This window comes from Gossypium arboreum, chromosome 9, assembly GCF_025698485.1.
Source record: "Gossypium arboreum isolate Shixiya-1 chromosome 9, ASM2569848v2, whole genome shotgun sequence".
Taxonomy (NCBI): domain Eukaryota; kingdom Viridiplantae; phylum Streptophyta; class Magnoliopsida; order Malvales; family Malvaceae; genus Gossypium; species Gossypium arboreum.
The window spans coordinates 67,714,123-67,768,442 of NC_069078.1; the positions used below are offsets into that span (position 1 = coordinate 67,714,123).

Genomic DNA, 54,320 nt, shown 5'->3' on the forward strand with positions numbered 1-54,320 from the left:
ATATAAAGAAACTTTATTTTGGAAATCAATGGCATGTATAAGCTAATAAAATAAATGTTAATGTGAAATGAATGTAAAGTTAGCCATTAGTATGGTTAACAAACCTAGTTTTGAGTATGTGATGACGTTATCTTATAAATATGCATGAATTTATCTTGAAAATATGTTGAATTGGTTTGGTTGATGTGGATTGGTCTCGATTTAATATTGCAGGGAATGTTAGATATTTATAAAGGGGATATATTGAATATAAAAAAAAAAATCATAAACTCCGGTAATACCTCATACCCTATTCCGGCAATGAATACGGGTAGGGGGTATTACAAGTGATGATTTGTAACGCCCCCGTACCCGAGACCATCGCCGGAGTCGAGCACGAAGTGTTACTAAATTTAATTCATCAATTAAACAACTTAAACAACTTATTACCAACCATGCATGACAACCAAGCATATGCACATCACCAATATCAAACATAACATAAATAACTAGATTTATAAGTCAGAATCATTAGCTCACTAAAGACCAATATATTTGGCAAAATTATAATAACACATGTTATAAAATTAGGTCCCTATACATGCCACTCACTTGATAATTCTAGCATATGTGTTTATACTGTCAAGGTGTTGGCTTGATAGTGTGATGCTGCCTCCGACGGTCTCCAACCCTGAGCTAACCTGACAACACTAAAAGAAATGGAAAGGAAGGGGTAAGCTTTATGCTTAGTAAGCTCACATGAAATAATAATAAGCAATTTACTAACATGCTTCCCACAATAAAACTAACTTATTTGTACATTTACACATGTTTTGGTTAAGCTGTTTTCTTGAGTAACAGTCACTAAATCATTTATATTTAGAGCTACGAAACTCCAAATTAAGATTCGTAAATTTTCCCCAAAACTAGACTCATATATATTTCCACCATAAAATTTTCATAATTTTTTGTCCAGCCAATAAGTACAGTTTATTATTCAAATTCTCCTCTATTTGCTGTTTAACAGCTTACACCTTTCTTCACTAAAATTTATTTATCTCATAGTACAAAACTCGGATGATGTTCTCATTTGTTTTTATTAAAAGTATACTCATCCAAGATTCTAGGCATATAAATTATACTCCAAAATTATTTTTCTATAATTTTTAACAATTTTTCCAAGTTAGAACAGGGGATCTCGATTTCATTCAGACACTGTCTCACAAGAATTCAAATATCACATAATATAGAATTCTTTTGCTTCCCCTGTTTGTTTTATGTGAAAATAGACTCAATAAAATTTAATTACATATTTTATTTGAAATTAATTCAACTTCCACAATTTTTGGTAAATTTTCAAATTCATGCACTGCTGCTGTCCAACACTGTTTTACTACTAAAGTTCACTTTTGCACAATTTCACTTAATCCATTCCATTTTACTGAGGTTCGCTCAAATATCGAACATATTGCTCATAAATTTAAATAAACATATACTTGCACTTGTTCATCACATAATCACTTTCACAATTATTTTCACTTAATCGATTTCCGTTGAACTCATCGAATAATAATGAGATACACAATTGCTCGTACATTTTCTCATTTCCACACTTGTAGTAGAAGCTATCTCGGCACGCATAGTAGCTCTGCACTTAGTACTACACATGCGACCAATTATCCGGTACACGTAGTAGCCTGCACTTAGTACTACACACGTGATCGGTTATCAGCACGCATAGTAGCTCGCACTTAGTACTACACATGCGACCAACAACTGGTACACGTAGTAGCTTTGCACTTAGTACTACACACGTGACCTCACAATAGCCCATTTGTATCGTTTCTATTCAAGGTTCAATCGGAAATTCTCACTTTTCAACATTTTATTAAATTGTCCGTAATCAATTTAAATTCATAATTTACATCAAATAACCATTTGATAGGCAGCCACATTTCATATGATATCAAAATATATTGACATAAAAAGAATTGATAGATTATTTATATACGAACTTACTCGAAGTGTCGATCTCACTATCCATAGTACCAATTGTCCATTCATAGTATAATAAGACACAACTCAAATAGCAAATCAGCTTTTAAGAATTTACATAACATAAATCACATATTTCATATATCATTTGTCATGTATCATCATTTTCTTGCATTCAATGTAACATTCTTTCATGTCATATTTCCACATCATAAACACCATTCCATCAACTTTTCCAATATATTAAATCATACAATATATGCAATAATAGTAAGAAATATAATTCAAACATAACATTGCATTATTATTATCATACGAACTTACCTCGATACAAAATATTAGCAATCGAGCCTATTCCTTGTAAACTTTATTTTTCCCTTGATCACGACTTAAATCTCGTTTTTCTTGATCTATAATACCAAATTAATTTATTTAATACATACATTCATCAAAACAGCCTTTAATACGAACTTTGGCAAAATTATCATTTTGCCCCTAAACTTTTATATAATTACACTTTTGCCCCTAGGCTCGGGAATCAAACTTCATCCCTTATTCTTATGTTTTATGACATGCTGATCATTTTTACCTTCTATGACAACATCAAATTCTCACTCTAACATGCACTTATGACTATTAGGTATTTTTACCGATTAAGCCCTTTTACTCGTTTTCACTTAAAACCGAGTAGCACAAGTTGTCTAACATAATTTAAAACCCCATATTCTATCATAAAACACCAAAATACACAAATTTCACCTATGGGTATTTTTCCAAATACGAACCCTAGGTTGAATTATTGCTAGCATAAGCTTAATCAAGTTACCGGGATTCCAAAAACGTAAAGAACTTGAAAAACGGGGCTAGAATGGACTTACTATTGAGCTTGGAAAGCTTGAAAACCCTAGCCATGGCTTCCCCCATGCTAATTTCGGCCTCCATATGGAGAAGATGACCATTTTGTGTTATTTTTCCCCTTTTTTTCATTTAATATACAAATGACCAAAATGGCCTTACTATTAAACTTTCAAAAAAATTTCATCCATGTCCAATTTTTGTCCACAAACTTAAAAATTGTCTAATTACCATTTAAGGACCTTTTATTTAAAAACTCATAACAATTAAACACTTCTAACACGTAAAACTCAACTTTTGCACTTTTTACAATTTAGTCCTTTTGACGAAATTGAGTGCCCAAACGTCGAAATTTTTGAACAAAATTTTCATGAAAACATTCCGTGAAATCGTAGACTATAAAAATATAATAAAAATGAAATTTTTCTCGTCAAATTTGTGGTCCCGAAACCACTGTTCCGACTAAGCCTAAAATCAGGATGTTACATGATTTGATGGTCTGGAAAGGTGATCCAACAAGTTGTTACTCTGTTCGTAGTGGTTATAAGTTGCTTCATTGGCCTATGCAACAAGTCTCTATTCCCTGTGGTCCCTCTAACCCACTGAGTTCACGTGATTTGTTTACAACGATTTGGAAGGTTCGGGTCCCTCCTAAAGTTCACATAATAGTTTGGAGATTCCTTTACAATTATGTACCCACATTACACAAGATTTACAATCGATATATCACTACCACATACCTGAGATGCCTATTCACATGCTTCAGGACTGTCCTTTTGCCATTTCGGTTTGGAATCAACTCCTCGTATCCTGGACTGGTACCTACAATGATTCAGATCTTGTGAGTTGGTTGGGTTTTCTTTGTCAAGCACATACTTGGGACAAATTAGCACTTATCCTTACCACGATTAGGCACTATGGTGGTCATACGACAAGTACTATCACGAGGGCTTTGGTTGGGCGTCTATTGAGTTGGTCTCCTTTATTCGATCCTACATGGGTGGCCTATCGGTGCTAGCCATGCCAGGAACAATTCCGGGGGTTTTGCGTACTGCACGCTGGCATGCTTCGACCGCACCTCTGGTTAAGGCTAACTTCGATGCTGCATATAGAGGGGTCACACTCTTCTTGCTCGGGGGTGGTGGTATGAGATGCCCAGGGGTGTGTGCTTGGCGCTTGTACTAGGATCTATGGTCAGGTTTCGTCAGGTTTTGCTGCAGAAGTGTTGGCTCTCTTATCGGCATTAGAATTCGCTCAAGACCTTGGTCTAGCTCGGGTTGTGTTTGAAGGGGACTCTCTTCATGTGATATGCAAACTCAATAGCACATAGGCCGACTGGTCAAAGATCCTGGCACTGATTACAGAAGGGAGGTTACAATTAATTACCTTTTTTTTTTGCAGCGGCTATAGTCTGCCATTACTTCAGAGAGTAGAATCGAGTTGCTCACCAACTCGTGGTATTGGGATTTCGTTGGACATCGGATCGTTTTTGGGTTGAAGAGGTTCTGTTTCAGGTGGAAAGCGCAGTGACTTCGGACGGGGGGTTGAACACTGCTTTGCCTTAATTTCGCTGCATGCATTGGGTCAGAACTGTCGCATCTCTCTACTTGTCCTTGTTGTGTCTTCTTTTCTTTCCATTGTCGTGCTTGCAAGCTCATTGGTTTGGCTTTGGGATTTTCGGGTTTTATCAACTGCTTATGGGGCAGCCTTTCGAGTTTCTTTTTCTTTTGTCTTCTATTTTTTCTTTGGTATTTTCCTGTTTGTATTAGGGCATGCTACAATTTGTTGCTTTTGTCTTTGGATTTGGATCTCGCCCATGTATGTTTATTTTTCTCCAATAGTCTATTGAAGCCATTTTCAAAAAAAAAAAACAATGACAACAATTGGATCTAAATTTTTTAATTCAAAAAATTAGAGACTCTAAATCTTTGAAAATAAAAATAGAATTAGAGTATTTTTTAATTTTTTAATTTTTAATCTACAATTTGACACAAATAAATAATGAATATATTTAAATAAAAATTACAATATTTTAAATAAACTAACGGCCATATCCTTTCCCGCCACCACTGTAAAAATTTCTCATTTTCACTATACGACCATATTCCCCGGTATTCTCCGGCATTCGCATAATCTATTATTTTCTCTGACGCGCCACGCAAAACAGTAGGCCAAACTCTAGTGAGGAACGCGTAATTCAAACCAACGGCTGCTCGACGTGAACTTCACGAGCAATGAATGCATGTGGACGTACGTGTCTTAGGCTAAAGCGCTCGCAAACTTATTTGGCGCAATCTGATTGGTGGGAGAAAACGTTAATTGGCTCAGCCGCGAAAATGAAACTAGGAGCAGCTGGTAACAGTCGAGAATGCCCCTACATCTGCTGAGTTTTTAATTTTGTGTCCTTAGTCTGAGGTTTTATCTTTAGATGTTTGCTAACAAGTCCTTATACGTTTTCTTTATTACAATTTTCACTCTGAAATCAAATGCATAATTATAGTTTGATATATCATCTATTAATAGAATTAGAGTTACACCATATTTTCTGGAAAAAAAGAATACTTGAATTTAAATTCTATGAAATATAATAATATCTTGAATTTAAATTCTATGAAATATAATAATATAGGGTTCAATATTGATTTGTTGGATGCTTTGGCTAATTTTGTGAATCATAAAGATAGTTTTCATAAAATAAAAATCATATAATATTCATTTATGTCTTGAAAATTGAAGTATGATGTATGGTAGATGTTGAATTATATACATACTAACATTCTAAAACTTGTTGTTTTTTTATAAAATGAAGCACAATTGATTTTCTACTTCCTTGCTCTATTTGATATTTGATTTTATCTAATGGAAATTTTTAATTGGGTGTGTATTTTCACAATCACTTAACTAATCATTAATTTAATGTATAATATCTCATTTAGTACATGAAACATACGAGCAAGAGCGAAGTCAAAAACCTTTTTGGATGGATAAGTTGATGAGACATTGTGAGTAATAGAAAATTTTATGTAAATTTTAAAGTTGATTGATAGGAGATATTTATAAACATTCCCCCTTAAAACTTTTCGCTTGCATTAAAGTAGTATTTTATGAAATATTTAAATTTTATTTTATTTTCCAAAAGTCTATATAATACAAAATATAAAGATAAAAATCAGGATTTAATTCCTATAAATTCGTTTTATAGTTAACTTGGATTAGAATTAGAATTTGAAGTTTACAAAGTTCCCAAATAGAAGGGCTAACTAACTCAAAAACCTAAATTTGAGGGGGCCACCTGAAAAATAACAAAAATACATGACCCACCAGACAAATCTAAAACGATGTCGATCTGTAAGGGCTAGTTTCGTCATCCTACATCTACGAATGTTATCGTATATAAATCTTTCTCCTCCCTCGTTTGGTTTTCGTGTTCTTGCACAATATGTGATTCAGACAACCCCACGAAAAACCCTAAGATTTATTTATTTATTTTCTTTTTTTGGCTGTTTGGAACTACCCTAAAACCCTAAAATTTCCTTCCGTTGATTTATCTCAAATGCATGTTTTTGTGAATCTCTTTTGATTTGTTTTTGGCTCTAGGGTTCTTGATATATCGGAGGGTTTTGTTTATTTATTTATTTATTTTAAATTTAAATGGCGACTCATACTGACGGGAAGGATTTCGTGGTGCTATCTCGGGTAAGAACGGGTCTGAAGCGCGAATTCGAGTTTGCTTTGAAGGTTCAAGCGGAGATGTGTGGGTCTTTGGGTCGGACTCGGTCTAGGAAGTCACAGAATGGACCAGCGTTGAGTCCAGGTAAGAGGAGTAACAAAAAATTGAAGAGAGAACCTAAGGTTGAGGAAGAACCGATAGATTTGATCAGTGAAGAAGAGGCCAAAAGCGACGTCGTGGATGTGGAAGAACCGAAGACAGAGGTGGATGGTTGTGAAGAAGAGGAGTCAAAAAGGGTAGAAGAGGAAATTAAAAGTGTGGTCATTGAAACAATGTTTGAAGATGTGGTTGGCGATGAAGGGAAGGGAGGAAGTGAACCCGAAAAGACAATAATAGGTACGCTAGATGAAAAGGAAGAGAAGGTATCAAAAATGGATGTTGACATTGGAAAGAAACAAAGTGAATTGGAGGATGCAACGAAGAATGTAGACGGGGAAAAGGGAAAGGAGGATTTGGTGATAAAAAGTGAGCCCTGTAAAAGGGATTCGATAGTGCCTTTTTTTGCTAGTCTCGAGGGTAGTAGTAAGGTAGAGGAAGTGGTGAAGGAAGAGAAACCTTTACGTACATATACCCGATCCTCGTCGAAGCCAAAGGTGGAGACGGTGGAGGGAGCTGTTTTAGGAGATGCTGTTATTGTGAATGCCAGTGATGTGAAAAGTGGTCGTGATGATAATGGAGTTAAAGGTGTGGATAGTCTGATAACGCCCGAAATTAATGTGTCTACTAAGTTTGTTAGAAACTTCCCTACAAAGTTAAAGGATCTTTTTGATTCAGGGATGCTTGAAGGGGCAAATGTGAGGTATGCCCGAAGCTCAAAGGTATGGTTCTGGAAAAAGAATTTGTAGATGAAATGTTTTTTTCATGCTCTTTTATTTGGAATATGTTGGTTTTTGAATGTTTCTGTTATCGTAGGTTACAAGAAATTCAGGAAGTAATGAGCTTCGAGGAGTAATTAAGGGCTCTGGAATATTGTGTTTTTGCAGTGCTTGCAAGGGGGTTAATGTAAGGGTTTATTTATTAATGGGTTTTTTTCATGATGCCTTATTTTATGTATTAGCGAATATGGTAGTTTCTTTTTATTGATGATTTATCATGAATGTAGGTAGTTACTCCTACCTTATATGAGAATCATGCTGGTAGCTCAAACAAACGCCCTGCAGAGTACATTTACCTTGAGAATGGGCATACCCTGCGTGATGTAATGAATGCCTGCAAAGATAGTTCATTGACCACATTAGAGAATGGTCTGAGAATGGTGATTGGATCTTCAATGAAGAAATCCAGCTTTTGTTTGAACTGTAGAGGTTAATCTTCCATTTCTTTTATATTTTATTTTCTCTTTTCTATTTTTGTTTGTCCTCCAAGGGTTTAACATTCAGTTCCTTTTATTATTGTAGCATCTATTACTGATGCTGATTCTGGAAAACCTATGATTCTATGTAATTCATGTGTGGATGTAAAAGAGTCTCAAGACAGCTCAATTGAAGTGGCTGATGGTGCTAGTGATAGGTATGGTTTGTTCTGTGTTTTGAACCCGTCTTTTGGTTCATCACCATGCTGACTTGTACAAAATCCAAGAATTCTATGATTTAATGGCCTTGTTAGATTAGTAATAGGCAAAGTAAAACATTCTTGCAATTTCATCCTATATGGAAACTTCTTACTGTTTTTGGGAATGTTACCATGTTATAACCCTTTGGTCGCATTCGCATTTGTTTGTCTGAAACGCTTTGACTGCATTGCTTTTACTCGTGCAGTATTTCATTCATTCTGTAGGATCAAAGATAAGATATTATTTCTCTTTAAGTTTTACTTATTCACCCCTCATTTTCTTTTTGTTTGGTTAAATTCAGATCACCCAGATCAACTGTGGTTCCAAAGTCACCAATCAGTGCTTCAAAATGCAGCTCGTCACAAACTAAGAGTCAGGGAAGAGTAACTAGAAAGTAAGTATTATTGTTGTTGTTATTATTATCATTATAATCATAATCTGTTTGTGTGTTTAACGTTTCACTACTGTATATAGTTGATGTGGTCACTTATCTTTCTGTTGTTTTGCTAATCTCTTGATTTTTTTTTCTTAGAGATCTGCGGATGCATAAATTGGTATTCGAGGAAAATGGGTTGCCAAATGGAGCTGAACTAGGGTATTTTGTTCGTGGAAAGGTTAGTGTTAGTTTATTTTACCATAAACCTTGTCTTATTCTAACATGTCTAATGTAAGAGGTGATTTGGTGTGTTGCAGAAAATGCTTGTTGGTTATAAAAGGGGATATGGAATACTTTGTACCTGTTGCAATTCGGAGGTACCTTACTTGTTTTCCCCAATTAAATGTTGTTTCCTAATTTTTCTCAGTCCTTTTATAGTCTTCATGTTAAATGTGCAGATAAGCCCCTCTCAGTTTGAGGCTCATGCTGGTTGGGCAAGTCGTCGCAAGCCGTAAGTCTCTCTTCAGTTCTAGGTTGTCAAGTTTTGTTGTTTTTGGTCATCTTTAATCTTATGATTGATATGTTCCAGTTGTGAGCTCCAGGGCATGTAGTTTCTGTATATCTTTTAAAAGTGTTTGATATTATGGTTATATTGGGATGGGCAAGTACCACCAATTTTAAGCATGGATGGAATATAAGGAAACTATGTTGCATTTATTGTATGTATATATCTATAAACATGAATATGTTTTTCACGTGGTGTTACTTTGTTTACAGTTTTCAACACATTTACACATCAAATGGAGTATCTCTCCATGAATTGTCAATATCCCTGTTGAAAAATCAGAAGTACTCTACAAATGAGAGTGATGACCTATGTAGCATCTGTTTGCAAGGAGGGAATCTATTTTGCTGTAATACATGTCCAAGGGCTTTTCACAAAGGTCGGTTTTCAACTTTTTCCTTCAATATTCTATTATCTTCCAAACTTAATGATGGCTCTCTTTTTGGGGATAAGCTTACATGATTATTACCCTTAACAACTTCCAAAACAATTTCTCAGTATCTGCCTTCTTTTCCTGTGTGTACGCATGCATGTGTCTATCCAATTCTTTTTCTTCAGTTTGGTCAAATTATAACTATTATCTTAGAATCTTTTTTCCTTGAACTTGAGGGTTACAGCTTTTGCCTTTAGTTGTCTTGCCCATAATGAAAATCTTAAGGGAATGGCTCTAGTGGAGTCCTAATTGTGTTCTGGTGACATGTTCCAGTTACTTACCCATGTGGTTAATGGTCTTACTCGTCATATGAGGATTGTGTTTCCTCCACCTTTTCCCCATCCTTGCAACTCAATTTAGCATCAGGAGATGAGAATCTATTACCATATTGTGCCCACTTTTAGGATTTCTTCCTATTTGGTTTTTGTGTGCTTTTGTGTTTCTCTTGGGTTGTGTGCACCGTGCCTTGGGTCATTTGGACGGGGTTAGCATTTAAAATTAATTCATTATCCAGAAATGCATTTTTGTTATGGGTATGGATTCCTGTTGAGCTCTTGATGCTGGCTGATTGCAGAGTGTGTTTCTCTACCAAGCATTCCAACTGGTACTTGGCACTGTAGATATTGCCAGAATACCTTCCAAAAGGAAAAGTTTGTGGAACGTAATGCCAATGCTCTAGCTGCTGGAAGAGTTGCGGGAATTGATCCAATAGAACAGATAACAAAGAGATCCATTCGAATCATCAAAACTCCTGAGACAGAAGTTCCCAGCGTATGTGTGCTATGCAGGTCAGGACCATTCTGTTATTACCATTTAGAAGATGTCTTTGTTGTTATGAACCATTCCTATTCATCCTCAATAAACCCTCCTGTCCTCACTTCATTTAAAGAATGGGAATCTTTTAGCTTTAATAATTTTATAACATTTATGCTTAGCAAAAGATTTGCTATTAACTGGATTCCATTTACAAGCAGTTGTTAAATCTAACATTATAGCATAGACCTGGAATCTTCTAGATTTTTAAAATCTCTGGATTGATTCACAGTCTGCATTGCTGAGAAATTGCTTGTTAAGCCAATCCTAAAGCTTGTCTTTATTTGCAAATTGACTAATTTCTGATCTCCACATGTTCTGGTGCTGTACTCAAGCGGAGGCTTAAATTTTGCTGTTTCAGTTTTTTTCTCTCTCCTCTCTATAATCTTTTCAGAATTTGTATGGTTATTCTGTATTAACATGCTTGAAATTTTGCAGAGGTCATGCTTTTAGCAAATCAGGATTTGGTCCACGCACTGTTATACTTTGTGATCAGGTAGCTTCTTGGTTCTGTTTGTGTATGTGGTTGTCAAATTCAAGCTTGTACATAATATTCTAACCCTGTTACTGGCACTTAATGACCCATTTTATTTTATTTTATTTTTCCATAGTGTGAGAGAGAGTATCACGTGGGCTGTCTGAGGGATCATAATATGGATGACCTTAAGGTACCATTTCTCTCTGTTAAATAGTTTCATCGTTTTCCTGATTTTTCCTGTTTAATAAATGAGTTGGACACCATGCTTTCTACAGGAGTTGCCAGAAGGAAAGTGGTTTTGTTGCACAGATTGCAATAGAATTCATTCTGCTCTACAGAAATTGATAGTTCGTGGGGAAGAGAAGCTTCCTGACTCGTCTCTGCTTGTTGTAAAGAAGAAACATGAAAAAAATAGGTTGGAGAGCAAGGCCAGTCTTGATATAAGATGGAGGGTTCTCAGTGGGAAAATGATATCTTCTGATGACACTAGAGTATTGCTTTCCAAAGCTGTTGCGATCTTCCATGTATGTAGTTTTCTTGCTGATGATCAATTTTCGATACCAGCATCATTAGCTAGGAAACATTTTGTTTTTGGCCATCTTCTTTAGCCTCTATGGCATTCATGTGAGCTTTAATTCTTGTAGTCACTGCAGTGCATCAGGGATTACGCATCTCTTTGTAATTTGTGTTGATCTGTCTTTGATGTAAACCAGAAGCTATCTGGTTTAGTACTAATTTATTGATGATGTGATGTTTGTGCTTTTATTAGGAACGCTTTGACCCTATAAGCGACTCTGGATCAAGTAAAGGTGATCTCATTCCATCAATGGTATATGGGTAAGCAATATTTTATTCTTGTCTACTTAATGTTTGCTAATAATGTAGCACTGCTGTGAATAATATCACCAAATGGTATTGCAGAAGAAGTGTGAAGGACCAAGATTTTGGTGGCATGTACTGTGCAATGTTAACTGTCAAGTGAGTCTCTCATCTTATTTCATCAAGTTTCTTTTCAGTATTATCTTTATAGAGTGAGGGCTGTATCTGAGTGCCCTGAATCTTTCTTTTCCTATCATGCAGTCAAGTGGTGGTGTCAGCTGGTATTTTTAGGATATTTGGGCAGGAGGTGGCTGAAATTCCCTTAGTTGCAACTAGTACCGAAGGTGAAGGACAGGTAACATTCACTGCTTGTGAAAAAACATTTCCCACCCAACCAAGCTCTTTGGAAATTTGTAACTAAAACAAGATTTGACTATGCAGGGTTATTTCCAATGCCTTTTCACTTGCCTAGAAAAGCTGCTTGGGTTTCTAAATGTGAAAAACCTCGTGCTTCCAGCAGCTGATGAAGCAGAATCCATATGGACGAAGAAATTCGGATTCAGCAAGATAACAAAGGAGGAGGTATGATCGTAATATTTCTGTCAGCCTGCAGGGTTGCTTTCTTTGGTTAAATTGTAGTCTTATCTACAGATGAAAATAACATATCTTCTCTCTACGATTATGCATATGCTGCAGCTAGACAAGTATAGAAGAGACTACCAAATGATGGTCTTCCAGGGTACATCCATACTGCAGAAGCCAGTCCCAGAAATTCGACTGATCCGTAAACCAGAGCATGAGTGATGAAATTTTGAGCATTGCAATTGGAAAGCTACTGCTTTTTTTTTTTTTTTCCCTTCAAGAGTCTTTCCCCTAAAATGTATAGGTTCTTTCTTTAAAAAAAAAAAAAAAGAATTGTTGTGCAGGAAATACAGGGCAATCAAAATTACCATAGTACAAATTTACCTTCGGGGTTTTGTAGCACAGAAATGAAAAAAGAGAACACAGTGAGACAGACAATGACATATACAGGGAAAAAAAGTAATGAATTTTGATAATCTGCTTGAATAGGTTTGTTTGCAGTTTTAGTCGTTTACTATCATCTATTAAAGCTTATGGTCGAGTTTTATATATATAAAATATATATTAAATATCTTTTTTATAACTTAGTCATATATTTTTATTATATAAAATATCTTTTTTATAACTTAGTCATATATTTTTATTATATTATATGTTATATTTATTCTATTAGTATATTCTATATTAATAAAATAATATTATATATTAATTACCTTTTGAGATTGCTTTATTTATTTATTTTGTTCTCTTTATAAGAATCATCTCGTCTTCTAAAATGCTACTTTGTAAGTCACATGCAGTGATTTTACACATCTAATTTTTAAATAATGTATATTTAATTATTATTTATTGTTGATAATGATTTTTATATTTTAAAATAATATATTATATATGAAAGTAAGTTAAAATATTATTTTGAAAAAAAAGTAAATTAACATATAATAATTATAATAATAATTCAAAATAAATACGAAAGATGTTTATATTAAATTAATAAATATATTTACTAAATAGTGACTACAAAATAATTATTTTCAAAACAAATCTATTAAATTTTTAAAATTTATACCAAACAAATAACAAATAGATAAAAGGACGACTTTGGAGAGTATTTACTTCATACAATATAAACAACTTAAGAAAAATTTAAAAACAATAGTATCATAATGTTATATTACATCTTTATCAATTAAAATAAGCTTCAATCATTTTCGGTGCCATTGTTGTTCGAATATGATTTAATGTTGCCTTTTTTTAAGAACCATTGCTTTAATGATTTTTTTTTTTGTTAAAATTATGCTATTTGGATTTAATATTGTACTTTTATTTAGTCATTTCAAGCCCATTTGATGAGTGATGGGCAGCAAACCCTAGTTTCAAAGGGATTGTCATTACCAACCCTAGTCAGTCCTAAAAGGATTGTATATTTTTTATTAAAATATTATTATTTTGTATTCTCTTGTTCAACTATGACTCTTGTGATTTTCTATAGATAAAGACTGTGGGCTAGGGTTTAAGGTTTTAGAGCTAGGTCAAGATATACGACATTAAGCGTTGTTACTCTATCAAAATTTAGTGAGATTTAGTCTTCAAACAAATTCTATTCTTTGAGAGTGTTTAACTTTTGGTTTCTAGCCCGTGGAGAGATATTGATCTTCCCTATCGAAATATCCATAAAGTTTTCATTGTGTTAATCGATTCATGAATTTAAAGTCCATGCTCTAAGTAAGTCAAGGGTTTGAAAATAACAAAGAAGATCGTGTTAGTAGAAAGCAAGAAAGCTAGAAAATGACCTATATCACTTAACCCAGAACACAAATACTAATTTTGTAAGAGTTGATTACTATAAATAACACAACAAATCAATTTTAGAAGAAAAAAATTTTAATTTTTCGTTGTGCAACAAACTTGTTTTTTAAACCAAATTATTTCAATAGGAGGCAATTGCTATACATAGTAAATACCCCATGTTAGGATAGGGGCCCTACCCTATGCTACTGTCTCCTAACAACCAGGAATCTTTGACAATATCTACTAAATCCTCGAGTGTGGAACTTCAACAATTATTGGCAGAGTTTAAGGATGTTTTCCAAGTTCCTAGTGGTTTACCTCTCTCCCAATTGAAAGATCATTGGATTCCTCTTCAAGATGAGAGTAAGATGGTGAAATTCATACCTTACCATTACCCTACAGTCCAAAAAAGTGAGATGGAGGAGACTGATACAAGAGATGTTACAAGCCAGTATAACCAGAGATAGCAACAATTTCTTTGCTTCTCCAATTGTCACGATGAAGAAAAAAGATGGAAGTTGGAGGCTCTGAGTAGATTATAGACAACTTAACCAGTTTCCCATCAAAGGCAAATTCCCAATACCTGTCACAGAGGAGCTACTTTATGAATCAGGGCATGCCATTTACTTCTCTAAGCTAGACTTGAGGTCTGGCCACCACCAAATCAAAATGTAGGAGAAAGAAACTCACAAGACAGCTTTTAGAACTCATGAGGACCACTACGAGTTGTTGGTTATGCCTTTTGGCCTAATTAATGCTTCCTTTAGCTTCCAAGCATTGATGAATGTTTTCTTGAAAACCCTCCTGAGGAAGACAATCTTTATGTTTTTCGATGACATATTGGTCTACCCAGCTGGCTGATCTGATCACGTGTCACACCTTAAGAAGGTTTTGCAGTTTTTAAGGGAACATCAATTGTTTGCCAAAAAGAATAAGTGTGGCTTTGGTACCACTCAGATTAAGTACTTGGGCCATATCATCTCCAAAGGATCATCCCCATGCTTACGTCTGCCAAGTGTGGGCTCGCTTCAAATCAAAAAAAATTTCCACAAATTTATCAGTAGGGTAATTTCTTAATTTTTTAAAACTTTTCGGTCAAGTTGTAAATAAGAAAAATATCTCTAGAAATTTTCTCAAATAATTTTTTCAGAGAATTTTCTCACTACAACTTTCTCTTGAATTCAAGTGTGTGTAAAATAATGACCCATGACTCTCTTTATACAAGGAGAGTTTAAAGAGTTCAACAATGATTAAACTTAATCACTTTAATATTAAATTAACAAAATACTATCAAAATAAGTATCAAATTAAATTTAATATTAAATCAATTAAAATAATATTATTTTTGGAATAGTTAATCTGAAATCAAATTATTCAGTAGAGTCCAATAGGAGTGTGATTCTTCCGCTGCTCAACTGTCGAAGGACCACCCGCCAGCCATCGGAATGTCGTCATTGCTGCCACCGACATTATTGGGTCCGATGGTGCCATTGTAGGTGCGAGACCATCACGGCACCCCGAGTCAGTTCGACTGTTGTTTATTCAGTCTAAGCTAGTGGCAGCCCAACCGATCCGACCTAGCCATCAGTTGGACCGTCGGGCTGGTTTCACATACCAGGCCTGTACGATTAATTTTATTTTTTTTGTTTCGATCTTGGTTTTAAGTTCACGAGCCCAATTTTCAATATCAGGTCCAATTTTCAAGCTCAATTACCCATTAGGACAATTATTTCACTTGAAAATTAATTTCCAAAAATATCATATTAATTTTAATTTATTTGATTAATTTAATTTTACTTAATCAAAATTTATTTTCTCAAAAATCACTTAGATTTTTCAAATTAATTTATTAAGAAAATTCTTTAATCAAATCCTCTAGTTGAACAATTCTCATGACCGCCTAATTTAATTTCACATCGAATAAATCAACTCAATTAAATTATTTTCAAAGTCATTGAATTTTCTTCTGATTCAAATGCAGCCTGATTAAGCTTTTGTTGAGCTAGCAGAGAGGCTAATCGGACATATACAATTAGGTTCTAGTAATTGCAATTATATCCAGAAGCATCGTTCAGATAATTCGCAATTTGCTTAATCATGGAGTCAGTCCAGAAGAAGTACCATGATTGAAAACTCCTTATTGTATACTATTTACTAAAGCAATTCATCCAACTGCTTTGTCCAATAACCTCATCATGCGTGTGTTAATCTCATATGATATCCTTGATTCCTTTGAGTTAAATCTGTTCACTCAATACAACATTATTTTATCTCATTGTCACCATTGTGTCTTCTTAATGATTAATATGATCACTGTGAATTAATGACTGTGATAAATTGCTCGTTCGAGAACAAGCAACTCGAGGCCACATTCCATATTTATCAATCCACACAATACTAACGAGAGGATATCGTTAACTCTTTAATCAAGCTATGAATTACATTGTTGTTAGTAAAGTCATGTACCCAACATATCGGCTATGGGCTCAATCATCTTTATAGCATAAGTCTCCACTTATGTCAAAGCACATAAGTTACATACGCATGGTCAGTGACTAACTTAAGATTTCGGTAAATCACACTATGAATGTCACAAGTGAATTAATCCACAAACAGATTCAGAATTAATTCATCTTGGGTCCAGTCCAATGTATCATTCTTCTAATGAATACATCTATATCATTACCCGTTGAGCCAACTGCTCTGATAGCCAAGACTAGTCATCTCCCAAGTTAAAATCGTAGATGACATAATAATCATTCTAAGTATTTGAATCAAATGCTCACTTTGATTCTTTAACAGGATTACGGACTCGTTTAGATTATCTACTGAAATAAGTTATCTTTCGGAATGTAAACGTTCTTACAGTGCTACTTATCATCAATTTGAACTTAGACATCAATAAGCTAATGTTTGCTTGTCACAATTTCACAATGCATGCAAAACATGAAAAACAGAAATACAAAAAACATAATAGTGAAATGTGAAAATAACTTTATTTATTCATTGTTTAAATACATAGAAAACAATTAAATGTTTACGATAATATGGGTACATTTTTCAACATCTTCCACGTATTCCAGCTCAATAAGCATATTGGTAAGGCCCCAAGTCAAGCCAGCTTGCCATTGGTGGGAATTGATGAAGCCCTTCTCAAATAGCCATTCTGAGTGGTGGATAAGCATATGGTGCATAAAGGATCATGTTACCACAAAAACCTTGGTAGAATGGGCTAACACTTTACCTAAAGACTCTACTTGGGAGAATCTGTAGGACCTTCAACAATAGTTTCCAACATTTGATGCTTGAGGACAAGGATCCTTTTTGGGGAAGGGAGTAATTGATATGGAATGAAGCAACAACAGTCATTTCTATTGCTTAAATTTCTATTAATTTTGTTATTTTCTATTTCTGTTAACTTGTAACAAATGCAATGTTTTAGATTTGGGAAACTTAACAAAACGATGTGTATTAGCTAGGGTTCGAGTCATGTCAAAACATGTTTTATACCGTTTAAATGAAACAGTGTGCTTTATGTTTTATACCATTTAATGAAACAGTGGGAAGGCACAACTTTCATCATAACGGCTTGCCAAACTGTTTCAATCAACTGTTGTTTCTTTCCCTCTTAAGCAGAAGCCAATGGGAGAAACAGTTATGGAATTTCAGGATTGAATTTGCTTCTCTCTCGTCTCTTTTTCTCGATTTTCTTCCTCTTGTCTCTCCTGTGTTTTCTCAGTTTGTTTCTTTTCTCGTATCACTTAGAAGTTGGGTGATCAAACTGAAAGTGTGAACATAATGTGACATGTACAATTTAACTATTGCTACAGATTTAATAGTTAGGTGACTAAAATAAAAACGTCCTAAAAATTGAGTGATGAAATTATAAAAATTTTATTTTGATGACCAAAATAAAAATACCTAAAAATTGGGTGACCATAAATTTACCAATAATTTTATCATTTTGATAAATACTTTTTTAATTTATATTAATAAATAAGAAAAACCACTTGCTGGCTTGTGGCTGTAATGCCATGTTGACTCTAAAGTTGCACTCAACCTTTGTTTTCTTTATTCTTTCTTCTTCTTTTTTTTTTTTTTCCTTCTTTTTTTTTTAAATCTTTGAAAAAAAAAAGGGAATGAAAAGCGCCTGCCAAAAGAATAAGTTCGAAAGGAAATCCAAGTTAGGGTTCTGAGAAAAGAAAAATGAAAGCTTCATTGAAATTTCGGGAAGAGAAGCAGCCAGTGTTGAGGGCCAAAATACCTCTAAGCATTTTGGGCTTGCCATTTCAATCAGGCATCGTCGCCGGCGAACCCAAGGAGCTCACTTTAAATCTTTCTACGTTCTTTGAATCTGGGCCGTCCATCAAGATCGCTTACCGTCCTACTGACACGTGGAACCCTTTCTCTCTTATCGTCAAGACTGGCACCGGCCCCTTCGGTTCTCCCATGTCCACCTCTTTGCTTATGAGTGCTGAGTTCAACCTTCTTGGCCGTGGAAACCCTAGCTTTATGCTTCACCTCAAGCCTCAGTTCGGGGATTTCTCCATCAAGAAGTCCCAGTCTTCCGCTTTCGATAAAGTCGTCAAGATGACGAATGACGCCGTTGCGGATGTCGATTCGTCGGCTAGTGGCGATTTCGCGGGTTTCTTCACCGAGAAGGGGAAACTTGGGACTTTGATCTCGGGAGATATTGCGAGGATTCTGTCTGGAATGGAGGTAGCGGCGAGGACGGCTGTGCCAGTGAAGGGAAAGGCAATGTTGAAATTCCGATGGGGAATGAGGATTCCATCGGAGATGAAGAGTGGCGTCGGCGGGGCTGGGATTCCGTTTTTGGTGATGGATAAGATCGGGATCGAGCAGGTGGAAGGTGTTGATTCGAAGCAGGCTATAACCACAGCCAGCAAGGCGAGTCCAGGGGTAAGCACGAATGTGGACATTGCAGAGTCAATTTTTATGGTAAAGCGGCAGTTGGAAGCTCTGCATTCTGAGAATGCGTTACTGAAGAGAGCTGTGGATGATCTGAGACGAGAAATCTCCAGCGGAAATTTTGGGGATTTGAATTCTGTGAAATACAGAGAAATTGAAAGAAATGGGAAAACGGAGAGAAGGATGAATGAGAAGAATTCCATGGAAGAGGAGCTGAAGAAGGCATTGAAAGGAGCTTGAAGTTGTCGCAGAAATTAAAATGTAAGGATTTGGTTTGGTTACTATGCCTTTTATGTTTGGACTAGTAATTACTGCTAGTAGAATTAAAAAGAAAGAAGATTTTGATTGTGAGTTTTGGATATTTGAACTAAGATGAAACAATCAAATAGGCTGTGTTGAATTAGCCTTGCTGGAAGCTCTAACATGATGTATATGAAAAAGGCATAAGATATGGGGCCAATGGGCAGTATTGATGAAAGAAATATAGGTGTTGTAAAGATCTCCTGGTAGATTGAATAAAAATATCCCAATCTTCCATTTCTGCTCACCAACTATTGGAAGCGTTGTGTCTATCTCTATTCTGCAGGGAAATGATAAACCACATCCAAGAGACAATTAAGTCGTTGCCTAACATAAGCTTAACTTGGTTGACATGATTGATGAAATGGAAGCTTTTGCAATAATCTTGGATGCATTTCAGTGGTACATGCTAAAACCCAGATATCAAATTCATGAAGTAAAATGCAGAAGAAACTAGTATAGGAAGTCATTGAGATTTCAAACCTTAAACAAGGAAGGGCATTGTAACTTAAATTATTTTTATAATAACAGGGTGGAACAAACTTAGTAGTTGAAGCAGAAACTAACTAGAAGCAATGAGTTTACATGGGTAGCACTTGGGTCTTTCCCGACCCTTCTCATCAGGCCAAACAAAAAGCAAGCACCGGCTTCAGGAAAACACCATCCCTGAAATCAACATTGCAACTGCCCATTTTCATCTATCAGCCCTTCCTACCATTTACATAGAAACTAATCAAAACCCAGATTTCTGAAAACACAAACTTTTTCCTTCTTTTTAGCTCAAGCAAACAGGCGGGGAACTTCGAACAGGAAATTAACTATAAAGCGGCCACTGAAGAGGTGCCCTTCAGCAGTATTTAGAATTAAACCTTAAAAATGCACTACTCACGATAACATACAATCGCAAACACCTGAGTATGGCCTCAAAATTTTCATCGTCATTTGCAGAAGCTGGATAGGTTCGAACAGCACACACAAGTATTCATCGTGAAAACAAGCTTTCGCATCATTCCAAACATGTCAAAGGATCTTAATCCTCATATTCTCTGCAACAGATCCCCGTTTCCATCTTTTAGCAGCCTTTGCACCAGTTTTTGAATTACATCAACTCGTAAAAAACTTCGTTTTCATTATGCACATGCTAAAACCGGTTAAGAGTTTTAATCATCTTTAATGCAGCATTAAATGTCAACCAAAAATACCTAAAAACTTACGGTGAACATGGAACAAATAAAAATTCAAAACAAAAAACTTGAGCAAATCTTAAATTTTGAGATTTAGCACTTCTATCTATAACATCACTCGGAGAGATATATGTCTTTAAAATAAAATGAGATAAAAAAATAATGCTAGGATTAAATTGTAAATTTCAAATCAATTGGAGGACTAAACCTAAGTATGACAAAAGAAAGAAGAAGGAAGATAAATTCAAAATATGGTTAAATTTCCATTTAAGCTCTGCAAATAACAGGAAGACCTACAAAAAGCTAATGATTTTTACAAGAAAACCATATTTCCCAGATTTTTTTTTTATGTATTTTAGATTTTTGGAAACTAAGAACTGGTGAACTTTGTAACCGCCTTGGTCCCTTCTGAAACAGCATGCTTGGCCAACTCCCCAGGTAGGACCAATCTTACGGCAGTCTGAATCTCACGGGAGGTAATGGTGGGTTTCTTGTTATAGCGTGCAAGCCTCGAAGATTCTTGAGCCAGCTTCTCAAAGATGTCGTTGATGAAACTGTTCATAATACCCATAGCTTTGCTGGAAATGCCGATATCAGGATGGACTTGCTTCAGCACCTTGAAGATGTAGATCTTGTAGGTTTCAATGCTCTTCTTGGTTCGCTTCTTCTTCTTGTCCCCAGCTTCTTTAGGGAGCTTCTTCTCAGCTCTTGGTTTTTTCTCAGCTGGGGCCTTCTCGGCCTTTTTCTCCTCAGCTGGCTTTTTCTCGGCTGGCTTCTTCTCGGCTTTGGGTGCCATTGGAAACAAGTTGTGATTTCTAAAGATTAGAGAATGCAGTCAGTGGTGAATGAGAGAAGTGAAAGGTGAATATGAATATATAGGGAAGAAGGGAGAGATTTGATTGGTTGGTTTTCGTGAGCGAGGATGGGTGACGTGGGAAGTATGGATCCCTGGATTTGACAGGGTGGAATTGGACGGAGAGGATCGTTTCCTGTTCGTCTTGAATCTATAAGAAATTATTTTATTATTTATTTAAAGCGGGGTACTTTGGTTTCGATTACGTTTTTAAAATTTTGCCCAACCTTATGTTTCGCGGGCGAATTCTTACGGGTATCTAATTGTGAGCATCCAGTTGTGTTTCTCCACGTGGCGCGTATAAATATAATAATTTAGTTTTGGCTGGTATGCCTGCAGTTTGTTACACAAGTATAATTTATTTAATAGGTATGTACATGTGAATGGGTTAATTATAAATCCTATCAAAAATAGGTTTGAAATTACTAAAAATTATAAAAGCTTTTCCATTTCAACAGATTAAAAAGTAGGCTTTCTAGTTATTTATTTCGTCATTAAAAATAATTTAGAGGTATTATTACCTAATAAAATGTGTTTAGCTCAATAGTTTAGTATAAATGATTTGGGTGAAGCTAATTGTGCTCTACAAATTCAAGTTTTTAAGAAATGAAATTTTGATATCCTTTTTTGCAAGATTCACACATAAACAATACATGGAATGTTTTGCTATTTTCGATCCCAAAAAAGGATAATCTTGCTTTCATCTTTCTTTAAATAATGGTCTCAATGGAAAAAAAAAAAAAAAAGCATATGAAAAAAGTTCATTATGCTTCGACAGTAGAAAATCTTATGTATGCGATATTATGCACACGACCAAATATCTATTTTGTAGTAGGATTGGTGAGTTGATATTAGGCAAATATTGGTCTAAGACATTACCAAACAGTTAAGCACGTACTTAAGTATTTAAAAAGAGCAATGAATTATACGCTAATATGTTTTAGAGAGGATTTAACTCCTATTGGATACACGGATTCTAACTTCCAAACGTGTCAACATTTGAGGAAATCGACATCCTATTGTGTTTTTTTCAAGCAATGGATCCGAGCTATAGGATGCAACATTTGTTGCTAAAGCAACTACGATAATTTACAATCACATTATATTATTAGATGATTAAATTCAATTAAAACATGCATTCAATATGATATACAATCATTTTGGGTCTAACTCAAGCTTACAAAATCCCTAAAGCTAACCTGAGATAGAAATGGGACTTAATAGTAAAGAATTCAAATTACAGGGTTGACATCATGATGTCGCCAAACAATTTGTCATGTCATGATATCAGGCCACTCAACGTTGTGACGTCACTTACTGTTTTGGCCTTGTCAAGACCACGGGGTTCCTCGTCTCACCATGACATTATAGGTTATTTCTCGTCGCGATGTGGTACGTTTGACACCGTGATGTCACATATTATTTTTATAGTTTCTAAGTCCACTTCAACCTGCAAATTTCCACATTAACATATAGGCTAGCACAAATCATGCTTTCAGCCAGATACAACTATTTAGTCTCCATTCAAACCATTTAATACTTTGTTCACCCGAGCTATCTAACTAGTTCAGCTCATTTAGACCATTTACATATATGCTATCCACTAATGACTATTTGAAAGAACATCTCATGTACTTAACAAACCATATGTTAACTTCGTATACAATAACTTAACCACTCAAATCTTTCATTCAACTTTAGTCCAATACTTAATCTACCATTCATGACACATCAACAAATCTATTCAATCATTGTCTAAGACCACAACATATTTAATTTTATCATCAAGCATAATCACCTAAGTTTTATGCATGCATATTCAATTTTTCCATGCCATTATACTTTACTACCTATGTGCATAACCAAATGTGAAATCCATATATATATACATGAATACACATATACTTTGAATCCAAAAAAAATAAATGCATAAGTATAATCCTAAATAAAAGTGACTCAACTAAGTACATGCCAACCTAATTACAAAAAAATGCATAAAAACTTTGTTGAGTTGGGAATCGATTTCTGGATGTTGAAACTTTGCTTGATCTATCGAGGATCTACTGTACCTATGCACGAAGAAAACAAATTCTACGCTGAGTAATGAAGCTCGGAGGTATTTCTATAATTTAAGCAATAAAATGCAAGTAAAAAACTTTGTTGAGTTGGGAATCGATTTCTAGATGTTGAAACTCTGCTTGATCTATCGAGGATCTATTGTACCTATGCATGAAGAAAACAAATTGTACGCTGAGCAATGAAGCTCAGAGGTATTTCTATAATTTAAGCAATAAAATGCAAGTAAAATCAATTTAAAACTCTTAACCAATACGTCATTCAAATAAATTATCAATCATCTTGCCATAATATACCAATTATACCATATAATTCATTTTGTACATGTTCAACTAACTAATATGGGAATATTTTATATTAACATATCATGTCCCAAATCAAATTGAATTGATTCGTCACATTTCCATATATCATTACTCTACTTTATAGCATCAATACATATTAACAATTCATTTCATATTCTATCATCAAATTTACATTTTAAAACCCTATTAACTTGACTCGGACTTTAATGAATACACAGATCCAACCAACACACCAAATTTTGGAACCCAGTACCTTATAAGAAAAGTCTAAAGTGAATAAATTGCGCCTAGCGCTCATTGGTAAGACCGAAGTAAAAGTTGTACCCAACACTCATCAACATGTAGTCAAAGTGACTCGTATACTTGACTATGCCCGAACATTTAATAGGGTAACAATTTATTCAAATAATCATTTTGTTCAATTCGCATCTTATCAACTCAATTCATAGTTCAAACCATCAATTTATCACATAGAATATCCCATTTCAGCACAATTCAAAGTCAATTCCATAATTTCATCGAATTATACTATTTTCAATTTTATTCAATTTGGTCTTCCATCTCGATAATCAAACATTATCATACCAATTTGATTCAACTAATCAATCACATCTTATCTCCAAGTCTTACCATCCTAAACAATAGAAATATGCAACAATTAAAGTGATTTGAATTGTAAAAAACAAACTGAACCCTCGAGTTACTTGTCGTCAACTCTCGTTTTTTCTTTCCCTCTCGATGTTCCCGTGTCATTTTTAGCTACGAATAATAATCTGACAATACATAATACTAAATTCTAGCTCAAATCACAATCAATTACAAAGTCACACATATTTTTCAATTTATTCAATTTAGTCCTTAAAACCGAAACTAGCCTAACTTTCAATTTAAAGCTCCAAATTGAAATTCAGTTACACTATTACTCATTAGTGACCTTCTATTTCTTATTTTTATAGTCAATTTTATATTTTGTTTAGTTTAGTTCCTAATGTACAAAACTGTCAATTAAGTTTTATAATTTAGTCATTTTTTCACATTTAATCTTAAAATCTATCAAATTAACACCTAAAACTTCAAGAAATCAATAATGGAAACTTTCTAAATTTTTAAAAATTTTACAAATTGATACATGGGCTAGCTAAATCAAGCTCTCATGACCTCAAAAAAATAAAAAATTATAAGAAAATGACTAAATTGTACATACCAAATTAGGGTCAAAAGTTTATAAGCTCTTCCTTAGGTTTTTATTTCTTCAATTTCAATGTTTAGGGAAGAATAAGTTGATATTCTTCTTTTGCTCCACTAACTTCAATATATATGTAATTATTTTAATTAAACTTAATTTCATTAGTTAAAACTTAAATTAATTAAACAATATTCTTTAAATTAATTGCCCACTATTATGGATTTTAATATGGTCTAATTTCAATTTTAGACTTATTTAATTGTAATTTAAATCCTTAATTAATTTTCTAATTCAAAATTTATAGCAATTTCACTTTACAATTTAGTCCATGGACCTTAATTTATCAAAATTTTAGCTAAATTTCTAATTTAAAATTCAATTCACCTACATAATAATGCCATAAATATTTTTATTTAATATTTACAAACTCGGTTTATGAAAATGAGGTTTCAAAATCGTATTTTTTGGCACCATTGAAAATCGAGTCGTTACAACACGAGCCTACGAAAGCTCTTCTTCTAACTTGAGATCGAAATAGGACCAAATTGTAAAGCTCTTCTTTGTGTTCCATTGAAACTATAAATATTACAACTGACACTGTAAGCTTGCAGTTAAAACTGCTCTTCGAAAAAATAGTTTTCCCAAATCGTTTGTTTGAATGCACACGCACTGGCTGTCACATCTGTAACCCCATGTTTAGTGTCCTAGGGGACTCTATTTGATGCCATAGCTGAGATATAGTCTTACACATGTGACCCTATGTTTAATGTCCCAGCGGGCCCTATTGGATGTCATAGTCAAGCTATGGTCTTACACTTGTAACTACATGTTTAACGTCATAGCGAACCTTATTGGATGTCATAGCCAAGCTATGGTCTTACACCTATAACCCATGTTTAATGTTCTAGAGGACCGTATTGGATGCAATAGTCGAGCTATAGTCTTACACCTGTAACCCCATTATAGCCCATCCATTTTGCAAGGCCCGAACACCGTAGCGTCCCCTCCGCAAGGCCTGAAGCTTTACACATCATAGTTTGCAGTCAACAAATTTTGGATTACGGTAAATAGAAACTCCATTTCCCAAACCATTCACCCAATCCTCTACGATGTCATACCTCACAATTGGTTGATCCGATTTTAAAACGCATGGACGTGAAGTTGTTTGTTTTGGCGCACTCTAATAGTTAGTTTGTCAAATTGTAGGCTTCTGGCGAATTAATGTTTTGGCGAATTAATGTTTTGGCAAATTCAGTATTCACCCATGGATGTATACCAAGATTTAGTTCTTGACGTGTTCTTCAATAGAAGAAATAATTCGATCAAAGAAAAGTAAGTCTTGTGTAGGTTACCATCAAAGGTATAGTACGTCGAGTTTGCTCAAGCACTGTAAAGAGCAGATTTTGGTAACTAGATTTGGTTATAAACCAACTAAATTGACTGGTCAAATAGCAAATGGACAATACTCCCATTTATGTTTCTGTCAAATTCTGTAGGCCATTAAGAAGGGCACATTCTGAAATTTCTTTACACTAGTCATTAAGAAGAGCAAGTATTTGTGGTGTATTTTGTATGTTGCCTTTGTGGCGTATTTTGTATGTTGCTTTTATGGTGTACTCTTATAGCATTTATGGAGTATTCTATATGTTACTTTTGTGACGTATTTTATTTGGCCCTTGTGGCGTACTCTGATAAGTCTATGTTAAAAATACGATATGTCTGAAATTGTTTGGTGTGAGAAGTTCTATGATGAAATAGAATAAGTCTTAAAGGAAGTTTCTTGAAAATAAGTATGAATCAGTATGTTCAAAGAGGGTATCTGCCATAGTTATTTTTTAGTTTAGTATATGTGCGTATTTGATGTAAGAGTCTATCAGTTTGAGTTATTTGTGCTATTAAGGTGGAATCCCAAGTTATCTAATATTCATTGTATCTAAATAGTATCATGTCTTGATCTGTGATCTAATGGAATCTGAGATTTTTGTTATTATGGGGGTCTCGTGCCATGACTACCTCCAGATGTCTCAACGTCCAAAATATTTATACTGTAACTAATTAAAAGATATGCAATTGAAGTGGTGTTCGCAAGTATACGGGTCAGGTTGTAATATAGTTACAACAAAACATATAGGTACTCCGTGGATCGTACCCTAGGGAGGCAAGTACTAAATTAATGTCAACCTAAACACAAATAGAAGTAATTAGTAGTTTTAAATAAATTTTAGTACAATAAAACATTAAAAAAAGTATTTTGGGATTTTTATAAATAATGAAATAAAAATAACAAAAGGAAAATGAACTTTGGAAATATAAATTCTAACTTAATCAAATCTAAGTATGGGTGATTAGCTCCCTTTGGTGATCATAACTAATTCCTATTTTGAGTTTCTACTTAATCAACTAGTCACTACCCTAGCAGGATCTCTTAATCTTCCATTAAACTAATGAGTCGACAAGAACTACTTATCTCTCGACCTCACAGTCCAGACTGGTTAGAGCTGAGGTGTTCATGGATATGTCATACTAATTTTGGGTTAATTTCCACATAAATGAATACCTAGGGTCGTCAAGCCTAAGGTTTAAGTTCTTCCTCTCCCAAAAAGTTGATCCGCTAAGAAAACCCTACATAGCAATTAATTAATCATACCTCCACTCACTAATCCCCCATAAAAGGATTAGTTCCTTGTGGATCTCATGAACGCAATAATTTTGATAATAAATGTAAGCATAAATATTAAATCAATAGAAGGGTTTAAGAGAATCTTGAATTGTATTGATTGAATCACAAAATCCACAATAGTTTGATCATAGTTACAACTCACGTTCTCCAACGAACACGAAATAGAAAAGAACTGAAATAAACCTAAAGCCTAAAGGAAAGGAAAAACTGAAGATTAAATTTACAAAAAAAAAAACTTAGAATGTAAAAGTTGTCATTCAACAAGTGTTTTAATAGCCTATTTATAGAGTTAGGATTGTCGTCATCCTTAACCTTAGGTTAGTTAACATTCTCATGTTTAATATTCATTGTGTGGACCAAAGTGTGTTTAGCTCATAAGTGCTTTCTATACAAGATTAATGTCACAACACTCTAGTTCTTGTGTCGCGACATCGAAGGCAGTATTCATGGTTCAGGGCTAGCTTCAGAGGTATGTCGCAACATCAAGGCAGTATAGCAATCCTCGCATTCTGCTCATTGTGTTGCAACATCAAACTCCACGTGTTGCAACATAGCTCCCAGCTTCGAGTTCCTATACCTTGGAATGGTCTCCTACACATTTACACAGTACGTTAGCTCACTTTTAGGTCACAGTCGTCCCCTAAGGTTAATAAAAGACTCAAAATGCACTTTTTATTGAATTTAACTAAACTAAGTGTAACACCCCGAATTTTGGGCCTAGAAGTGTTGAGTTTTAAGCGTAGGGACAGTGGGAAGGTTACACATATGTGTGTGGATGTGCAGTTTTGTAACACCCCCTAACCCCAAACCGTCTCCAGAACAGGGTTACAGAGCATTATCGGACCTATCAGACAATTTACAATTAATTCAAAATAAATGGCATACATAACTTGATTTAACTATAAAGTTCTATAATGGACCCTCAAGGTCCAATCCGCACGTTAGAATTGAATCGGGACTTATTTAGGAACTCCTTTTTTTTTTGTGCGAACTCAATATAACCCCTTTATAAATATCTAACATTCCCTGCAAATTCAAACCAAGACCAATCCAAACAAATCAATTCATGAATTTATACATCTCTAATTATAACAAACTAATAATAATATAAAGTTCTAACATTTTATGTTTATAACAATCTAACATAAAATGTCTAATTGATTCATTTAGATTATCATTTAACAAAATTGTCCAAAACTATGATATAGACTATGTTTAAGACATATGTAATTGTATGGAACAACCATTACCATCATTTATCATTAATATTTATGTATCAAAATAACAACAAATTACAACCTATGTACATGCCATTTTCAAAAGAGAAAAGTACATCACCACGTGTTTGAGTTCGGGATTGGCTTGGATGTTGAGCTGTTAATCACTTTAGTACCTAACCTGCGCACGGAAACAAACCGTACGCTGAGTTTGCACTCAGTGGTATTTCTATAAACCAACACTTAAATAATTATAAAATACATATATAACACTTCTCAAATTCAATATCTATTAAAATGTTCAACTTTCAATCCAGTGCTCTATTTTAATTCAAACTCAGTATCAATCATTATTTTTCAATAACAATTATTTGATTATTGTTATTCGATAACAATCAGTTATTCAGTATCAAACGATCAATAACAATCAGTTATTCAGTCCAATAATACAGTCATTCAATTATTCAGTGCAATAGTTTACCCCTACTAACATAACTCGGACTTAGACGGATACACGGATCTAACCAACACGCCAGTACGGCACTCAGTGCCTTATCGGCTTTGCCAAAGTAAACAGTAGTAGTACGATACTTAGTACCTCATCGGATTAAACCAAAGTAACAGTAACAGTACGACACACAATGTGCCTTATCGACTCGAAGTCGAAGTAACAGTACGACACCTATAGTGCCTCATCGACTCAAGGTCGAAGTATCCCTGAACACTTCCAATCCTATGGCATGCCAACTATATCCGACTCAGCCCGATATAGTTAATAGGGTATTCAATTCATTTCTCAATTCACAGTAATTAATTATTTCAATATCCATTTCACAATAATCACAAATTCACATACATTCAATTCAATATCAAAACACTAATACTTACCTTAATATCTTTCCATACATATCAAATAATAAAAACAACAATTTAAATGTTAAGTTCGGTTTATAGAAATACAAATCGTAATTTTCGGATTACTCTTCGTCAACCTTCTCTCTTGCTTTCTTTGTCGATGTCTCGGGTTCTTTGTTAACTACGAAAATAAAAATAAAAATAATTTATACTATTAATACAACACTAATTTATATTGAAAAATTGAATTTTTATTCAATTCCTACCTTACTTTCAATTAGGACCTTACTAACTCATTCACTTTACTAACTTAGCTTATACTTCATTCTTATTCAAATTCCTTCCATATTCTACTTAGCTATCTAATGTTCATAATAAAACCCTAATTTAAAACTTCTTTCAATTTAATCCCTACAACACAAAACTTATAGCCTAGTTTACAATTTAATCCTTTAATCAATTCTAACTTAAAATTCATTCAATTAAACCCCTAATTAATTATTTTGTTCAACATGAACTATGTTCAAAAACTTAAAAACTTCTAAAACCTCAACTTAATTTCAACACAAATTTGTTCTAAAGCTTCTAAAATAGCAAATTTAAGTAAAAAGGACTTAATTTAATTTACCAATTAAACTTCAAGCTTCAAATCCCTAGTTTTCCCTTTTATTTTTCTTTCCTATTCTTTCTTCCCCTGTTCGAATGGCTTCTGCTGTTCTTTTTGTTTCTTTTACTTTTTTTTTTCTTTTATTTCTTTAGTTTCTTATATTTACTTTATTTTATTTACTTCATTGTTTTAATTACTTAATAATTAATATAATATCAATATAAAATATCTTATGCTTAAATTTTAAGTAAATCAATTATTTAATTACATTTGTACATATTTATATTATTACACTTGTATAAATTTTGTACCATATATTTGTCAATTATCTTATTTATTTAATAAAAACCTATTTAACAACAAATAATAATATTACAAATGTACATATATATTTGATTCATAAATGTACAATATCATCTATACCGTACACTTGTATAATTCAATTAATTATTTAATAAATATCTTTTACTTAAATAAATAAATAATAAATATATTATACTTGAATAATACATGTATTACAATTGTATGTATTTTAATTAATACACTTGTATTAAATCATTACCATACATTTGTCTTTATCTAACTTATTTTATAATAATATAATAATTATTATAATTTATAATTTAATATTAATCCTTAATAATTTTTAATTAAATATCATGTAATATCTTCAATTCAATCAACTTATGTAGCCTCATATTTATGAATTGGCTTAATTTCCATTTTGGCCCTTTATACTTTCTTTTAATCTATAATTCAATTTTTACACCTTATTCTATTTAGTCCTTTTTCCCAATTTCTCTTAATTAAACTAAATTCATCTAGTTAAAACTTAATTAGACACATTACTAAACTCATAATTACTCCTAATAATTATTTACGGACTCGGTTTACTAAGACGAAGGCCTGATAATGTACTTTTCTGATGCTCGTGAATTTTGGGTCATTACAAGTAGTGTCAGAATGGGCCTGCTGGTCTGGTGGTTGAGAGAGTGTTAGGAAACCTCAAGGTTATGGGTTCGAGTCCTTGGGTGCGCATTTTGAAGCGCCTTATTTATTTATATTTTATTTTGTTTTGTTTTAAGTTATTCTTTTTATATTTTTATTTTGTTTTGGGCATCCCCCTGTTTTTCTTTTTGTTGTTGTTTCCTTTGCTTTTCTTTTTGGGGATTATTCTGATTGCTCTTGAAGATGATTTGTCTGCGGATTTTGGATTTGCACTCTTTTTTTCGCTTTTTTGTCGTCGGCTCCAATCACAACACTGGTGTGGGATTCGAATCTGGTTTACCATTTTCTTACTAATTGATATTTTGTTTTTCGAATCCCTTTCCTTTGGCTTTTCATAACTAGGCATTAATTCCTTTGTTTTTGGGTCTTGAGATGTTGTAAGAGAGGGGAAAACGCTAGTATTTGATGTACTCTTGATGTGGTTAAGGTTAGGGACTATTCCGGTGGCTTAGATGGTGGTTTCAGGCTATTTTAGGGTGGTTTTGTAACCTCCCCGATGACCACACGGGGGTGTACCGAGGCACACGGCCGTGTGGGTTTGGAAATTAGGGTTTTTGGGCCAAATTGGGTGCCACACGGCTTGGCCACATGGTCGTGTGGCTGATTTGGGGAAAGTTGTCGATTTTCACACGGTTGGGTCCTTTGGGCACACGGGCGTATGAGTTTAGGAATTAAGGATTTGAGATTTAGAGTTACACAGCCTGACCACATGGCCGTGTGGCTAATTTGCGGATTTAGGGATCCCACACGAAAATATGTTTCGAAACACATGGTCGTGTCTGGCGTGCAAAAAGGCGTGTGAGACCTTCACACGGTCGTGTCTACCCTGCACCTAATTTTAGCGAAATTGGACTGTGAGTTACACGGCCCGTTTACACGGCTGTGTCCCTGATTCACACGGGCGGGTGCCTCTATCACACGGTCGTGTGCTACCCTTCACGCAGGTGTTTAGAATCCTACACGACCTGGTTTGCTCTAACGACCGAAGCACACGGGCATGTGGCCTTATCTCGCCAAATAATGATTTTAGGTCAAAATGTAAGTGCAATCGTGACTTTGCGTGTTTCAACCCTTAGCTAAGCTTTAGTGAGGATGGTTACGACTCCGATCTGAGTTTGGATAATGCGTATTTGTGATTGGTTGTGTGACATGTTTGATTCTGAACCCGGTTAGCTGGGCGAGTGTGTGTGCAACTAGTTCGATCTGACTGTTTGATTACGTGTCACTGATATGCATGGTTATTATGTAATTGCTATTGAACTCGAGTTATGAGTATGCACATGCACGATTCTATTGCTGACTGATTAGATGTGAATATCTGCTTCCAACTAATTATCTGAGACTGGTATTCTGATTGTGTACATCTGACTGCATACATACATACGTACATACATACATACGTACATACATACATATACATACATACGTACATACCTACATATATACGTACATATGTACATACATACGTACATACATACGTACATATATATATACATACGTACATACATACATACGTACATACGTACATACATATATATGTACATACATACATACGTACATACGTACATATGTACGTAGATACATACATACATACATATATACATACATACGTACGTACATACATACATACATACATACGTACATACATATGTACATACATACATAGATACATACGTATATACGTACATACGTATATATGTTACATACATACGTTACATACATACGTTACGTATATACGTACATATGCATAAACTATTTTGGGCGAGATTTTGAAGAGAAGGAAGATTGACTGAACTGAACTGGCAGTTGATCTGTTTGTTATTAGCCCCTAATACCCAGAGGGTCATGGGCGGTACCAATACCCTGAGCGTCGTGGACAATTTGATCAGATTGCGAACTATCCGATCTGACCAGTATAGTACATACGTCAAGACCGCCACATATCATTGATCGAATCGTCGGTTTTTATCAGAACCTAACGGTATAGCAGTTTACCGCATTGTACTGCTACGGTAGCTACGTTACGTACTATTTTCTGATATGGCATTTCATACTGCATGTTTGTACCGCGGTTTACCGCATTGCACAGTACACCTTATACGCTAGCTTTGCTCGTAATATACGTGACTGGCAGTTTATCTGCATACTATTAGCCCCAATACCCAGAGGGTCGTGGGCAGTCCCAATTCCCTGAGGGTCGAGGACAATGTTGATGTCTATAGTTGTCGGGCAACCCGAGATGACATCATATGGAGTGTAGGGTTGGATGGGCCTTTTAAGGTCCTATATGGAGTGATTGGTTGGATGAGCTTAGTAGCTCTATTAAGGAGTGATGGGGGACGGAGAGGTGTGTTGGCTAGATGGGTGGGTTTTTCCTTAACTCAATTGCATTCATATGCATCATATTGACTGATCGACTGAAATGTCTAATTGACTATTCGACTGTAAGGCACTTGTGCCTATGAGAATTTTGTAGACTTTGACTGCAACTGTCAGACTAGTTAGTTACTGTGACTGCTGAGAATTACTACTGCTACTATGTTTGAATGGTACGTGAGACTGTGTGTGACTGATTGATCCATATAACTGTAAAGTACATATGGTGGGTGTTTGCTTTGGGCAAATTCGCTCAACTATCATCTGTCCGTAAGTATGTTCTGCTTTTGAACTGATTCTAGTTTCCTATTTCTGTTTTGGTAGTTTAACTGGTTTTATCTTACACTGAGCTCGAGTAGCTCACCCCCTCTCATGTTTCTCTTTCAGGTACATTTCGGAATTTTGGATGCTGAACTCAGTACACGGAGGTTTCGGATAGTCTTAACTTAATGGAATGTTAGATTCTGTTTTCTATTATGGCTTTATTATTTGTTTAAATGTCGAGCTGTAAGGTTTTATAAAACTGTGGTACATATTTTGATTTAAGTTTTATTCGTTTTAATTCTGATTTTATATACTAAACTCAACTGAAATTTTACTGTTTAAGTTTTATATGATTAAACGTTTGGATACGACGTAATAATTTATTTTTGTAAAAATTTACCTACGATCACCTCGATGATCAATATAGCATTCTGGATTCGGTCTAGACTTCTAGGCCGGGTTTGGGGTGTTACACTAAGAAAACTTAAGTAAAACATACTAATATTGCTCATATTCAAGCTCCTCAAGTATGAAAATTAGTTTAATCTGCTACACCGAATTACATTAGATCATGTCCTACAGTAAAATTGTGTGGAATTCTTCTAAAAGATCTAGAGTGTTTCTTATGAGTATGAGTAAGTATTAGGTACAATCAAGATATGCTTTGAGTTTTAATCTAATTTAGATGGCTCGACATGGGAACCCATCGAATGTATGAACAATAAGTGGTATTCATTAAGTATAATGCCTACGATTAATTGTTCTAGAATAATTGTTAAAAGTTGTCTGGAGAGAAAAGGAAAAATGTAGTATTGTCTGTTAAGATTTGGAGTCAACCGAGCAATTGATGGATGATGATATGTTAGGAATGATAAATGGCGTATAATAATGTAATTATATAATTGATAAGGTGAAGGTATTCACCAAAGATAGATATGGGAAAATCCAAATATTCAAGATAAAGAATTTATCAAGAAAGGTTAAAAGGTAAGTGGTGTTCAAAACTCACTAAGTTCTTCTGAACTTACTAGTTTCATGTTTATGTTTCAGGTATTACTGTTTAAAAAAGTTTGCTAGGAAGGACAATGCTAGGAACACGCTAGAGATGCGATGAACGAGGATACTATGCATACAGTGGATGTTTTAGAAAAACTGGCATTTAGTAGGACTACGCCCTAATAGTCTATCTTTTGTAAGTCTATGTGTTGTAATAATTTGTAACATGTCTGATGTATTATGTATTAATTTTTAATACTTTCTTTTGTTTTTTAATACGGAGTCTTTTAATAAAATAATAAGAAAAATGTTTTAAGGTACAATTATTAACTGTTTTACAAAATTTGTTAAGTGGTTTACATGGTAACACCCGAGATCCAGACCCGGTGAATTGGGTTAGATTTAGGGCGTTACACACATCCCCAGATCCTAACTTCATCTAACTCGTTAATAATTTTCCCTCTGTACTCCACCGTTATAAACATGCAATACATACATTTCATGAACATATTATCATGGAGTATGCTATTTGTTAAGCATGGAATCATAACCACTTCATGCATATCGGAATAAAATTTTGGAAACTCATATACCTATGCGATCTTATACATGTATAGTATTTTCAATCAGCCAAGATCACTCATTATCACAGAACTCTCTCTAAACTTAACACAGATACATGCCAACCATACAACATCCCATGAATAGAGTATAGAAACTCACCTGATGTTTTTTTGCTTCATAGCTTAGCTTTTTCGAATGTTAGAACTTCCATTCTCCTGGCAGCAATCCTCTTGCTTATCTATCTTATTGACTCAATCTTCACAATTAATGCTCAATGCAAAGCTTTCATATATTTTTATTCTTAAAAGTAACTGAAGAAGATGACGGAGAGAACAAAATAGGGTTTGCAAGTTTTCCTATTTCAATGATAACGTTATGCCAATAAAACCTTAGTAAAACAGACTCGAATACACGATAAACTACACTATAGCAGATAGCTCGTAAGAGCTTTAACTACACACTAGAGCACCGAAGTGCAAAGCCTATAGGCATCAAATGCATTCTCATATGCACATTGACTGCCTACCAATGTACTAAAGTCGATAGTGAGAATACCGCAACCAAATATTGGAATTAAGGTGGTGTTCGCAAGTCTACGAGTCAGGCTGTAATATAGTTTTGTGCAACAAAGTATAGAAAGTACTCCGAGGATCGTACCCAAATGAGGTTTGGTTAAACTAATTATATAACGATTAATCTTAAAAGGGAGGAGAATAAGAATAACACAAATAAGATAAAATATCAGGAAAACAAATTATGGATTTCTCAGATTTTAAAGGCAGAAGACTAACTTGCTTCAGTGTTCATAGTTAACTCCTATCTCAGGTTTTATTCAATCAATTAGTCATTAACCTAGTAGGGCCTCTTGACCTTCCACTAACCTAATGAGTCGGCAAGCACTATTTATTATCTTCTTCAAAGCACATTTTAAGAAATTCCTAAGCTTTCTCTAACCTTACTCTTGTGTTTATTTTAATGAATTATTTGAGTATATATTTGACTGTTATTTGCATGATGATGATGAGAGGTAACTAATTTTACAAATTCAAAATAGCTGGAGAATACAATTAAGATTCAACGATTTTGATGTTCTTATAAAACACACTTTTTAAGGCAACCCAAATGATATCAATTAAATAAACCGTTTCCTTCAAATATTACAATCCAATTTAAATTTACACTTGATTGGATGTTGAATTTAATTCACTTTGTGTATTTCATTTATTTATATCATATATAACTTATTTATTTAACTCAATTAATAATAATAGAAAAAAGAATTAATCAAGCTAAAAGTTATTTTCTGAAATATTAAATTGTGGTTGCAAAATAATATTATAATGACAAAAAAGTCTTAACTCCATTGCATATAGTTCCGTTGTTTGAATAATATATATATATTCTAACAACTTTTATCGTTTTAATTATTATTTATTAGCAATAATTTAATTTATTTATCTACACACGTTTTAATTTTTATTAAAAAGGATTGACTCTTTAAATAATTGCACCGATCTATCTTGTTTATAGAGGGTTAGTATTGTCATTGTATTGACAAATAATTCCATTTTAGAAAGGTTAGTGCCGTATTTGCCCCTTTTGCTTTCATCCCTAATTCTAACACATACACAAATCTATCACCGTATAATAAGAACGCGTATTTGTAAGAATTTTTTATTGATTATTTTTATTTTTAACATGTGTATTTAAAAGGTGTAGGTAACTTACAAATCAATTTATTAATTGTTCTAAAATTACTTAGAAAAAATTAAAACATAAAATTATTTTATTATTTTTAGTTTTTTTATTTCTAAATAATACCATTTCTAATGTATATATAGAAAAATGCCTTACCTTTGTTGACACATGGGAGAACATTGGTGCTTTTTTTTTTTACATTACAGAAAATATTAATTTTGGGGTTTTATTCATTTATTATGCTTAAATTTAAAATTTAATGTGTGTAATTTAATTTCTAACATAAATTAATATTTATATTTTTATAATGTTATCAATTAGCTCAAATAGTTTATATTGTTAACTTTTCGATTATAATGTTACGTGATTTTATATAATTTGAAGGGTCTTAAAGTCGGATATTCGACTTTTCATTTCTTTTGAATGTGTCTTACTCCTTCTTTTTTCTTTCCTTTTTTTTTTTTACATTATAACACAATAGTCAAACTTCTGCTTGGCCTCAATATTATGTTGAAGATTGAAATTTCACCTATATACTTTAATTTTTGACATGCTTTGGTTTCTCTACTTTTATAATGCCATTAAGTAGTTCAAATAGTTAATATTGTTAACTATTTCAATCAAAACACTAACATGAATTTTGCTTAGAAACACTATTCTAAGAAAAAATATTTCATCATAATGAGTTTGAATGTGTTTTTAAGAGAAAATCCACATCATCATTTCTAACATTACTATTGAATTTTTTTCAAATTTGAAATGTCATACCAATAATTTTAATAGAAGAAATTTAACAACAGTAACAGCTAGGCCTAAATTTTTAAATATGAAGAAAAAGAGATTAATGTCGAAACCTTTTTTTCTGAAATCGACTTTTATTTAAAAAAAACAAAAATAGGAATCGCCACCAATCATTTTTCATGAGGTGTGATCGGATCACCTCGTAAATTGATTGTTTTTAATAAATGACTTGATTTACTAAAACAACGATTTTGGTCTACAAAATTTAGGAAATGAGTTTGGGAGTCGGTTATGTACGAGGAAGCATTAGCACCCTCGTAATGCCCAAAATTGGTACCTAATTGATTAATTAATGTCTTAATGTCAAAAGTTAAAAATTCGAAAAGAATTTAAAATACGATCCCTCTTTGTATTAATGCTATTTTTACTTAAAAATTGCTTGAATAAATCGAAACGCATGTCAAAGACTCTCTCATCTCGAGGTAACAAAATGTCACATCTCGTAAGTTAGGACACGACACCTCGAATCCTTGAGAATAAGCTTGCCTTTTATTTTTTTATTTAAATCTCATGTATTTTAATTTTAAAAAGATATTCGGTCATTTAGGTCTAACGAGAAAATTGAAACTCCATAAGTTAGGGTACGACTTCTCGAATCTCCAAATACGAAACATTGTCTATTTTAAAATTTTCCTTTTGAAAGATAACAAGCGTAATATTTAAAATAATGAGTATTTATCATATTTGAGGTATAGTATAAAAATAACTAATTATATCTAAATATAACGCATGATGTAATGATGATGAATCAATATAAAATGACTATATAGATAGTATATTGGAATGATAAAACTTAAATGAATAAGGGTATACTTTAATAATAATATTATAATCTAAATAAATAGATAAAGTAGCGTAAAACAAAATAAACGAAAAAACATGATTGAAAAGACACGACTCAAAAATACCAAAATAAAAGGGAACAATAAAGTAACACATAAAGGAAATAAAAGAAAATAAAAGAAAATGAGATGACAATATAATAATATGTACAAGTATAAACAACATAAATTTTAAAAATAAAAAAATGGGGCAATAATAATAAATGGATAAATAAACAAATAATAATAAAATAAAAAAGTCCATGAAAAAGCTGAAATTAAATGAAGGTCTAAATCGGGATTAGAGTGAACTTCAAAGCATAAATTTAAATAAAATAAGTAAATAAAATACAAAAATAAGAATGCAAAAGTATTTGAAATAAAAATAAAAAATAAGTACTAAATGGGCAATTATTCTAAGTTTTATTATGCGCATCATTTCCGAGAGATTAAATGGTCAAAGGACCGAAAAAAAACCTTAAATGGATAAATTTAAAAAAAGAAAAAAATAGAACTAGGACCAAAATAAAACGCGTGTAAAGGAGGAGGAACTAACTGGGAAAATATCCCAAACCCTACTAAACGCACCGTTCATTTGGCAAATCGAGGGACTAAATTGAAAATGAAATAAAATTAAATGGTACAATCTAAAAAAACAGAAATTAGGACCAAATTAAAATATGCCGAAAAGCAAAAGGACCCATGGAATAATTAGCCCCCATGTCAAAAACGCGCAGATCTTGCGCGGTTCAGGTCGGGTCTTGAGTCGGCAACTGGGTTATTTTTAAAACGATGTTGTCTTAGCACCTAAAGCTTAGGCCCAAAACGACGTCGTATTGGACCTTATATAAATAAATAAATAAGAACAAAAATCAATTCAACAGCTTCCCCCCCCCCCCCCCAAATTCCTTCTTTCTCTCTTTCTCTCTTTAGGGAGAACCCAGAATTCGGCCATGGAGGCCTCGACAGCCTGTCGTGGCCACCGGTCATCAGCGACGGTGGCCATCGCCTCCAATGGCCGGAGAGAAAAAGAAAGCTCCCTTTAGCCCTTTTTTTTACTCGAATTTGAAGGCTAGGCCTTCGACTTAAAAAAGAAATATCTTCGACCTTCCCTTGGCCATTTTCTATGCCGAATAAGGCTTCTGACGAGGGGGTAGATGAAACGGCACCGGTGAGAAACTTTTTTTTTACTTTTATTAATTATTATTTTTTGAAATAAAACAAATAAAAAAAAAGGGAATCACTTTTGTTAATGTTTTTTTTATTATTTTTTCGTGCATGTGTAAAATATTACATTGGTGGTAGCCGATTTACAACATATATTTTCCCTTTTCTTTCATTGTTTCTGCTGCTCTTTTGTTTCTATTTCGTTTCTTTTTCTTTGTAGGTATCTCTAGCGAAGTCAACAAAGGGGAGAGAAAAGACTCCTTTGCTGTTTTGGTGCAAGGCAGCAAACCTCGGGCGATGTGCGCACTACGGAGGCACATGGAGCAGCGCAAGGGGTGCGGCGTTGGAGGCTAGTTAGGGTTTCAGTTTTTACTGAAACTAAGTTTAGTTTTGGGCCAACGGGCTACCTAAGGTTTTCTTTGTATTTTGGGCTTGTACTTTTGTTATTTGGGCTTGTAATTTTTTAATAGACTATTATTTATTAAGGCCCTGTCAAATTTAGGCATTTAGAATTAAATTTCTAAAATAAAAATATGATGACTAAATTCAAAATATATAAAATATATAAAGACTTAGAGCTTAATTTAACTTTCAAATTTTTATTCCATACCTATTGTCGAAACCATTTTTTTGAAAAACGAGAATCGACTTTGAAACAAAATATGGAGTCGCCACCAATCATTTTTTCTTAGGTGTGATCGGATCACTTAATAAAATGTTTTGATTTAAAATATTAATTTTGGCCTACGAAAGTCAAGAAAACGGGTTCGGGAGTCAGTTACGTACGAGGAAGGATTAGCACCCTCGCAATGGCCAAAATTGGTACCTATTCGATTAATTAATGTCCTAATGTCGAAAATTTGAAATGATTTTAAAAATACAATCCCATTTAAAAGTGTTTGAATATACTCGAATTGGATGCTAAGATTCTCTTGTTCCGAAGGAATAAAATATCACATCTAGTACGTTAGGATACAACAATTCAAACCCCCGAAACCAAGATCATCTCATAATTTCCAAAATTCATGCATTGAAATTTCAAAAGGATATTCGGTTATTTGATCAAACGGTAAATCGAAACCCAGCACGTTAGGGCATGATTTCTCGAATTTCTAAACACGAAATATTGCCTTATTTTTGAAAAATTTTGAATAATAATATCCAGTGCAAGAGGTGTATTTTTTACTTTGAAACCATGATATGCGAATGCAATTGCCACGTAGACAAGATTGAATGCACTAATAAAACAATTTGTGATGGTCACCTAATATACATTATTTACAAACTAACATAATAATCAAAGAGAAATGAATTAAAAGACATATATAATAAATTAAAAACAAAGCAAATCAAAACAGAGTGTAAAAACAATTTGAAAATGATAATAAATGAATTCAAAATAATAATGTGAGAAAAGAATCCGAAAATCAATAATATTCAAAATAATTTTTTTAAAAAGAAAAAAATTATATGACAAAATCTAAAATAAGTAATGTATATACATATATAAAAAGTGAAATAAATCACATGAAGAAAAGTTCAAAATAAACAATAATGCGTTTAAAATAAATAATTTGTATAAGAGTTAGAAATAGATATTATGTAAAAATTTGAAATAAATAAAATAGAAATTTGTAAAAAAATGAAAATAAAATGAATAAATAAATACGAAAAGGAAAAGATATAATAATAATAATAATAATAATAATAATAATAATAATAATAATAATATAAATTGATTAGTTTGGTAATAGGATAGTAATAATAGTAATAATACGGTAATAAAGTAGAAAATAATAATGGAATATTAATAAGCATGATAATATATTAATGATAAAACTAGAAATGATATGTTAATAATGATAATAAAATAAAAGAAAATAACACTATATTAATAAAAATAATAATAATAGGTTAATAATAATAGTAATAAAAAGGTGAAAATAATAATAAAATAATAAAAATACTATTACGTTACTCGCTACTACTACTAATAATAATAATAATAATAATAATAATAATAACCCTCTCCCCCTCCTTCATAAAACACTGGTCCGGATTTGTTTCGGTCACTAAATCTCCATGCGTCTTGTCGTAAACGCCACCGCATACTGATGGTCGGACCTTAAAAAAAAAATATTTTTTCTGCAATTTAAAAATGGGTAAGCTTCTTCCCTTTTTTTTTTTTACTTTTGTATGTAAAAAAAAGTTAAATAAAATTGAAAGATAAAATAAAAATAAACAAATAACTTAAAACTAGAATAGAAGAAAAAACACCTCTTTCGCCTCGATTTTGATTAATCTCCTTTTTCTCCAAAACCAAATTTCTTTACAATAGTTTTGAATGGCTTTTATAGCCAAATTTTACAACTGATTCCTCTTTCTTTTTGCAGGCAAGTGGGGTGATGAAGTTAGTAGGGTGGTTTAGTGGTCGGTTTAGTGGGGTGTTGGAGTTAGTGAGGTAATATTTAAGTTGTAAATGAGCTTTGTATCTTGAGTTGTTATTTATTGGACCCTACACCTGTTTCTCATTAAGATTTTTATTTAACCGATTCACATGTACAAATTCATATACAATACCTTTTAAAAACAATAATTAAATTAAATTATAATGATATTTAAAATAGGAAAATATTTGATATATTGTCAATGAAAATTTTAAACTCCACAAATAATAGTAGGAGTTCACAAAATTTTATAAAACATAATAAAATATTAAAAATAAATAATTAAAGAAAACACACATAATATTATTTTAGAACTACTTATAAAATTAAAAAATATTTAAAATTATTCATTAATTCTTTGGTAACAAACTGTAGGCATGCCAGCCAAAACTAAATTATTAGAATTTTACGCGCCACGTGGAGAAACACAAGTGGATGCTCACAATTACGTACCCGTAAAAATTCGCCCGCGAAACGGAAGGGTTGGGCAAAATTTGAAAAAACGAAATCGAAACAAAATCCCCAGCTTTAAATAAATAATAAAATAAAATCTCATATGATTAAAGACGAAAGGAAGCGATCCTTTCCGTCCAATTCCATCCAGTCAAATGCATCAACCCAAAATTCCCACGTCACCGATCCTGGCACACGAAAACTAACCAATCGAATCTCTCCCTTCTCCCGTATATATTTATATTCACCCTTCACTTCTCTCATTCACCACTGACTGCACTTTCTAATCTTTAGAAATCACAACCAGTTTCCAATGGCACCCAAAGCCGAGAAGAAGCTAGCCGAGAAAAAGCCAGCCGAGGAGAAAAAAGCCGAGAAAGCCCCAGCTGAGAAAAAACCAAGAGCCGAGAAGAAGCTCCCTAAAGAAGCGGGGGACAAGAAGAAGAAGCGAAGCAAGAAGAGCATCGAAACCTACAAGATCTACATCTTCAAGGTGCTGAAGCAAGTCCATCCTGATATCGGCATTTCCAGCAAAGCCATGGGTATTATGAACAGCTTCATCAACGACATCTTCGAGAAGCTGGCTCAAGAATCTTCGAGGCTCGCACGCTATAACAAGAAGCCCACCATCACCTCCCGTGAGATTCAGACTGCCGTAAGGTTGGTCCTGCCTGGGGAGTTGGCCAAGCATGCTGTTTCAGAAGGGACCAAGGCGGTTACAAAGTTCACCAGTTCTTAGTTTCCAAAAATCTGGGAAATATGGTTTTGTTGTAAAAATAAGTAGCTTTTTGTGGGTCTTCCTGTAATTTGCGGAGCTTAAATGGAAATTTAACCATATTTTGAATTAATCTTCCTTCTTTTAAATTAACAATTTAGTCTTAGCAGCATTATTTTTTATTTTAAAAACATATCTTCCCCCTCTTACCTACAGAATCCAACAACAAAACACATTGCTCAACATGTTACAACTTACATTCATCAGAGGGCTATTGATACCAAACAAAGATCATTGCGTGTATTTTTCACTATTAATTAAGATTCCATATTTTGGATGTGGTTGTACAGGGTACTCAGTAAGGCAACCCAAACGGAGAAGCTTAATTTTGGATGTGTTAGAATTTAATTCACCTTAATTTTGTATTTGATTTAAGTTAAACTATCAAACCGGTCAATTTTTTGTTTAGCTTAAGTTGCATTTTAATTACTTATGTTTGGAATGTTACGTTTTAGTTACTTATATTAATATTAATGCGTTGTAATATTTTAATCACTGAGCTGTTAATTGCTGTTAACGGTGTATTAGTGAGTTGACGTGGCATGTTAAATAATCATTTCCAACAATTTTTTTTTGTTAATTTATACTATCGGTTTACATATTTTTTCATTTTGAGTAATTTAATTTTTTTCTTTTATTTTTTTAACTTTTCTTTTTTTTTCCCTTTATTTTCCATTATCTTTTGTTTCTCCCTCTATTTTCCTCCTTTTTTAATTTCCTTTAACGTAAATTTTTTTATGTTTTTCATTTATTAGAACTAGTCTCTATACTTATTTTTTTAAACAATTAAATTTTTTCAAATGAGGTGAGCTTGTAGATTAGTTTTAACAAATGAAAAATATAGAAAAACTACGTTAAAAGAAATGAAGAAGAGAAGAAAACAAATGGAGAAGCAGAAGACAATGAAAAAAAGAGAGGAGAGTTAAGAGAACATAAAAAAAACTGCTTAAAATGAAAAAATATAGGGATCAATTGTAAAATTTAACCTAAAATTTTCGTTTAAAATAATGATTTAACGTGTCACATTAGCTTACCGTTACATCTTTAACGGCAATTAACTGCTCAGTGACTAAAACATTACAGCACGATAACATAAGTGACTAAAACGTAACATTTCAAACATAAATAACTAAAATATAACTTGAGACAAACATAAATAACTATTTTAATAATTTACCCTTCATTAAATCATTTATTATATAACTTATTTATTTATTTCAATTAACACGGAAAAAAAAAAGAATTACTGACACAAAATGTTGAAATGTAGTTTGAAAAAATTATTATGACAAAAAGTAATGGGATCATTGTCTATAGTTCGGTTGTTTGAAGCATATACAATGGCTCTGAACATTGAAAACTTATTTTAAATTTTGTATACTGTAATAATATTTGTCGTTTTCAAATATTATTTTTAGCATATTTTAATTTTTATGAAAAAATATCAATCCCTTAAATTATTGGACTGATCCATTTTGTTCATATGATTAGTGTTTTTTTTAGCGAAAAAAAAAATTGTTGGAGTCGAGCCGGGTCAATTGGATAAAAAATAGATTAATACATTAGTTTGAAGAGAGAGTTTGAACTAATTGACTTTTAAATCAATATGAACTAATTGAATATAGTTTAAAATTTCGTTAAACCAATTTTTCTATTTTTAAAATACATTCTTCAATTTTTATTTTAATAATTTAATTAATTAAATCAAATCAACCGTTAGAAATCAAAATTGATGGCATGAAGTATTCAATCCCAAGTGTAATTAAAAAATATTGAAAAGAATTAATTCCTTAAATAAATGAACAGACACCTTGTTGTAAGAGAAGGGTTAGTGTCTTTGATTAAGAATTCATAAGGACAAATCGTAGATCATCAAATTTAAAAATTAAATTACATAATGATATTTAATTTTTATTAATATTTTAACATATAAAAATTAATTTACTGTTATTAAAATTCACAACAATTAACTGTATTATTATGATTAATAACTAAAAAGATAAAATATTTAATAACATTTTAAATTTATTATTGATATTATAACTTACCAACAATTTATTTTAGAGATAATATTTGATGCACCGTTAGTATATAAGTTTTAGTACATCATCGATAAATAATAATATGATACATCATATTTAAATTAAACAAAAAATATGGAAAATTTATAAATAAATATTAATAATTTTAAAATATAATTATACATCAATTATAATTGTAACACCCCAAACCCGGCCAGACGTTATGGCGGATCGACATGCCACATCGAGCGTTCAAAACATTTTATATTGTTGATCCGAAAAACCTACTTAGTGTTTTAAAAGATAATTTCATTATAGGTTAAAGTGAATGGAAGTCATGCACCGGTAGGAAACCGGAAAAGTGGAGGTGAGTCTATCGGACTACTTAAGTACCAAGCTCCTTGGATCCAATCCTAGACATGCACACCGCCATTGCGGACCTTAACGTCATGTATATTTCTAGGAAACCGATTTGATTAAGTCATTTTTAGGAAAAGTGATTAATTTTGGAAAATACTTTCATTGCGGAAGCTTTGCTTGTTGTCGTGTTATTTTGAAACCAATTGTTGATTTTTTTTTTTGAAAACGCGCCCTAAAGCTATCCAATTTCAACAGTTAAAATAAGTAATACCTATCTTACTAATACATATTAAAACCATCAAAAATAATTAAGCGGCCTTTTTACATTTAAAAACCCAAACCTCAACGTAAATAATAGGATGTCCAGTTCACCAGAAGAAAACCAAACTTTCAGAACGGGTGGCCACTCCGAATTCCCTCACAGTTCCAAGCCCACTATGGTTGGGGATTTCCTGCGTGGATGAAAATAAAAGGGGTGAGTTTAGGGAAACTCAGTGTGTAAGGAAAACCCATTCAAAGCCCAAGTCAGCTCAAGCCCATTGGGCCTAAGCCCATTCAGGTAACAGTGATACTGGGCCAGAGCCCTTTTCAGATTACAATAAACTGGGCCTTAGCCCTTTATTCAGATAACAGTATGGCCTATAGGCCCATTTCAAAATACATGCAACATCAATAAACATATGCAAGCCCATTTGGGGAGACTACTCAACCCACCAACCACTACACTCCACCCGTACCAGCCATACACTCCATGTGGGAATAGCTCAACCCACCCATTCAACATTCCACAGTTGTAGCCTTGCTTTGCTATAACGATAAATTGAGGCAAAGCCTCCAAGATCGTGGACAAGCCACTTTCAATACTTCTCCGTCAATATCCCAATCCCATGCATCGATAATAACAACATGGCATGCATAAATAACAAAGATCAAACATGCATTTAGGTCAATTTAACCCTAGGGGTATTTGGTAATTTATCTACTAGGGTAAAGCGTAAATTTTCCACTTTTAAAGGTATTTCAGTAATTTATCTATTTTAGGGTTTTCATGCATATTCCTACTTTTCACGTACTAACAGAATCACGCATCGAGGGTTCTTACGAATTGGGCCGTTGGCCCATCATTCAATTTTGGCCCATTAAGCCCAAAAATATCGAGGCACGTAAATCATGCACTTTGCAGTCCAAATTTTATAGCTTACCAAAAACATTAATCGATTTACCTCACGAGCATTCGCACACTCGCAAATCTACAAAATACCGGTTTTCGGCATTTCGGCTTTTCTCGGCTTTTCGACTTTTGCCGATCCAGACTAAGAAAGAGGGTGTTAGTTGCACACCTGTTTGCGACGATATGCTGACGAGATCCACACACGAACCACCTACAATTGGATTACTAACACGTTAATCTAACTATTCAAATACAAAATACGTATTAACTCCTTACAATATTCGGCCAACCACACCTACAGATCATAGTAAGCTTATAAGAAATCAATAAGCAACTCATTAACAAATTTTTGTCAATGTTTACCACATAATCATAATTTCACTGCAAGCTGTCTTCCTGAGCAACAATCACTAAATCATTTATAACTGGAGCTACGAAACTCCAAATCAAGTGCCGTTAATTTTCCCTAAAAATAGACTCATATATCTTCTATCCATAAAATTTTCAGAATTTTTGGTATGGCCAATCAATACCAGATTTTTCTTAAAGTTTCCCATGTTTCACTGTTTGACTAATCTGACCACTCCTTATTACGAATCAAATTTTCTCATTGTACAGAATTCAAAATATGTTCTCGTTTATTCCATTTGAAACTAGACTCATTAATCTTTAATTACATAATTTATTCAGCTTCTAATTCATCTCCCACAATTTATGATGAGTTTTCAAAGTCACGTTACTACTGCTGTCCCAAGCAGATTTATTACCAAATTCACTCTTTCACACATAACTTGCATGCATGTTATTTAAACATGTATATCACCAATCAATCATCACATATCTATGATTTTACTTAAGTATAATCTCCATTTCATCATTTTAAAGCACAACATGTTAGCCGATTTTTCCCTTTAGCATCTAAGGCACATGCATGTTCATTTGTTTGGCTCAACTTCACCTATCTTCCATTTTTCATCAAAAGAACATGAAACAACAACCATTTCCTTCATTTTAATTCATGACCAAATGCTCACAACACAACCAAAAACCAAAATATGCTTCAAGAGTTAAGGTAGAATCAAGAAGAACTTATGAACCTCAAAATAGAAGTAAACTACCATGAACTTACCTTCAATTTTCTTCCCCAAGTGACCGAACATTCAAGAGCTTTCTCCTCTCCTTTCTCTTCTCTAACTTTAGGCTATGATGAACAAAGATGGACAAAACTTTGTTCTTTTCACCCTTTTTTCTTTTAATAAAATTTCATATTTCATCCATTTAATTCTTTAATACAAAAGACATGAAATGCCCATCATGAAACATTTACCTATTATCATGGAACATTTACCTAACCCATTATCAATTTGTACCATGAATTATGGATATCAAGTGCTCATATTGTCTACAACAATATGATGGCTGGCCACTTCATGTAAAATGGGAGGTTTGTCATGCAAATCCTCCTATTTATTTGGCCACTTCAATTTAGCCTATAGCATTTTCAAATATTTTCATATAGGTTCTATTTCATAATTTTACCCCCTTTTTCTTATGGAACAAAAATTAACTAAAATTGCCGGGTTCTATCTTAAGCTTGGGCCTTCTAGAGGCCCACTAACATAATTAAACCTATGCCAACATTCACAGAATTCCCGAAAATTAGGGCGTTACAATAATGATTATAAATAAATATTAATAATTCATAGATTTAGGAAATTAGATTTAAGGATGGGGTTCGGAATATTGAGTTTAAGATTTTAAAATATATTTATAATTAATTCTTATTTAACTATGCTTAAATAAAGTTATTAAAATTCATTTATAAATCTTTTTTTTTTATTTGGTTTAATGAAACTTGTACGACTTTTTTTATACAACTAACCACAATATATATAGATATTTACAAGAATGACCAAACTTCAAAAATAATGACAAAAATTACCTAAAATGAACAATGCAAGGGTGGTGTCTGCACCCAAGTAAATCATCCCCCCATCATTAGCTATTGATTGCATGGGGGTTTAAAAAATAATTTTTTTGGTGCCGAGACTTCAATGGCTAGCACCCATATGTAATTTTTCTCCTGTATTTTGTAAAATACAGGTATTCTTTGATTAAAAAAATAATTTTTTATTAGGTGTCAGCTATCAGCATCGCCAAAAATAAATTTAATTTTTTTCGTACTTTTTGTGCCGGCAATGTGGTGGCTGATACCCATGTCAATAAAAAAAATAACATTTTTTTGGTGTTGATCTTCCCCATGCTGGCACCTTTTTTTTATTAATTAAAATAATTTATTTTTGGTGTCGACCTTCCATTTGTTGGCACCCGTGTTTGAAAAAAAATGGTTCTTTTTTGGGTGCTGCCTATCTCGTAGCGGCACCCAAACAAGCTATACATTGAATTTTTCTGTGTTTTGGTTGAGTTTTTTTTTTTTACTTTAACAATTGAAAAAAAAAAAGAGCCGTACTAGTGTTTTGTTGAGGAGGAAACAAATTTTGTTGAAGATGAATATCCATATATTGTTAGTACATGTCCATTTTGATGGATAAATAGTAAATACAACTGAAGAAGTTTGTGCATTTCAAAGTCGCCAAAAAATAAGAATGAGATTCAATAAACGTGTAATATTGGTGGAAATGAAATGGAAGATAGGTGCAAATTTCAAGATTGTTTTACAAATTTCTAATTTCAACGGATCCGTTGAAATTTTCAGACATGAAGCTTGTAGATGGTGATGATATGATCACAATGATCGCAATTTATTGCCCCCCAGAGATCGAGAATCTCTGATCGGTTGAGTAATTCGCAATGTTAGTTGATCCAAAAGCCCGTTCAAATTGTCCCTCTAGTAAGTCAATATTACGGATTTAATTTTGATCTTAATGTTTACTAGGAATATCTATCAAGTTGTGGAGGGACATCACAAACACCCGAAAATCCAAATTACGGTGGATTTTCACATAGCAACCCAATCCTGGGTCCTAGTTTAGAGATACATCCAAAGGTGTTGGGTACCATAACAAACAGTGATGAAAGGTTCGATAATGAAGATTAGTCCCACCATAGTGACCCCGATTTGGATGAGGTTCTAGAAGATATAGACGATGAAGGTGCGAAGGAGGGTTAAGATGTGCACCCCGTTTGATCGGGGACACGAAATTTGATATAGTTATACGAAATAATCCAAAGGCCCACATGTCGAGCATAGACCCTGATGCAACACTTGCATGAGAATTTCCCAAATTCCCAGATATAATACCTTCTTACTTGATGGAGGCAAATTTGGAGGTTGGGGAGTTGTTCGTAGGCCAACAATTCGATAATAAGAAAGACTGTGTATATAGAATAAAACGATACAACATGAAGTTGTCGGTGGACTATAAAGTATCGAAATCTACATTGACTTTATATGTTGGGGAACGTTGGAGGGCTGACAGCGATTGTAATTGGTGGGTTCGGGCTGCATTAATGCAAATGACTTAAACGTTGACAATTAAAAAATTAGAAGGGCCTCATACATCCATGATTGCACGTATGATGCAAGGCCATCGAAAATTGGATGCGAAAACTATTTGCAACTTCATTATGTTGTTGGTAAAAGACAGGCCACAATTCCTGTATCAGTCTTTATTACGAACATAAAAGCTCAATTCAACTACAGGGTGTCCTACAAAAAAGCATAGTGGGTGAAACAAATGACAACTTAGCAGTTGTATGGTGACTAGGATACGCCATACAATAAACTTTAAGGGTGGATAGTCGCGATGCAAAAGTATGTGCTGGGTACCGTGATTGATTTGCAAACACTGTCGCATAGAGGCTCGCACGACGAAATATAACCTGGGAAATGAGTTTTTCACCAATTGTTTTGGACGTTCGATCCTTGTGTTAGGCTTTCTCCCACTGCAAGTCGTTCGTGCAGGTGGATGGTACCTGGTGTTATGGTAACTATATGCAAATACTCCTAGTTTCAGGTTGCACAAGAGGACAACGAAATGTACCGTTAGTTGCTTTCGCCATTGTGGAGCCCGAGAACTTCGAATCGTGAGAACTTTTCCTGAGAAATCTGCGAAGGCATGTTGTAAGGCAAGACAACATTTGCATTGTCTCTGACAGATTGAAGGAACTACTAGTTGCAATTAGGCGTTCTGGGGTTCCGTGGAGGTCCGTTTATTGCATCTGATACATCGCTGCAAACTTCCAAAAGAATTATAAAAACGAAGATTGGCGAAAAGAAGTCGTGAACATGGGTAACAAATTTTGAGCCTAAATTTTACTGTTCATATTTTATTTTTAATCTTGTTTCTAAATTATTTGTATATGTTCATAATTTATTTTTAATCCTGCTTCTAAATTTATCTATTCATATTTTATTTTTAATCCTATTTCTAAATTTATCTAGTTATATTTTATTTTTAATCCTGGTTCAAAATTTGTAATTTAAATATTTTTTAAATCTTGTTCTTAATTTATTAAATATTTTGAAATATTGTCATATCGAAATGCATATGCAGGGTATGAGCTGGAACCACGCCGATTCAGGCAAAGGCTGACAAGGTTTAAGGCTCAAATGGTTGGGTGACCAACTAATTTTTGGTAGTGGTTGGGTAGTATGGAGCCGTGGCAATGGGCTCAATGTTACGATGACGGGTATTTCTAAGAGCCTATTTTCGGTGAGATTAGAACAGTGGTTTCAGGAACACAAATCTGAGCTAAAAATAAAAATCTATTTTATTTTATTTTATTTTATGGTTGGCATCATGATAGGAAGGTCACATGAAAAATTTGATACAAAAATTTTACAGATTGTAACGCCCCAATTTTCGGGAATTCTGTGAATGTTGGCATAGGTTTAATTATGTTAGTGGGCCTCTAAAAAGCCCAAACTTAAGATAGAACCTGACAATTTTAGTTAATTTTTGTTCCATAAGAAAAATGGGGTGAAATTATGAAATAGGACCTATGTGAAAATGTTTGAAAATGCTATAGGCTAAATTGAAGTGGCCAAATAAATAGGAGTGAAAAATAGGAGGATTTGCATGATAAACCTCCCATTTTACATGAAGTGGCCAGCCATCATGTTGTTGTAGACAAAATGTACACTTGATATCCATAATTTATGGTACAAATTGATACAAATAGATAATGGGTTAGGTAAATATTCAATGACAATAGATTAGGTAAATATTCCATGATAATGGGTTAGGTAAATGTTTCATGATAATGGGTTAGGTAAATGTTTCATGATAAGAATTTCATGTCTTTTGTATTAAAGAATTAAATAGATGAAATATGAAGTTTTATTAAAAGAAAAAGGGGTGAAAAGAACAAAGTTTTGTCCATCTTTGTTCATCATAGCTGAAAGTTAGAGAAGAGAAAGGAGAGGAGAAAGCTCTTGAGTACTCGGTCATTAGGAGGAGGAAAATTGAAGGTAAGTTCTTGGTACCTTGCTTTTATTTTGAGGTTCATGAGTTCTTCTTGATTCTACCTTAACTCTTGAAGTATATTTTGATTTTTGGTTGTGTTGTGAGCATTTGTTCATGAATTAAAATGAAGGAAATGGTTGTTGTTTCATGTTCTTTTGATGAAAAATGGAAGATATGTGAAGTTGAGCCAAACAAATGAGCATGCATGTGCCTTAGATGCTAAAGAGAAATTGGCTAACATGTTGTGTTTTAAAATGATGAAATGGAGATTATGCTTAAGTAAAAATCATAGATATGTGATGATTGATTGGTGATATACATGTTTAAATAACATGCATGCAAGATAGGTGTATGAAAGAGTGATTTGGTAATAAATCTGCTTGGGACAGCAGCAGTAACGTGACTTTGGAAAATCACCATAAATTGTGGGAGATGAATTAGAAGCTGAATAAATTATGTAATTAAAGCTTATTGAGTCTAGTTTCTAATAAAATAAACAAGAACATATTTTGAATTCTGTACAATGAGAAATTTGATTCGTAATAAAGAGTGGTCAGATTAGTCAAACAGTGAAACATGGGAAACTTTGAGAAAAATCTGGTATTGATTGGCTAAACCAAAAATTCTGAAAATTTTGTGGATAGAAGATATATGAGCCTATTTTCAAGGAAAATTAACGGAACTTGATTTGGAGTTTCGTAGCTCCAGTTATAAATGATTTAGTGACTGTTGCTCAGGAAGACAGCTTGCAGTGAAATTATGATTATATGGTAAACATTGACAAAAATTTGTTAATGAGTTGCTTATTGTTTTCTTATAAGCTTACTATGATCTGTAGGTGTGGTTGGCCGAATATTGTAAGGGGTTAATACGTAGTTTGTATTTGAATAGTTAGATTAACGTGTTAGTAATCCAATTGTAGGCGGTTCGTGTGTGGATCTCGTCAGCATATCGTCGCAAACAGGTGTGTAACTAACACCCTCTTTCTTAGTCTAGATCGGCAAAAGTCGAAAAGTCAAAATGCCGAAAACCGGTATTTTGTAGATTTGCGAGTGTGCGAATGCTCGTGAGGTAAATCGATTAATGTTTTTGGTAAGCTGCAATGTTTGGATTGCAAAGTGCATGATTTTTGTGCCTCGATATTTTTGGGCTTAATGGGCCAAAATTGAAATGATGGGCCAACGGGCCCAATTCGGTAAGAACCCTCTGTACGTGATTCTGTTAGTAAGTGAAAAGTAGGAATATGCATGAAAAACCCTAAAATAGATAAATTACTGAAATACCTTTAAAAGTAGAAAATTTACAATTTTACCCCTAGGAGATAAATTACCGAAATACCCCTAGGGTTAAATTGACCTAAATGCATGTTTGACTGTTGTTATTTACTGCATGCCATGTTGTTATTATCTGATGCATGGGATTGGGATATTGACGGAGGAAGTATTGAAAGTGGCTTGTCCACGATGGAGGCTTTGCCTCAATTTATCGATAATCGAGCAAACAAGGTCGCAAATGTGGAGTGTTCAATGGGTGGGTTGAGCTATTCCCCACATGGAGTGTATGGCTGGTACGGGTGGAGTGTAGTGGTTGGTGGGTTGAGTAGTCTCATCAAATGGGCTTGCATATGTTATTGATGTTGCATGTATTTTGAAATGGGCCTATGGGCCATATCATTATCTGAATAAGGGCTAAGGCCCGCTTTATTGTAATCTGAAAAGGGCTCGCCCAGACCATGTTACCTAAATGGGCTTAGGCCCAATAGGCTTGAGCTGACTTGGGCTTTGAATGGGTTTTCCTTACACACCGAGT

At 33.4% G+C, this 54,320-nt stretch overlaps 4 protein-coding genes across 4 annotated transcripts; 3 read left to right on the plus strand and 1 right to left on the minus strand.

The window, feature by feature from the left end:
* Nucleotides 1–6,198: 6,198 nt before the first annotated feature.
* On the plus strand, nucleotides 6,199–12,653 carry LOC108450146 (uncharacterized). Its single transcript, XM_017747643.2, has 18 exons — nucleotides 6,199–7,377; nucleotides 7,472–7,561; nucleotides 7,662–7,863; nucleotides 7,957–8,068; nucleotides 8,413–8,505; nucleotides 8,644–8,725; nucleotides 8,805–8,864; nucleotides 8,946–8,998; nucleotides 9,265–9,431; nucleotides 10,060–10,273; nucleotides 10,737–10,794; nucleotides 10,910–10,966; nucleotides 11,052–11,300; nucleotides 11,546–11,613; nucleotides 11,698–11,754; nucleotides 11,857–11,950; nucleotides 12,037–12,177; nucleotides 12,292–12,653. The coding sequence occupies exons 1-18, from the start codon at nucleotides 6,481–6,483 to the stop codon at nucleotides 12,397–12,399; spliced, it is 2,802 nt and encodes a 933-aa protein (XP_017603132.1). The 5' UTR covers nucleotides 6,199–6,480; the 3' UTR covers nucleotides 12,400–12,653.
* A 5,521-nt stretch (nucleotides 12,654–18,174) lies between these two features.
* On the plus strand, nucleotides 18,175–21,228 carry LOC108453031 (uncharacterized). The gene has a single exon (XM_017750913.2). The coding sequence runs from the start codon at nucleotides 18,175–18,177 to the stop codon at nucleotides 19,135–19,137; it is 963 nt and encodes a 320-aa protein (XP_017606402.1). The 3' UTR covers nucleotides 19,138–21,228.
* LOC108453035 (histone H2B-like) lies at nucleotides 20,621–21,177 on the minus strand. The gene has a single exon (XM_017750916.2). It carries the CDS (start codon nucleotides 21,175–21,177, stop codon nucleotides 20,752–20,754), a length of 426 nt encoding a protein of 141 aa, XP_017606405.1. The 3' UTR covers nucleotides 20,621–20,751.
* A 21,761-nt stretch (nucleotides 21,229–42,989) lies between the features above and the next one.
* Nucleotides 42,990–43,603, plus strand: LOC108453032 (histone H2B-like). The gene has a single exon (XM_017750914.2). The coding sequence runs from the start codon at nucleotides 43,069–43,071 to the stop codon at nucleotides 43,492–43,494; it is 426 nt and encodes a 141-aa protein (XP_017606403.1). The 5' UTR covers nucleotides 42,990–43,068; the 3' UTR covers nucleotides 43,495–43,603.
* Nucleotides 43,604–54,320: the final 10,717 nt, after the last annotated feature.

What these genes read in the sequence shown, in the direction of transcription:
- LOC108450146 (XM_017747643.2), top strand. Translation starts at nt 6,481, where the DNA reads ATGGCGACTCATACTGACGGGAAGGATTTCGTGGTGCTATCTCGGGTA. An exon ending in GCTGATGGTGCTAGTGATAG is followed by an intron (nt 8,069 to 8,412) that starts GTATGGTTTGTT and finishes GGTTAAATTCAG; the next exon opens with ATCACCCAGATCAACTGTGG. An exon ending in ATTCCATCAATGGTATATGG is followed by an intron (nt 11,614 to 11,697) that starts GTAAGCAATATT and finishes ATGGTATTGCAG; the next exon opens with AAGAAGTGTGAAGGACCAAG.
- LOC108453031 (XM_017750913.2), top strand. Translation starts at nt 18,175, where the DNA reads ATGAAAGCTTCATTGAAATTTCGGGAAGAGAAGCAGCCAGTGTTGAGG.
- LOC108453035 (XM_017750916.2), bottom strand. Translation starts at nt 21,177, where the DNA reads ATGGCACCCAAAGCCGAGAAGAAGCCAGCCGAGAAAAAGCCAGCTGAG.
- LOC108453032 (XM_017750914.2), top strand. Translation starts at nt 43,069, where the DNA reads ATGGCACCCAAAGCCGAGAAGAAGCTAGCCGAGAAAAAGCCAGCCGAG.